This window comes from Bos indicus x Bos taurus, chromosome 21, assembly GCF_003369695.1.
Source record: "Bos indicus x Bos taurus breed Angus x Brahman F1 hybrid chromosome 21, Bos_hybrid_MaternalHap_v2.0, whole genome shotgun sequence".
NCBI classification, from domain to species: domain Eukaryota; kingdom Metazoa; phylum Chordata; class Mammalia; order Artiodactyla; family Bovidae; genus Bos; species Bos indicus x Bos taurus.
In genome coordinates, this window is record NC_040096.1 from 39,154,364 (window position 1) to 39,226,452 (window position 72,089).

A 72,089-nucleotide genomic window follows, 5' to 3' on the forward strand; every position below is an offset into this window, starting at 1 on the left:
AGTCCACCCAAACCCATGTCCATTGAGTTGGTGATGCTATCCAACCATCTCATCCTCTGTCGTCCCCTTCTCCTCCTGCCCCCAATCTTTCCCAGCATCAGGGTCTTTTCAAACGAGTGAACTCTTCACATCAGGTGGCTGAAGTACTGGAGTTTCAGCTTGAGCATCATTCCTTCCAATGAACACCTAGGACTGATCTCCTTTAGGATGGACTGGTTGGATCTCCTGGCAGTCCAAGGGACTCTCAAGAGTCTTCTCCAACACCACAGTTCAAAAGCATCAATTCTTCAGCACTCAGCTTTCTTTATAGTCCAACTCTCACATCCATACACGACCACTGGAAAAACCATAGCCTTGACTCAACGGACCTTTGTTGACAAAGTAGTGTCTCTGCTTTTTAATATGCTATCTAGGTTGGTCCTAACTTTCCTTCCAAGGAGTAAGTGTCTTTTCGTTTCATGGCTGCAATCACCATCTGCAGTGATTTTGGAGCCCAGAAAAATAAAGTCAGCCACAGTTTCCACTGTTTCCCCATCTATTTGCCATGAAGTGATGGGACCAGATGCCATGACCTAGAAGCTGCTTTTCTGACAAGTACTTTATATGTCTCTGGTGGATGGCTCAGAACCTGGGTAAAGGCAACTGCATTATTCCTGAGGAAGGACAAGCAGCTTGTTGTGACCCTCGGTCCCTGACATCACACTTGGAAGACCTCTTCAACCAATATAGAATTTTTTTGAAAGTTGTAACTGTAATTAATATACATACTAATTTTGTTTTCCCCAAACCATCTGTGTTTAACTTGGGACAGACATTCATTTCAAATAGTCCTGGTATATTACAGAAGACCAAGTGACTATACCTGTTTACTTATGATCAGTCCTTCCACATTAGAAAGGAAAAACTTATTCCATTTTACCAGTGATATCTGTTAGACTGGGCTTCCCAAATGGCGCTAGTGGTAAAGCACCCATCTGCCAATGCAGGTAGATATAAGAGACGCAGCTTCAATCCCTGGATCAGGAAGATCCCCTGGAGAAGGGTATGGTAACCCACTCCAGAATTCTTGCCTGAAGAATCCCAAAGACAGAGGAGCCTGGCAGGCTGCCATCCATAGTGTCACACAGAGTCAGACCCAATGGAAGCGACTTAGTACACATGCAAGCCTCTGTTAGAGTGTATCTGTGAGTTAGATACAGTGTATCTGCAGTGTATCTAGAGTGTTAGAGTGTATCTAGAGTGTATCTAAGCAAAAAAACATAGGAAGAGAACTTAATAAAAAAAAAAAGGAAAAAGGAAAGACAGTAATAGACCCCATAATTAAGGCAGCAATAGCAGGGGTGACAAGGTGGCAAACATCAGACATTCTAACAGAAGAGAAAAATAATAGAATAAAAAGATGAAACATCTTAGCAGCTGAAGGATTCATACATTCATGTGCATCAATTGCTTTAATAGACCCATACTCAATTTATAATAAATTTATGAATGAAGGAATAACACATTAAATATTTGTAGCAAAAGTCCCTATCTAACTTTGGTTATGACTCTCAATCGTAATACTGATATTCTTAAAAACATGGAATCCCTGAAATGTTTTTCTGGCAGGAATTATTAGATATGGTAGTGTCATATTCCTTCAAAGGGCATTTTGCTTATTAATTCATTCAATAGTTATCTTTCTCAACTAGTAAACAAGCTCAGTAAAGGCAGAAGGTGTTTTTATAGTTTGCATCTCCTTTATCCAGCACTGTATTCTCAGCACCAATAAGAGTGTCTGACACATAGCGTGTGTCTCATACATAACTGTTGAATAAATGGAAACTGTACATATCATTTAGGAATTTCATACAGTTCACTATATCTTTGTAGCAATAAGATAGAATTGCTTTTTACTTAAGATTAAGTACAGCACACTCAGAAATTTGTGGCCGAGTATCATTTGAAGTGTATTTCAATACATTTCAATACATTGAAGTGTATTTCAGCTTGGTAATCAAATAGAAGTTTTACACTTTCAAGTAATCCCTTCCAAATACTCCAGTACAAATACTTGAAATTAGTATAAGTCAGATACTCATGCACAGCCCATCAGCAAATTCCTTCTCAGAAAGCGAGAACATCAGGTATAAGTGGACATGAAGAGGCCTGGGTCCTATGTTTCCTGCTATAAAAACTACACGTAGTGCTGGACTTCTGTGGTTAGTAATACTCTGGTAAATCGTTTGGAAAGTTAGATGCAGTGTTAGTGGAGAAGCAGAAGGCTTGCTAGCCCTAGTGGCTGAGTGCCAGTGGAGGGCAGCAGAGAGCTACTTCAGACAAAATAACATTTAAGAGGAAGAAAACAGCTCCCAGTTGAGAGCAGGGTCCTTCGCCAGATCTACCACCTGCTACTGAAGAGGCAGCCCATTTGGAAAGCCAGCCCACAGGGTAGCCAGCAAGAATGGAATTCCCAAATACATTAATGTATGAAGCCAAGAAGGAAGGGAGATGGGCAAGAAACAAGGCCAGAACACTCAGAATAATTCAAACTGGGACTCAGCACAGATCCCAAGAGCCACTGATTAAGATAGTGATCTCTCTCCAGAGCTGCTGAATCAGAAGATGTATTACATTTGTTTTAATCCCAAAATCTAGGATCCTAAGTCATTAACAAACATGTTTTGAGTATAATCTTTTTGCATCGATTGTCCCTCCTGTAGAAAATATAAATATTATGTTTTTACATTATTTTGCTATCTTTTTACAAAGATTATCCCTCAAGAAGAAAATATAAACAATATAGATAATATAAAATTGTTAGCATTAAGAGGAGAAAATCATACATGAGTGAACAGTAGCAAGCACAGATTCTATCATGGTGCAAGGTTCCCAAGAATCCCCTAAAAGTTGAGACTTCTCAAATATATGTGGTAGGATCTTGGTAAGGCCTAAGGAACAGCAGCAGGCCAGTCAGTAACCTGGTTTCCAGTGTGAGGACCTCAACCCTGAAGACCACCTGCAGGAAGATGCAACCTAGTCGGGGCCAGAATTCATGCTGCTGCTCTGGGTCTTCCTAGAGGTACGAGATCAGGTGAGTAATTTAGTCTCTCTAGGCCAATTTCCTCACTTCTAAAGTAAAATAATACCTGTCTCTTGAATCTGAGAGGAATTCACAGAAGAAAATATGCCTTGCTAATTTTATACCCATATAGGGTATTTTTATTACCAGTCTGAGTTGTATAAAGAGCAGGAGGACATCTAGAGACATGAGAAAAGAGAAAGCAAAAAGCATCTTAAAAATAAGCCCTTGAGAGATTCAGAATTTTCTTTATGATGAACCTATTCCTTCTGTCAATCCAGGTCAGTATAGTTGTGATTCTCCTCATATATGTCTTGAGCCTCCCTGGAGCCTATATTAAATGCTGAGCATATTTGCATCTGGATAAGGAAATAGCACCCACTCCAGTATTCTTGCCTGGAAAATCCCATGGACAGAGGAGCTCGGTGGGCTACAGTCCATAGGGTCACATGACTTAGCGACTAAACCACCACCACCATATTTGCATCATAGGGTAATATGTGCCTCCTGTGAACAATCTTCTCCTTGAGAAATACGTGTGATGATATTTTAAGCCACACAGAAATGGGAGACATTTTACTGCCATCTCTTGAAGAAATGTATTCATAGGGCCACAGAAACGGGAAGGAAATGTAGGCTGCTTGCAGCCAGAATACTTTGGCTCTGGCTAATAATAATAATAAATAATCATTACCATGAGGATATGGGAACATGTTAGATAAACTCAAATACAGCTGCCCCAGCTTTGTGTTCAGTTGTTCCATTCCCACACTGTGATTTTTCTGGATGGACAGCAGAGGGCTGAGTGAATGCCAACGAATTGGTAAATGTTGACTGGAAAGTCTAATATTTTTGCCATTTCTAAAAATCAGACAAAGGGGGAGATGGGCAGGACATGAAGAACTAGGATTCCTCAGTTCCTTTAATTGAAATTTCTGACAAGATGCCTAACTGGAGAATTCAGAATCTATACTGAAGAGTCACAAATGACCACAGAGTTACCCACAGAGGGTCCTGGCAAATGAGGACTGGAGAGCTATTGATTTACAGTTGTTTTGAGCAATAAGGGACATGGGATGTTCGACCTCCTCATTTTGTAATTAAGGAAGCTAAGGTCAAGAAAGTGGCATGGGACTTCCCTGGAGGTACAGTGTGTAAGAATCCACCAGCCAATGCATGGGACATGAGTTCATTCCCTGGTCGAGGAAGATCCCAGAAGTTACAGAGCAACTAAGCCCATGTGCCACGATGACTGAGCTCATGCTCCAGGGCCTGTGCTCTGCAGCAAGAGAAGATATCACGCTGAGAAGCCCGTACACCACAACAAAGGGTAGCTCCCACTCACCACAACTAGAGAAAGCCAATGCGCAGCAACAAAGACCCAACACAACCAAAATTAATTAATTTAAAAAAAAAGAAAGAAAGAAAGTGGTGTGACTAGCTTAAGTTCTCCCTGGGGTTAATTATGTGTCTAGTTGTCTTATTAGACTAGATACTACCTGGCTAAAATATCTACTAAGTCAATCAGTGGCGAAATTACATAGTAAAAGCGCAGAAAGTACTGGTCAAAGTAAAATATAATAAACAAAGTTGGATTCCTTTAAAGTTATAAAACATGGATCCATACATTCCAGCAGTCATCATCTGCTTTGCTATTAGGAATTGAAACACGCACTTCACGGAGTGCATGAACAAACTATGCCCACACACATTGCCAGCTTATAAGCTCACAGAGAATAAGATGAATTCTTTACCTCTGTCTAAAGTATGAAATGCCAAGAAAATGCTAACATAGTTACTCTGAAATGTCTTAAGCTATGCAGTCTCTCTGCCATTACTAAGACTTCACCTGTGCCCAGATAATCCTTGATACAAAAAGAGATGAAGACTATCTAGTAATGGGAATCCTATTTCTTTGAATTTAAAAATATTTCAAGCAAGGTGATATACACAGAGTATATAAATATGGTGACTTAAAGGAGGGAGTTATTTTTAGTGTGTTCCATGATATTGACTAGACAGCAATCTGAAATCATCTAAATGGTGATCCAAATGGAAGGAAATATTGGAAATTTCTAACTTTTTCCAATTTTATTAAGTATTTGTGCAGTAATACAATTGATTTTAATTTGGAATATTAGCTATAAAAGCACAATCCATAAAATTATTTTTTAGAACTAGTCTCTTGAAATTAAAAGACAGTTGCTTCTTCAAAGAAAAGCTATGACAAACCTAGACAGAGTATTAAAAAGCAGAGATGTTACTTTGCTGACAAAGCTTCATATAATCAAAGCTCTGGCTTTTCTAGCAGTCATGTACAGATGTGAGAGTTGGACCATAAAGAAGGCTAAGGCCGAAGAATTGATGCTTTTTAACTATGCTGCTAGAGAAGACTCTTGAGAGTCCCTTGTATAGCAAGGAGATCAAACCAGCCCATCCTAAAGGCAATCAGTCCTGAATATTCATTGGAAGGACTGATGCTGAAGCGGAACCTGGATACTTTGGCCACCTGATGCAAAGAGCAGACTCATTGGAAAAGACCCTGATGCTGAGAAAGATTGAGGGCAGGAGGAGAAGAGGGCAACAGAGGATGAGATGGTTGGATGGCATCACCAACTCAATAGACATGAGTTTGAGCAAATTCCAGGAGATAGTGAAGGATAGCAAAGCCTGGTGTGCTGTATAGTCCATGGGGCTGCAAAGAGTCAGACATGACTGCGCGACTGAACAACAACAGTCTCTTGACATGGAATTTAAAACATTAAAAGAATGTTCTAATCATTTTTAACTGCCGTATATGCACACTTGAGGTTGGTAAGCATCTTTTTCTCATTGCCATAATCTACACTCCGTAAGATCTCCTTGAATACAAAAGAGTACTGTTTGCCAGACAATTAAGATTTATTAGAAAACCTGAGATATCTCACTCAGAAAGCCCACTCCTCAGTAAACTTTCCACAGTTACTATTGAGCACTATGGTCACTAGATGTCGCTGCTGCTGTTTGAATAAGATTTTTTTAAACTCTTCCCCCCCAAAAAAATTCTTGGGGTTTGGGAAATTGTTTTTAACTTAACTGCTTTTGCGATTTTGATGAGTGGATGATATCTTCTATATTAATGAATGCAGATCACTTATTTTTCAGATGAAAAAAAAAACGATAAAGGTGAAGTAACTTGCTAAGGAGCCATATGAAAAGCATGGTAGAGCCAGAGCTAGAAAGCTCTGTTCTAATATCTATATTTTTTTATGTTTAGAAAAAAAAAAAACTAAAATATTTTAAATGGGAGCAATAAAGGTAATCATCTTTTAACCAAAACTGAAAAAAATACTTATTATATATTAATTTTATTTTTCTTTCTGTCTAATATCCTTCGCCTTGGAAACTGGATACGTGCGAATCCTGATGACACAGGACTTTCTCTGGCCAGACTTTAAGAAGTAAGAGAACCTTACAAAAGGCCATCAGCTAAGCTCAGGTGATTCCTTCCTCAGGACAGTCTCCTACAAAGAGAGGCTGGGGGAGGAAATGCCAGCAAGCCCAGGACAGTCTCCTCCATAAAGTTAGTAAAACTAGACAAGCGTTCACAACACACAAACAATCTGATACAGAGAGCATCTCCAACCCAGCTTTCCTGCCAAAACAGAAAAGAAAGCCAGCAGAGTTCTCTTCAGAAGGCAGGAGCTAAGAAGGAAGCAGAGGAGGCTGTGAGCAATCCTGAACTGCTTTCACACACTGAGGTGAGAAGAAAGAGGAAGGCAAGTTAACCAAAGAGGCAACCAAGTGCCACGGCTGAAGCTTCCAGATTCTTCGGCTCCTAAGAGAAAACCAAAAATTCACTATCCCTCGGGTGTATTGGCAGGCAAGAGATAGAGGAAGGGGAGCCCTCCCACCCTCGCACACAGTGGTTGGACCCCCTTCTCAGTCCCCACCTCAAGTAAAGAAGAGTGGGGGGAGGAATGGACGTGCCCTGAAAAGAGAAGGAGCCAGCATCGCGGCTAGCCTTGGGAAAATCTCCACAGATGAGCATTTTTGTTGCGTTAAGTGGACTGCATTAGCAGCCTAAACACGTAGGGGAAGGCTAACATCGCCTGTTAATATAATGCGGGAAAGGAATGACGGACCTGGGAGTTGAGAGTGGAAGCGCTAGTCTGATGTAAAACAAAACGAAAGATTCTGGGGACTTAAGTTCTTAGGGTTTGGGGCGTTGCCTCACACCACCGGGGAGGCATGTACTGGGCCATCCGTTTTAGGAGAGATATAGCTGTATCTATATTTCGACTATTTAGAAAATACTTTCTGCAGTATGAAAAAGAGGTCCATGGTTCTGAGGTTGTCTCTGGGACGTCTCCTTTAAACTCCGGCAGCGTCGGGGCTGAGAACTGACAAGTAGGGAGGTTCTGAGAAACTCAGCATAGAAATGGTCACCTCCACCCACCTCGAGCTGCGTCTTTTCTGTCACACTATTTGGATAGGTTGTAGACACAGAATAAAGATAGGCATGGGGAAGGTGAGAAATTGGGAAAGGAAAGCAAAGAGGGGAGGAAGAAAGGGAAGGGAAAACTTTAGGAATGAAACCAAATTAAAGTCCAATTATTTATCAGGGTAGGGTTTTGGTTTGGAGTTTTTATTTGCCCCATACGAATTCAGCTTGTTTTTCCCTCGGCTTTCTAGCAAACTTTCAGCTTGAACAATGTTCTAGGTACATAAAGAAAAGCAAAACAAAACTTTGGACGGATAGGGCGGGTAGAAACGCATGCAGGTCGGCGCGCGGCTGTGGACAGACAGCTCGCTGCTCGCTACCAAGCAGGGCACCCCCCTAACTTCAGTTTTCCTAGCCCCTCGCACCCTCTTAGCATCTCCTCTCCCCAAGATCTGCTTGAGAGCAGCAAGCAAGATCCGGATGTAACGGTTGGCTTTCTCTGTGCGATGAGCCAGCCGATAGATGGGAGCCGCCAAAACAAAAATCCGAAATCGTCCCTGGTCCCTTCGGAGTCCATTCTCAAATTACTCTGCAAAATGTGGACGTTTCTGGAAACCCCAGGATTCAGTGTAAAGACCTGGGATTTCTCCTGGTTCGGCCTTCCCGGACCACATGGGTGACCCCTCCAAACATGGTTTTCTCCCAACACCTTTACCTCAGAACTTCAAACAACTCATTTAGGAAAATCAAAGGACTCTTTGGGCTCGAGGGTTTGATTAGAAAAGAACCCGGGCCGCACAACTCCGCGTTTGCGGCTGGGAGGGGCGTGATGTGGACCGGGGAGAATTCGGGGGTAAAGGCCCCGCGGTGAACAACTGGCAGACAGGGGGACCCGGGTCCGGGCTGTGTAATTTCCCTAAGAACGCCCTTCAAAAAGCACTGGAATGTGCGGTTTCGGCATCAACTGTTGCCTTTGGAGACCTGAATTCAGGCTGCTCTGGACGAACTGTGGTCAAAAGTGGATTCTCTCTCCAGACCCCGATATTCCCTGATCTGCTTCCCCGGCGCGCTCTGGCGCTTTGCTGGAAGAGGATCGCGCTGCCAGAGTCTAGGCGCTTCCGTCAATTGCACAGAGCAATTATTAAGAAAATATTATGACGATGTTGTAGGGTGGAAGGGGACTGAGGGGTGGGGGAGGGGGGAGTTAGTTTGGAGAGCAATTTGCAAAGGAATATTAACTTTGATTCCCGAGGTCACCGCCGGAAAACGGGTTGGCGTTGGCTGAACTGCATAGCTCTTCCTCTAGGTGGCGGCCGTTGGTACCCAACAACAGTTAGGCGGTGCTGACTCCAAACAGGATTAAGCTTCTTGCTGGTTAAAAATAATAATAGTAATAATATAGAGGTGTGGGGCTGTTTTTCCCCCCTTTTGGATATTTATTTATTGCAGGGAAAAGTCATTGATTTTTCTAAGCAAACTGTGTTTCTCCTTCACTTGGTGGAAAATAAAAACTGTTTGAATAAATAAGTTATTTCTGAACATTTTGTTGTCAAAGTGTTAAATGTTCCCGTCATTTTTATTCAAACACTAACATGATTACAGCCAATTATATATTCACCAGTGTTCTTTATTTTAGAGTAATTGTACTTGTCACTAATAAAACAGAGGCATAATGGATCGCTACTGTTCTGGATTTTCAAGCAATTTTGTGTAATTTGATTGAATTATACATCTTATCTGCTACTTTTTTTATTTTTATATTTGGAGATCCTATTTTCTTGAAAATTGCAGCTCTATGCTTGTTTTGTTGTTTCACCAGTAACGTACACTTCGGTAACACTGATAAATAGAAAGAGTCCCTTTGAAATGTCGAAAATCAGCTGTTTCTTTTCCCACCGCCCCCCCTCCCTGAACTTCGATGCGATGCAGGGAAGACCTGAACTCTGCGCTGCCAGGCTGTCTGAGCTAGTAGGTGCGCGCTTACCCGAAAAATCCAACGCCAGGACAAACTCTCCATTCACTTCAAACAAGACGCCTCCCTGCCTCTAGTCTTTGGGGTTTTGTCTCTTTCCTGTAATGATACTGTTGGGTGTCTGGGGCTTCAAACATGCCAAGACAAGCCGACCATGGGCTCAGTCCGTGTGCAATAACTATCAAGGGAAAGAGTATATACAGCACCGTGGAAAGATAAACTGTATATATTACTCCAATTACACAACCCCCAAACGTCCTACCTACCCAACCATCCCTCAGCAATTATAACAATTATCTGTCTATTCGCCTATGTTCTTTTTAGTTTCAGATATACTTTAGAAAACCGAGATCAATAGTTTTTTGTTTTAAAGATAATTTCAATTAGACGATACAGGGTTGGGGGGAGGGTGACAGATACCCAGCGTTCACATATCTGAACAAATAAAGAAATAAACGTGATAGTAGACAGGAAAGAGTAGGATTTTAAGGGGCCATGTCTGCAACTAAAAAAGCAGAGACTATGCAATGCTTTTCCCAACAAATCTCTCCAGTTCCTAGAACACAACTCAAACGCCCCTCTAGGAGCTGCAAATGCCAGTCGGAGCCAAAGACTCTGACAAGTGGCTGTGTATGACCCAATATTTATCAATAACAATAACAACAAAATCAAGTGAAACCTAGGCTGGGGATTTTGAACTGCTTCTAAAGCTGTGGCGTGGATATGCACGTGGGAGAAAAAAAAAAAGTCGCTGGAGATGAGTTGGCTCCATTTGTCCACCCTGGGGAGCAATCCCGGGGCAAAATCCAGTGCTAATTGATCCCAACCAGCCACACTATCAGCTGAAATCTTTGAGAGGGACAAAGACAGAGGAGCGTGTGCTAAAGATACTCTAAGCATTTCTTCAAGTAAATCGCCGTGTGTAATCAATAGCATGTGGAGTATATATAAATAGGAAAAGAGAGCCACTTCTAATCAATGGGGAAAACAGTGTTCACGCGTGACTCCAGACTTCTTTAAAATCTAGTGTCTCCTACCCTCCGATGGCTTTGTGGTCCGGACTTCGGATTTCTAGGAAAACCTGCGGGCCGCGTTCAGTGTTCCAAGCCGGAAATCAGATACTCAGCTCAGCTAGGGGCTTTTCGTCTACTGGGGTGTTTCCCCTAAGGCCAAAGGATAGGCTACCTAGGCGACGATCACAGCGCGGGGTGCCTCCCGCGGGCGGCCTCGGGGACTTGAGTTGGGACCGCTCGGGAGGGAGCCCCGCGCCCCTCAGCTCTGTCCAAGGCAGCAGCGCTCAGCGACCGCCTGCCAGCCTCAAGGCTGTTCTCCAAGGAGCCGGGCTTTCTCAGCGATCCCATTTCCCTGTGGCCTCATCTATCTTATCTAACAAGTTCACGCTCCAAGAGAAAAGAAAAGGGTGAGGGGAAAAAAAGGAAAAGATCTTCACCGTGGTGATTCATAGTTCACACGCTCGCTCGGGAGCCAAACTTGCTTTCTTCTTGAACGGGTACTTTCTCTCCTGAGTGCTTAGGACAAGCCTAGAAGGAAGATACTAAACAAGAACCTATCTAGGATTGTTTTTAAAATAAGAGTGACCCCCCCCCCCCCATCACCACCACTACCTTTTTTGTAGATTCTGAACCGGAAGAGTAGAGTTGTTTTGTTTGCACATGATAACGGTCACTTGTTCCTGACGCTATCCTGCTATCTGGCTTACCCTGGCCGCTCCTCTCCTCCCTGCCTTCACCTCCTTCGAAAGGGCCAGAGAGAAATAGGGTTATAACTGCTCTCCCCATCACCCCTTCCATGTAACTGAATATTCAAGTTAACTTAAACCGGCTTTTAACTCTGAGCTGTGCTTTATACAAATAATAAGCTGAAAACCTTTAACTGGGCTCTTTTTTTTTTCCGCCTTCACTGTGGCAGATGACCTCTTAGCCCAAAAATATTGATCTGTATGCCTGCTTCCGGCATGATGTGCAAACACGAGACATCTGGGCTTAAAAGGTAACTCTAAGAGGGGAAAATACAGAAATGAAACCTAAAAGCAAGTCTTCTAGGAGGATTGCGCTCGGCAGGCACGGGCGACAAAGGAGCGCGGGGCAGGCGCGCGGGTGCGGGCGGGGAGGAGCCCGCGCAAGGCCAGGGAGCCAGTATTCCGCTTTGCTCCTCGCCGGAACCGTCGCCGTTACAGCCTCCAGGGGTTAGCGAGGGAGGGAGAAGATCGGGACTTTTCGCGAAACGTTGCTTCAACGTACCTTCCACTGCTTCGAGCTGGAGGGGGAGGGGAAGACCTACAGGAACTGCAGTTCGAGAGTGAGGAAGGCAGGTGGGTATGAGATAGACAAGAAGTAAAAACTGGCTCATGGGTTTGTCCACCTGGGTTTTTAGAAAGGAAGCGGATGTATTTGATTAGTAAATAGTGTTCTTTGTCTCACATGACTTTTCAAATGCGAAGGGGACTTGGGGGTGGAGGGGTCTCCGCGTGCCTCCTGGCCTGCTCACCCCAGCGCAGGCAGTTTTCTCCCTCGTCATTCCTACACAAGCCATCAGTGGGTGCGAGCATTGTCTAAAACATACTCATCTATCTTCTGTTTTGTTCGGTGCTCTTCGTGTACTTTTTAACTATTTAGAGTGACTGGTTTGGAGCCGACTGTCCTAATAACTGCCACTAAGCCGCACCTTTTCATCTTTTCTCTCAACGACTGGAGTTTTGGGGGACCTTTTGGAACGGTGCTTCAGACAAGAGGAGACCCGATGCCCCACATTCTCTGATGAGTGCCGTTAGCATTTCCCAAAGTAGATTATTTGGTCTCCTGTGGGAAATCAAAATGAAGCTCCAACTAATTAAAGAGAACAGTGAGGGGACAGTAAGGAGCTGGAATTCCAGGGGCTCAGCATTTTTGGGCCTGTGAGTTCTTCTTTCACACTGATGTATGTTTATGAAGTTATTTCCCCCCCTTCTTTCAGTGTCCCACTGATGGAAAATCCAAGGTAGCATTGTCTTGTGTGCTGACTTTGGCCAACTCTCACTTCCTCCCTTTTCAGATAGACTCAAGGGTTAAAGCTAAGGACCCAACACTAGCTTCCGTCATTCCTGCTTACCATCACCCCTTCAACTCTTTGTCTTTGCCTTTTGCATTTCCTGACCCCTCTGAAGGATGGGCTGAGCCTCTTCCTAGGGCAACTAGAAGAAAAAAAGAAACTGGCCTCTCAGGGCGCGATTGCCCAAAAGGTGTGGGACTTATTCTCCCAATTGGATCAGGTCAAAAAAAATGGAACAGGCCTGCGCTCAACGCTAGCAGGACTCAACTCCCTCTGCAAATTGTCCACAATCAGAGACCCCAAGCACCCTGGCAAATAACGGGAAACAAGTAAAGGGCTAGTGGGCGTTTTATATTTAAAAGATCTGTGCAGTGTTCCACTGAAAGGTTGTTCAGAGACTTTTTGAGGGTCCTTTGACGTTAGGGTGGTGATATTTCCTTATGAATTTCTCCATACTTGGCTGTCTGCAGGGTTAGCAATGGGAAGAAGCTTCTCCGGAGTGTATTTTGTTGCAGGTCCCAAGATGATTCCTTTGGATGAGTACGTGCTTGCCTTCAGAGAGCTTGGAACCTCTCTGACAGAGTCACAGAAACCTGCCTGGGGAGTCCCAGGGTCTCTATCCAGACCTCCTCTTGCTTCTCTTCAATTTTTTTAACTTTGGACTTTCTCGCTTCCGAAGTGTTTCCCTAGCTTTTACAAGTTAAGCATCTCGACGCTCAAATTCAAGGCTCTCCCATGGATTTTTTTTTTCTCGAGGTTCTCAAGCAAAATTGCCGGTGCCACAATGTTATGATGGAAGGATGCTGAAATGACAGGCCTAGTAGACGCTTGTCTTAATCATCGGCTTCTTAATTTAGTTTTAGTGAGGGGAGTGTGTGTGTGTGTGTGTGTGTGTGTGTGTGTGTGTTGTACACGCGCGCGTATCTGCGCGCGCATATGCACGCCCCTGGGGATATTCAGGGTGCGCGCGCTCTAAGAGCAGCGGCTTGACAACCTGCAGCTCCCTAATGAGTGATGAGGCAGGGCTGCTGCACAAAAGTAACACTTCCCTGGTGTGAAGACCTCTCACTGAGAAGTTTAGTTCACTACTGTTCTCGCAAACCTAATCGTATAACCTGTAACCAAAACCCACAGAACAAGAATACAACACGCTAAAGAGTAACTTATAATCACTAAATGTTAGCACCATTACCTGCTGTTAGGAAGGGATTACGGACGAGTTGGCTTGAGCGAGAGCAGACCTCAATAGTCACGGGATCTCTGGAAATACCTGGATGCCTCCATAAGGGTTCAGCTCACTCCCAAACGTCACCGGGCCAGAGACTCCCCTTGCATCTGCAGGAAGAGAGCTTTATCCAGAGCTTGGCGCTGGGCGCCGCTCCAAGGACACCCTATCCAGGGAGCCCAGAGCAGGGTGGATTTTAGGCAAAGATGGCTTGCCCTCCTTTAACCAGCAGGTAACAAGGGGGAAAGAAGCAAAGCACCGACCAAAGCGGGAGACAGGCCCTAAGAAAGACTCAGGGTAACCCCGCCAAATGGAAAAACCAAACGTGCTGCTCCCTGCAAGTTGGCCGTGGAGCCTTGACTATTTAATTAAAACTAGAGATGCAATAATCTAATTCATTTCCCAAGGAATTCTTCCCTTGGATCTGCTCACTCTTTACAAGGCCTGTCCTCATTTAGGGGGATGGGGGTGGGGGGCAGACAGAGGAGTTTACCACTATATATGCCAGAAAATTACATTTGCTCTAACTTAGGCTTTGACGTTAACACTGTACATTTATAGATCCATGTGTATGAGAGCTCAAGATTAAGCTGATGATGATACAATATTAAAGTGATAGAGAATTTTTTTCAGATCTGAGACCACCAGATGCCTTCTGTTTTCTGAAGGTAACACAGAGACTGCATGAGGTGGAAATACAGAGTTAGGGTCTCATGTGTTGAGGAAAGAGGCCTGAGGTGGATGTGGGCAGTCCTTCAAATCCAATTTGCACCCAAATTGGCCGGTAGGATATACAAAGCTCTATCCAGGGACTTTCAACTTGAACAATACTCTGTCCAAGAACCCCCTCCCCCTCCATTTCATGTAGTAGCAGTTTTAAAAAGAAGCCATTGCTGAGATAAATGTGGGCTGCTGAGTAAACAGTGCGTGTTTTGTTGAACAAGCCCATAGATATAATATAGATGTACATACATATATCATTCTATCTCATCATAAAATCTAATTAAAATTATTAGAAGGAATTCAAGCTCACCCCCCCCCCCCCACTGCAAATAACCTTTGTCATTAGGAACAATATATCTTTAATATGATTATATTAAACTATATTTATTCCTACCACAAATATCTTAAGACTTGCATCTATGCAACCCTTGAAATAATATAACACATTTTAAATCTGCATGCAAAACATTTTCCCAGTCAATATATGCTCCTGGCACATAAAATCAGATTAATCCGGCTCTCATTAGTAGACCCCAGTTTTTGCTATTTGAAAGTAAACAGAAGAAAAACTTATTTTCACCTGCTAAAATTTTATGCAGGATTACAAAACAATGAACACTCAGCTTCGACCTAAGAAACACCTTAAAACATTAAAAATTCATCAGTCAGTGCTAGTGTTGTATTCAAGGAATGCTCCTCCAGTTTGCTGCTGAGCTCGGATTTGAATAAAATGTCCAATGTTAACAAACAATACCCACGTTTGGCACTTTGTGTATTAAATTGATCAAACAGATTTTAGGAGGCACAATGCACAATTTGTACAGACCTGATTGAGTTAATATAATATCAGCAAATTTTACATCGAAATGATTCTGTTTCTTTTCTTTGTGTTTAAAACCAGCACAGATTACAAATTTTAATGATCTGAAAATGTTTGGTATACAAAATCATGCTTATTTCAGTATTAGCAAAAACACAAGAAATTTTTCAACACAAACACCCAGCTGTGTCTATTTTAAAAGCAGTTCAATGACAGCTTGCACTTATGAGCATGCAATCAGCTAATTTCGCTTTTTTTTTCTTCTGTGTTAATCAACACTTTCCTTCCTGCATATCAGAGTACAAATAGTATAGTTACTCCACATCAGTAAATGTTTACGTAACCTGTCCTTTCCCAAGAATCCGGTTACACCGAATCATTTCACGCTAGACCGACTACGAAAACGTACCGGGCCGTCCACCTCAGAGGGAGCCCTTGTGTGCCATTATAAGTGGTGATGAGGAGGGGGGCTTTGCGGGGGGGCGGGGGGGGGGCAGTTGGAATGGGGAGGAGTAGGTGGAGGAACGGAGAGAGGGAGAGGAATAGAGGGAGTTGAGGGGTGGGGGGAGTGAGGGGGAAGGAGGGGGGAAGAGGGGAGGAGGCAGGAATGCGAGTTGAGGAAAAGTAGGAATAACAGGCTTGGGGCGGGGAGAAGGGTGGGAGGAGGAAAAGTGAGCCGAAAGAGGAAGGCCCACAGATCTCTCCAGCCGGGCCCGCAAAACCCATTAGCTCACCCAGCTCTGTGAGAAATCCGAAGCTTAGAAGTCAAGAGTTTGGGGCCCTGTCACCATCAACGGAGATCGCTAGAACCTTTGAATTTCCCCACATGTAAATAGTTTCAAGTAAGGAATTATGTAGACATAAGGGGAACCCACACACACACATACATACAGTGAATGGATAGTTGAGGTTAGTCTAATGTTCAAAGCTCCTTTATTGCCATTCCTCATAGATACATATTTTAAAATCATTAGCTGTTTGTAATTGTCTCTTATTCCTTTCAGCATTTATTCTTTCTCATAATTTCAAGGTAGGGTGGGATGGGGAGAGTAGAAAAGCTGTCAACCTGAGTATTCATCAATTGCATTTTTTAATATTAGAACCGAACTTTTCACATCACAGACAGGCACCGCTTTTTTCTTCGTTTTCGTAAATAACCAAATCTGTCATAATGTGAGAGTTTATCAAAGTGAAGAAAGGTTTACGTTCTATGATTATTTACCTTACAGAGGTAAAGGTGCTTTTCATGTATGCTGCTCCTCCACCTCCCTCTTCTCTCAGCCTTCATCCTCCGTAAAATGTGGTGTGTTTCGTGCCCATGTGGGATGAAACAGCCTTTGATCAGTGTGCTCCGCACCAAATTCCAATCCCTGGGAAATGCTGGGCCTTAGCCCTGCCCCTGGCCACGGGATCCCTTTAAAGCCCTCGAATCACAATCTCCCCACTCAGTTCAACCCTCTACTGAACCTTCCAGTCCTAAAGCCCAAGAAGCTGGAATTGTGGGACGCACGTTCCCAAGGCTCCTAGGTGCCCTCCAGCAGCATTCAGGATGGGAAAGGGCTGGCTGAAGCATGAGGTTATTTCAGGATTAAGGCCCGCACAAATTAAAAACATTTGAGAAACGGAACGAAAAAGAAAAGAGGGAGTGAAAATAGGAAGGCTTAAAAAAAAAAACAAAACACCGGAAAGAAATAGACGCCCACCCTTTTTTTCCCCCCCTTTCCAATGTCAACAAGCAAAATGAAAACATTTCCAGGGTGATCGCTCACGGCTACTCGCTTCCAATTCGGATTAGAAGCTGAGAAGACGCTGGAGCGACGAGGAGAAAACGGCACCGAGTCGCCCAGAGCGTGAGCGAAGGTCTGGAGCGGGAGAGAAGGGAAGGAAGAGACGCACAGACAGATCATGTGTTACCTGGTTTATTTCGAGATTGTTTGGTATTGTTTTCTCTCTGAGCACCCCTTATTTCGGAAGGCCATCATAGGCGCCCACCACTGAGCCGCCCTCGCCTGCCACCGCCGCAGCGCCGGGAGCCCCAGGCCCGGCTTCCCGGCGGCGCCCGAGCTCCGAGCTCGCCGCCGCCCGAGCCGCAGGAACCGAGTAAGTAACCCCTGTTGGGCCCCGCGCTCGCCAGCCCACTTCCTCATCTCTTCTTTTCCAAACCTCTCCCGGACCCTCCTCCCTCAAGGTTTAGGACACCACCCCCACCCCCAACCCCGAGGTGGGCCTTTCCTCCCCGACCTTCCGAAGCCTCGTAGGAGCTTTACCTACGACATGCACGGTTTTCCTACGGGCTCAGAAATGCCGGACCCGGGCCTGCAAGGCCGACCCCGCGGAGTACTGCCTCGCCTCTTCCTCCTCCATTTCCTGCCCTCTCCCTGCACTCCCACTTCTTCTCTCCGCCGCCGCCGCCGCCGCCGCCACCGCCCCCGCTTTTAAAAATAAAATTGGATACAAACTTTAATCAATAAGGACAAATATTGACGCTCAAACGAAAATGACTCAATATAGTGAGAAGGAAGCCGAAAATGGGAGAGATCTATCCTAAGAGGGAGATTTCGGTTGAGCAGACCCGCGGGGTGGCAGGGGTGAAGTGGAGGTAGTCGGGGGCGGGGGGGAGGGGGGCGCAGAGAAGGGCCGCGGCGCTGCGTGCTCCCGCCGGAGTATCCCTACGCGGCTCCGCGCGGCCGCGAGGCCCAGAGCCGGCGGAGAGGGGGAGGTGAGCGCCCGAGGGGGCGGGAGCCGGCGGGCAGGCGGGCGGACGGGCGGGGCGGGGGTGGGTGGGCCCGGGCCCGCCGATTGGTCGATGGCGGGAGAGACGCTCCCGCACGCCGCCAGCTCTGATTGGCCCAGCGGTAGGAAAGGTTAAACCAAAAATTTTTTTACAGCCCTAGTGTGCGCCTGTAGCTCGGAAAATTAATTGTGGCTATAGCCGCCGCGATCGCTGTCTCCCCAGCCTCGCCGCGGCCGCTCCGGGACGCGCCCGCCCGCCGCCCGGCTCTCCCCCCCTTTGGGCTGCTGCTGCTGCTGCTGCTGTGACTGCTGCTGCGAGAGGAGGAGGAGGAGGAAGCAGCAGAGGGGGGGGGAGCGGGGGGGTGGGGGGGAGACCAAGAAGTAGAGTTGGGAGCGAGGGAGCTTCACCCCCGGGGCGGTGGTGGTTTTTTTTTTTTTCTTCTTCTTCTTTCTTTCTTTTTTTCTTTTCCTTTTTTTTTTTTTTCTTCTAATTCCTGAGGGGTGGTTGCTGCTTTTGCTACATGACTTGCCAGCGTCGGAGCCTGCGGTCCAACTGCGCTGCTGCCGGAGCGCTCAGTGCCGCCGCCGCCGCCCGCGCCCCACTCGGCACCCACCGGTCGCCGCCGCCCGCTGCGCTGCTGCCTGGCTCCCGCGCCGCCGCCGCCGCCGCCGCCGCCGCCACCGTCGCCGTTTCCCCCCGACGACTGGGTGATGCTGGACATGGGAGATAGGAAAGAGGTGAAAATGATCCCCAAGTCCTCGTTTAGCATCAACAGCCTGGTGCCAGAGGCGGTCCAGAACGACAACCACCACGCAAGCCACGGCCACCACAACAGCCACCACCCCCAGCATCACCATCACCACCACCACCATCATCACCACCCGCCGCCGCCCGCCCCGCAACCGCCACCGCAGCAGCAGCCTCCGCCGCCGCCGCCGCCGCCGCCCCAGGCACCGCAGCCACCCCAGGCGCGGGGCGCCCCGGCCGCCGACGACGACAAGGGCCCACAGCAGCTGCTGCTCCCGCCGCCGCCGCCGCCGCCGCCCCCGGCCGCCGCCCTGGACGGGGCCAAAGCGGACGGGCTGGGCGGCAAGGGCGAGCCGGGCGGCGGCCCTGGGGAGCTGGCGCCCGTCGGGCCGGACGAGAAGGAGAAGGGCGCCGGCGCCGGGGGGGAGGAGAAGAAGGGGGCGGGCGAGGGCGGCAAGGACGGGGAGGGGGGCAAGGAGGGCGAGAAGAAGAACGGCAAGTACGAGAAGCCGCCGTTCAGCTACAACGCGCTCATCATGATGGCCATCCGGCAGAGCCCCGAGAAGCGGCTGACGCTCAACGGCATCTACGAGTTCATCATGAAGAACTTCCCCTACTACCGCGAGAACAAGCAGGGCTGGCAGAACTCCATCCGCCACAACCTGTCCCTCAACAAGTGCTTCGTGAAGGTGCCGCGTCACTACGACGACCCGGGCAAGGGCAACTACTGGATGCTGGACCCGTCGAGCGACGACGTGTTCATCGGCGGCACCACAGGCAAGCTGCGGCGCCGCTCCACCACGTCGCGGGCCAAGCTGGCCTTCAAGCGCGGGGCGCGCCTCACCTCCACCGGCCTCACCTTCATGGACCGCGCCGGCTCCCTCTACTGGCCCATGTCTCCCTTCCTGTCCCTGCACCACCCCCGCGCCAGCAGCACTTTGAGTTACAACGGCACCACGTCGGCCTACCCCAGCCATCCCATGCCCTACAGCTCCGTGTTGACTCAGAACTCGCTGGGCAACAACCACTCCTTTTCCACGGCAAACGGGCTGAGCGTGGACCGGCTGGTCAACGGGGAGATCCCCTACGCCACGCATCACCTCACGGCCGCCGCGCTCGCCGCCTCGGTGCCCTGCGGCCTGTCGGTGCCCTGCTCCGGGACCTACTCCCTCAACCCCTGTTCGGTCAACCTGCTCGCGGGCCAGACCAGTTACTTTTTCCCCCACGTCCCGCACCCGTCAATGACTTCGCAGAGCAGCACGTCCATGAGCGCCCGGGCCGCGTCTTCGTCCACGTCTCCGCAGGCCCCCTCGACCCTGCCCTGTGAGTCTTTAAGACCCTCTTTGCCAAGTTTCACCACGGGACTGTCCGGGGGACTGTCTGATTATTTCACACATCAAAATCAGGGGTCTTCTTCCAACCCTTTAATACATTAACATCCCTGGGACCAGACTGTAAGTGAACGTTTTACACACATTTGCATTGTAAATGATAATTAAAAAAATAAGTCCAGGTATTTTTTATTAAGCCCCCCCCCCCCCATTTCTGTACGTTTGTTCAGTCTTTAGGGTTGTTTATTATTCTAACAAGGTGTGGAGTGTCAGCGAGGTGCAATGTGGGGAGAATACATTGTAGAATATAAGGTTTGGAAGTCAAAATTATAGTAGAATGTGTATCTAAATAGTGACTGCTTTGCCATTTTCATTCAAACCTGACAAGTCTATCCTTAAGAGCCGCCAGATTTCCATGTGTGCAGTATTATAAATTATCATGGATCTTTATGGTGGATGCAGACCTTGAGAACAACCTAAATTATGGGGAGAGTTTTAAAATGTTAAACTGTAATTTGTATTTAAGAAGCATTCGTAGTAGAGGTGCCCAAGAAATTATTTTGGCCATTTATTGTTTTGTCCTTTTCTTTAAAAAGCTGTTTTTTTTTTAATTTTGTTTACTTTTAGACCAAAGATTGGGTTCTAGAAAATGCACTTGGTATACTAAGTATTTAAAAAAAAAAAGGAAAGTTGTTTCAGTTGGCAGCACTGCCCATTCAAATGAATCGGAAGGGGACAAAATTAATGATTGCCTTCAGTTTGTGTTGTGTATATTTTGATGTATGTGGTCACTAACAGGTCACTTTTATTTTTTCTAAATGTAGTGAAATGTTAATACCTATTGTACTTATAGGTAAACCTTGCAAATATGTAACCTGTGTTGCGCAGATGCCGCATAAATTTGAGTGATTGTTAATGTTGTCTTAAAATTTCTTGATTGTGATACTGTGGTCATATGCCCGTGTTTGTCACTTACAAAAATGTTTACTATGAACACACAGAAATAAAAAAATAGGCTAAATTCATATATATCTTGATACTTTTGTCTCTTTTATTAAGTAGAACTAATTTTTAAAAGATCATTAAAGTTCTAGGGAATTCAAAGGCTTTTTCAGCCAACTGAAATTTAAACTGCTCCTTTCATTTGAACTGAGACTTTTCAAATGAAAATGATATTTCTTCCATTGTGGAGTCAAATTTTACAAGGAGCAGGCTATTTAATAAATGCTAGCTTTAAACAAAATATAGGCTTTTCAGCTGATATCTTTAAGTTTCTGTAGATATACAGCAAAAAGAGATTATTTAATTTTATGTGCATAGCTATTTACCTTGTGTTTATTTTCAAATCAGTTGATAGAATGCTTTTTATATATTTTGTTTGAGGTATCTTGTTTATAGCACTTGGCAAATTATAAATAAATATATGTATATGGTTAGATAGAAGTGAATATAATGCACACATATGTAATATATATAGACACACAGAGCCCTTCAGTTCAGGTACAATTTGCGCTATGAATGCTGCAAATATTTTTGTTTAAATATTTGTATTTATACTTTCTAAGTCAGCATTTATTTTTGTGGCTGTTTACCCACAATGAAAGAGTTCTAATAAAGATGTGCTGAAGTTGCAATATAGATTTTGCTGAAGTGATCACCTGTTGTAATGACTTGCAGATCAATGTTTATATTTTATTTTTAAATTATAACAATTTAAAGCTCCAGATGTTCAGAAGAAGTAAAATGCCTCTCTCTCCTTTTCTTTCATTTTTACATTATAGAGGTATTTCTTGATTCCCTTTTAAATATGTCTGTGTAGTTTTATCTAGAAATTTGTCCTCTTGCTTAGTCATAATTTTGTTTTAACTTGCAGTATACATATGCATGCACATATATGCATATAGATATAAATCTGAAGCGAAAACATTTTCTTGAGTTGTTTCAGCAGTCCATCCAATTGCTGTGACTCCAGAAAATAATTAGTAAACGTAACTAAAAGGTTTAGTAACTAATTGGATCCTGTGGTGAGTCTGTGGAGGACAAGTTGTTCATTTGTTACAATTGTATAGTCTGAAATGTGTTCTGCAGTAATGCAATAAGCTGGATACTTCTTACAAAGGACCCAATGAAAAATAATCTGTCCCCAAGATGTTATCGGCAAACACTTAGAGAGTCTGTCAGGAAAAAAAACAAAACAAAACAAAACCTAGGCGAGAAGCAGGCTGACTGAAACAGATTTGAAATACAACTATAGAATAGTTAATATTGGAATATGGGAATGGGTGGCCTGTGGAATGGAGAGATAGAGGAAGAGATAGCTAGAGAGAAGAAAGGGAAAGAGGATCTTGAACCTTAAAAAAAAAAAGTCTGCTACCAAAAAGAAAGAATGAATGAGAGAGAGGAGAGAGAGATCTAAGAAAGACAGAATAAGGCCAGGAAAAAATTAAAAGAGCTGGAACCAAATATGCACAAATGGGGAAAGAACTAAAATAGACCAAGACAGCTAGTTTAATTATCTCCTTTAAGCAGACTGGACAAGATTCTATTTTCTTAGTATGAGAGCAGTTTCACCAGAGGTCCAAGTTTCTTGAAATTTAACAGTGCTTTAGGATGAAGGATGAAAGAAAATTCCACAAATAAATTGTTTTAGAAGCCAAATGTATGACTGATAATAAAAATAGTTATAGCGTCCAAGTGAATGAAGTTGGGCAAAGGAAATTCCTATTACACATTTGTGATCCAAAACAGCTCAAAGACAAGCATGTGTTTAGACTGGAAAAGGTGATGATGTATTGTTTGCTTTCACCATGGGTTTTATTTGTAGAATAAGAATGTACTGGGACTGAAGAAATATAGTCTTTTGCCTATCAAAAGCTACAAAGACAGTTGGACTCACATTGAGGTAAAGGGACATATATATACAAGACAGATTTCCCCCATAAGTATTTTTTTTTGGCCATATTAAATAACTATTATTTCTGATTGTTTATTTGCATGATCAAGAAATAGAATTCCAGTGGCAAATTTAATGTTCCGAAATCAAAAGTAAGATCGACTTCTTTGAATTGATTAGCAACTAAGGACTGGAGTAGAAAAGTTCTACTTCTATACGTGTCCAAGTTACATATACAACGGATATGATTAGAAGTAAGAATAGTTTGTTTAATATGCATACTAGATACTAAGGGGGATATACAGAAAGAAAGAACTTTGTGAAGGCCTCCTGAAGCCCAGTGTGAACATTTCATTTATCTCAATGAGTCCTATCGTCCCTCAAACTATCATCTTCAAAAACATACAGAAATCTAGCATGGCATTTAATAGATTTTTTTGCAACAAATTGGTTGTAACATTGTGTTGATATTTGTTATCTTCAACCTTTGCCAGTTAAAATTAACTTATGCTGGAAAAACATTTTGAAACTTTTTGAAGCTTTTCTTCTTTTATACTTATAACTGGTTTTAATGAGATGAAGGTTGCTCTTTTTGAGATTTTGGAACTGAAAGTGCTTAGTGATCATAACATTTGACATCTCAAATTGCAATTTCTTTCCAGGTATATTTTGTCTGCTACAAGTTAATACAAATTATTAATATATAAAACATTGAGAAAGTGACTTACTTAAGCTAGAGCAGTGAAAAGATTCTTCCAAATGTTTCTTCAACTTGTTTCAAAATTGGAAATTACCAGAATATGAAGCCTGGAACTAACAAGATATAATACAAATATCTATGCTTATGGAAGATTTCATGTGGTTTCTATGACTCGCATCAAATTGAGGGTAGAGAGATAAATAAGAAAATGAGACTTGTAGTGTTTGAGTTAATTATGTATATTTAAATTGGTGGTTATTTCACCCAAGTAGGTGGAGAAATCCAAAATATTTAGAGCTCTAAATATATAAATATGGTTTTTAAAAGTCTGTTTTCTACAACATCGTTGAAGAACTTGCATGCAATGAAGTAATTTTGCTTTTGAGAAATTAATTTTATGAATAGCTAAATTGGCTGGTTGTGTTTGGGACTCAATGCCTGTTTGAGAAATAGGCTAACAAAGGGTGAAGGTGAAGACCATTAGAGGTTTTAGAAAGGGGCTGAGACGGGTTGCTGGGGTTGTGTAACTGTGCCTAGAGGGCGGGGTTCCTGTACATTCCTACTTCACCAGATAACCTGCCCCCAACACTACTCCAGCTTCTGCCAGACAGATGGGACTCGCCAGCATGAAAATCTGCGCAACCATTCCAACAAGTAGGGTAGGTGAAACTGAAATTAAAATTCCCCCTTCTTCCCCCGCCCCTACTTGAGGCCAGATCCTGGAGATACAGAAAGAATAGGGGGTCATCTAGATTCTCCTTTTCGCGTCTGCATTCTCCCTAAGAGCTTCCAACCTGTAAGAGTTCAAAGGCGCTATCTTTAACAGTACTTCATTCTTGATTTCCTTTTGCGCGCTTTTTTTTTTTTAAAAAGCTTTCTTTTCCCATCCCAATCATTCTCCCTTCTCTACCATCCCTCCAGAGTCTCCCCTCCCCCCTTCTCCCCCCCCCCCCACCCCCAACCACCAGCAGTTAAAATAATCCACCTCTTGGTTTTCGGCCCCCAAACCGACCTTTTCTCCACTCCAGCGGTCAGTTCACTGGGACCTTTTCCTAAGGATGTAGGCCAAGGTGGCTCATGGGAATATATGATGTAGTGTTATATTTTGAGTCTCTTTTCTGCCTTCCAATTTCTATCTTTTTTTCCCCCCTCCATCCAAGACTGTGCCTGATGTTGCCCGAAGGATGCCGAAGAAAAAGACTTCAGGACTGGAAGCGCTCTTACCCCAAGATCGGTAAGTGAAAGTGCTTTACCGGGATGTGGGTGGCCGGGTAGCTGTGCCCGACCGGCTGATTTTGACCAAGGCTCAAACTGAGACTTTGAGGTCCAGGACTAAAGTACTCTTAAAAAAAAAACACTTTTTTTTTTTTTTTTTCTTAGAGGGCGCGCTATCAGAAGTAGCTGAAAGAATGCATGATTTTTTTCCCTCTCGGCGGCAGAGAGTCACGGTGGATCCCTAAGTAAAAAGGGTGTAGACATGGAAAAAAAGGATGGTGAGGAAAGGAGAAGAATTTATATGGAGCCAGGGTAATGCGAGACTGAACTAGGTTCTAAAGGGCAAAGTAATTCATTTCGTGGAAAAGGATTTTTGAGTCTTAAGCTGCAAGAAGTCACTAAGGAGACTTAAGGTTCAAACCTGTATAAATGTATTCGCTCCCCCTATTTGAGACAAAGGTTCTTGTTCGAGAGCCAAGGGCTTGCTTCGTTTTAAAGTTTTCTTTTTCCTTTTCTTTCTTTCTTTTTATTTCTTGGTGGGATGTCCCTTCTCCCCCTATTTTCACACCAACATTGCCCACCTCCCCCAGAGCTGGCCCTCCGCTCCCAGCTCCTTGGCCTGGGTCGGGCGAGGGTCCCTGCCGGCTTTAGCGGCGTTGCTCCAGGTAGAGTCGCGGGTGGGAGGCTCTCTTTCCCTTATTCGAAGGAATAAGGAAATGAGCACCGTTCTGGGCTTGACTTCGTCCCTGCTGGGAATATCTCAGTTCCCGGCTTTGGGATCTCAGGCTAATAATTGATTCTTAATGCACACTTTGGAGACGGCGGTGTAAGCTCGAGAGCCAGGGTATCCCGAGAGTGGCTGCGGGCGCGCGAGACAGGTTGAGTCGGCCCGAAGCGAGTTTGGAGCCCTCGCCGAGGTTTCCCGTAGCCTTTCTGGCGCCTCGGGGACTTCAGCACGATGGCGGGACTTGAGGTCCTTGTGGCAGGGACCCGGCAGCGTGGTTTTCTCGGATTTTGGAATTGTGTAGAAACGTGATTTTGGCGGCCGGGTCGCGGCGGCGCTGGCGGCGCGGTGGACAGGCGCTCCCGGGACGCTGCGGCAGAGATGCCAGCAGAGGGGAAGCCGGGCGCTGCGCAGGGAGCAGCAAGGTGAGGGCGCTCTTGCCCAGGACAAAGCGGAGCTTGGAGTTTGATAGCTCGACACCGGCTGATGCCAGATAAATTGACTCCAGAAGCTTGGCCGGCGCGCTTCCCCACCTTTTCCCTTTCTTCTTATTCTTCCGTGTTCTCCACCCGCCCGCTTCCCCTCCAAAGTTGTTTCTTTTTGTTTACCTAGTGCGGTTTCCGATCTTAGCACTTGCTAGTTGATAGAACTGTTTTCTCTGTAGTAGAAACCTTTTCTCCTTTCCACTCTCTACTCTTCCATTTCGCTTTCTACCCTGTGTTTCTTTTCTGCCCAAACCTGTGGTCCGAAGTGAAGTGTTCTTACAGGAAAAGAGGTACCCTTTGGGGTAGGAATTCCCTCAACACTTTTAAAGGTGTCCCTGGGCCAGGGAAAGGGAGACAGGGGGTTAGGTGGGCAGAGCATCCTGCCTGTGCGAGGGGGATTCTCAGCAGCGATCTTGAGCTTTGAAAAGAAAGAACCATGAAGACTGGAGCTCAACATTTCCGACTGCCCCCTCCCCGTCTTCCATAAGACTCAATTTCTATGACTCAACCCCATCCTCACCTTGCCCTCTATCAAAACTTGAGGTAGACAGAAATTCCAGAATTGTTGAGATCAGGAAAAGACATTTAAAATAGCCAGTAACTCTCAAAATTATGCTTGTGTGAGAGAGAGGAGATAGGATGTCCCATGTCATTTTCATGGTGTGTTGCCTGAGGCATATAAATCTCAGCCCTCCTCTTCGGCCCTGCGGAAAAGCTGCAAGGGAGGAAAGCACATTGCACACTGCAAGATTTAGGGATTATCATCCGAATGAGAGAGATTGTTCAACTGCCAGACATGTGCGGGATATTCAGTTTCGATTTAGGTTGAATTTTTCTACACAGCACTCCTCAAATTGGGGCCATCTTCCTCCGTTTTATTCCCCTTTTCTTCTCCTCATATTGTCTAATCCTTTTAATCAGAATGTATTTAAGGTGCAAACCTATCTAGCTCCGGGTCTGGAAGGCAAGGTGTTGTTGATTCTGTTGACTGAGCAGGAAAACTAAAAACTGTAGTGGGTTTAGAGATAAACTGAGTTATCTCTCAGTTCTTTCATTTTCTCATTGCTCTGAAATTTAATGACCTGATCATTGTTGTTTGAAGTTAAATTATCTGTTAAATTAGCTCTAAACAATAACTGGTGATATTTTCCTTTTGGGTTCAGTTGCCCTTGCATCCTGTTTCCTGGATGGAAAGGAGAGGAGTCAAAGAGAACGTTTGGTCACATAATTATATAAAGATAATAAAAGTGGATATTTATGTGCTAGTGATATCATACAAGGAAAAAAATCACTTTCAAAGAAGCTGAATTTCATAAATAAGAAAAAATTTGAGGCCTGTGCTTCAGAAGGACCACACTAATTCAGGGATGAATGTAAATAAGCATCTTTGTTGATTAAGAAAAAAATGTGAACACCATATTTTCATTACAGAACCTAAATACTCAAACTCATCATACACCGGTACTTGCTAATTTAAATTAATTCTGCCCTCCAGGGATAAATATTCTCAAAAAGGAAATTTAACTTTAAGCAAAATCTGAAATGTTTCAGATGTGAATTTCTAGAAATCCAAAGTATATTTATTTCTTTGAGTCAGACACTTGTTTGTTTTGCAATCACTTTATGAAACAATTTTGGAATAACGCAGATGCTCTTCCCCCCTTCCTTGTTTCAGACTGCTTGCATATGCAGGCATAGGCATAAAAATTCCCAGGGTATGTTGAGGAAATAACATTTTTACTCTTTTAACAAAAGGCCCAAAGAACCTATAAAGCCAAAGGTACCATAGTAGTTTAAAAAAATCTTTAAAACTAATGAGCACTTTGTGTGTCTTTTACCCTTTAAAACGTGCTGAATGAATAATTAGAGGCTATAATGAAGGTTGAAAATTCAGAACATGAATAAGGTGGCAATTTTATTATTTAATACTTTTATAATTTTTATAATTAATGATGTAATTTTAAATTTGGCAAAGCTTTGTTAGAAAAAATAGAGTACTCCTCCCACCCCATCAAATATACTCTAGAAGGAATAAGGTAGAATCAGGTAGAAGTGAGAACAGGGCTTGTTTATTTATTTATTTCCAATAGTAGTAATTGTAGTAGTAGTAGTAGCAGCAGTGGAGCTGAAAAATATACTTTTAATTATACATTGGGAGCTCTGATTGCAGCTGGAAGACTAAAATCGATCATTCCTGCATCGATGGTGTGGTCTATTACTGCATTGATTTGTGTTTATTTATGCAGACTTTCAGTTATTTACTTACATATTTCAGCATCTGCCTCTTGATTATTATCACAGGTTGGTTTTAATGAAAGAGCTTATATAGGAAACACATTTGACAGATCAATTTTAAGTAAACTTGGTAGTGAATTATGGCAATCCAAAGATTTTATGAAATTACTTATTCATACTTACTTTTTAGCAATTAGGAATCTGTCTCTGATTAAAATCTCACACTACTCAAAAGCTTCCATTCTTCTCTTCAAACATTGTGCTTCTGTTTTTATAAAACAGGAAAACAGATGATTATATGATGTTAGGTGTGATAGAATGAAACTGATGAATGAGGTTTTTTTGTTTTTGTTTTTTTCCTTTGACATGACTAGGTTACCCTCATGACAATAAAGTGACCATTGGGTTTACTAATGGTATTGAAAATCAAGGAGCAATGGATTTTGAATATGGAAGTGGCAATGTTTTAAAACATCTATTACCTCTATGCCAGGGGTATGCTGAAACAGGATATTCTCAGGTTCTTCAGTACATATTAAATGCATATATTCTATTATTTAGTGTATGTCTACAATTATACCTTATGAAGATTGGCATTTCTCTTGAACTAAAAGCTCACATGTGAATGTTATCCATCAAAGTTGATTTGAACAAATAGGACAACTAAAAACCAAGGGGTGTGACTTTCATATGTAAAATGCAGTACTCTAGAAGGAATAAAAGTAGAATCAGGTAGAAGGGACAGCAGGCCTTGTTTTCTTTATGGGAGATTGAGATTCACGTGCTTCTCTTGTCATTACAAAATGTTGAAAGATGACTTGGAAATGGGGGGGAAGAGTGGCCAAATTCATCGAGGGCAATTTGCTTCTGACTTTACAGATCTTTTATTGCAGTCTGGAGGATCAATTTTTCCTTACTAATAATTTGGAATTCATCTACCAAATACGGTTAATAGTTCTCTTCGTTTCTCACGCTTCCCCTTTCTCTGGTATCCGCGAAGAATATAGAGAAAAATTAATCGAATTCTTTCTTAAGAAGGGAAGGGCCTTGAGACATGGAATTAACTCTCCTCACCCTGGTGAGTTTTCCTGAAACTGCTTATCCTCAGCATCGGTGTTCTGAGAGGTGGAGCCTCGCAGTCAGACGGCTGCAGGCAGAAGGTGGGCGAGCCCTGGGACCTTAAGCTTTGTGGAAGGTTGAAAGGAGGAGCAGAGGGAGAGCTTTGAGGTTTGTTTATTTTGTCTATTTTTATTTTTCTGTCCCGTGCCAAGCCCTTGAAGTTAACACAGAGATATGGCCCTTTAGGACCAAGCACTCAGCATTCTTTCGAGACTGAGATTCCAGAGCATCAGATGAACAGGACTTAGAGCTAAGGCGTCACCGCACCCCCCCCCTGCCCCCGCCCCTCGACTTCCTACGCACGCACCAGCTCGTCCTCACGTGCGTCGGGGTAGTGGACAGTGTTGACTTGAATTGCTCTGGCTCGCTCCAAGCCTTTCCTGTGAATGAACCCGAAAACACTCGACAGGTCGTGAATAATCGTTTTAATGAGTGTGCAAAGCGTGCGACGGGGTGCACCGAGCTGTCGGGTTAAACAAACAACTTGTACCCTGACCAAATCCGATTGTTAAAGTGCAAAGTGATGTCAGTACCATTTCCATTGCCCTTCAGAAAACCACAGATCTGACACGCGGGAGTCCAATTTTCCCCATTAAAGAAAAATAACAATATTTTCCAACCGTGTATGTGATCTTCTTTAATATTAACCTGAGCCAAACAAAACCTCATTTGGGAATCAGAGAAGTAGTCGTGTCACTGCCTCAAAAACAAATCAAAAAGGAGAAAACAAGGAAGAAATCAGAACAAATCTAAAAAACCTAACAGATTTCTTTTTGATAGCTCACACATCATTGCTGATCAATATTGTAAAAATCTTACACACACACACTGCAGCTCAGTATTGGCAAAAATCAAGTTAACTGCATCTAAAACAACTGGGATCGATCATTTGGTCCTGTATTAAAATAGAACTACCAACCTGTAAAGACTTTTTTCTATTGAAAATCTAATGGAAATATTTGCTGTTATACATTAGCCTGTGAAGGAATGAAGGGATAAGTAGTCCTCACATTTATGCTTTCAAGGAAAACAGTTTGGAGAAAAGTAATGTTAAAGGAACCCTGATGGGCCACTACCATCTAAAACAATAACAAAAAGCACAGTGAGCTCCACAAATCACACTCTCCCCTCTTTCTGCACAACTGTACTGGGGAAATATTTTTGTTTCTTTCATGTCTAGTAAAAAGATCTACTTATTTAGAATTAGTCACATGTGCTTCTTTACTTGATCATTCTTTTACCTTCTTTCACAATTCCAAACATCAACTGCCACATGACGATTAAGAAAATAAAACCTCAAAAGATTATTTTAAAAAATTATTTTTATGTATCTTCTCTAAAAATTTTGTGCAGAAATGTGTAAAGTGTTACCCTTGCCAGCACCTCATATACATCCACAAATCAAACAAAATGACCCAGATGCTTGGAAATCAGTGTATCAATTCCAAATAACTAGCTCCTTCAACTCAGTAACAATATAGGGAGATTAAGGTTTATATTTTCATTGGATTAAGTATTACAGATTACACGTTTTTCTTCTAAGACTGAAAACATATCATGTCCTGCAGTCTGAAGTTTATTCATCCTCTTATAATTGTAGTCAGCTTGTAGGAATAAAATGTTAGGGATATTGTACATTTGAATATAGGAGCTCAGCAGCATTTGCTCAGTTAACTGCTATTGCATAGGTGGTTATCTATGTATCTGTCTTTCTGACCATCTATTTCACATACAAACATGTCCATATACAACCAACTGTAATTAGGTGGATTAACCCATCTGAAACATATAACTGAGGTATCTGACGGAATAAGCAGTCTCATGTGGAAGCCGTTGTTATGGTTGCTAGTTTTTATACATCTCTGTCAATTTAGCACCAACTGGATAAATGGAAGGTACTGAAATTCAGTTTCCATCATCAAAACTTGGAAAAGACAACCAGTAGGTTAGGACAGTGTTTTTGTTGATTTTGACTGCTATCTGGTGAATGTCTGTATCAGAATATCAATTCAGAATAGCCTTTAATTACTAGGAAATTTGACAAAAATGACTGTCAAAAATTAGGGGCTTGCATTTTTATTGTTTTAAGTATTTTTGGACACACAACAGACTGTGCAGTTATTACCTAAACAGATTTCTTCTCTGTAGGCTGACTGAGTTGAGGAATTTTAGGAGTCACTGAAAGAGCCGAATCCATTTGTTTTAGATTCACAAACAGCAAAGCTAGAGGGTGCGTCTGTTTTTGTGTGTATATATGTAGTTAAAGAACTGCACTATCAAAACATTAATTATATTTGAAAGATAGCAGAGAGCTTGTTGTGCAGAGAATTGCATTATTGAATTTATATTCCATGGAATGTGTCTGTGGAGAGGGCTGAAATTGTATACCTGTCTTATATGATGCACCCTCTTCAGTGAGATGTGTAATAAGAGCAAAGAGATGAAGGAGGCAAACTTAGAGAGGAGAGATCTTAGGTATTTGGATGGTCCTAAGCAGAAGGAATTCACGTGCAAATGCAAATGACTGAAGAACAAACCTGGGGTCTTTGTTCTCTGTCAACAAAAACAAATGTATTTTTTCCCCTTTATCAAACAGATCACAGTGATCTTAGCTGAATTTGGAGCACGTTGTGGGGAGAGAGAGCGACTAAGTGACTAAGAATATTCCAATTACCATAGTTCTGATCCCCAAGTCCTGTTTATTTCACAGCTGCCAAATTTTATATCCAAAATTTAGATTCTCTTCCTCCCAAATCCTACATTGGTATGAATCATCACTGATCATTTTTAGTTTTTGGCTTAATTACTAGTTTTCAGCTTTAAATTACCAATAAACTAATTAATCTGACTAATCTTTCTAAACTTCTGTTGAGTAGTATAATAGCAGCAACAACAACAAAAATAACAACTGCAGCAATAATGACAAAAATAAAATGATAATAATAATAATACAAACAATAATAGCATAAACAATTTTAAAATATTTTTTCTGGCCAACAGGATGAAGACGGAATCTATTTCAGTCTGAAATTTGTGTTTCATGGCTGCAGTTGGACATTCCTCTGATTTCTTTTATCACTGGTTAGATGGATGATCCGTTCCTGCCCAACTTGTGTTCTAATAGACTCCCCTGGTCTAACATGGTGGATCTTTTTAGTGTCACTGAGTACTTTTGTGTCCCCTCTTCACTGCTATGGGCATGTCCCCCTTGGACACTATTCCCAAATAAATCAACCCAGGACCGGCCTGGAAGCAGAGACAGGTGAAGGGATTCTTGAGTAGAAGGACCTGGTACCTTCTGGATGGAGCTCTTCTGGTGAATGGTCAAGTTGTCATATTTGGGACTCACATTCACAAAGCTAAGAAGTTTGAGAAGGGCATAGGAACTAAGGTTCCATGAATCAAAAGAGAATTCTGGCCCTAGGGAACTCAGGTCATTGGGTGAGACATAAAAATAAAAAATTAGGGCCTCCAGGATGAGCTCTGATTTCTTTAGAAATGGAGGGATGCAAAGAGGACAGTAAAGTGGAGGGAGTAGAAGTAGCGGAAGGAAGGAGACCAGGTGGAAGATGTTAGTACCTGGTGATAATCTAGCTGGTAAAGTTGACCCATCTGTTTAGGAGGAGGGAGAGGTGCTTTTATCAGTTGTAAACCTGTCAAGGTTTATTGTTCCAGGTACAAGAACAGCCACCAGTTCCTGAGATGAGGCTGGAAGGAATCTGCCACTGAGTTTGTATCTGCAGGCATCTAACTCTCCTCTCAGCCCAAAGTTCTCCCCATGTCCTGAGCCCCCTATGCACCCCACCCCCAAGAAAAAGGAAATGAAAGAAAATAAAAAGGGGATAGCGAGAGAATTAAGACTCAGTGTTTGTCAGGCAGATGTTGGGGTCAAAGCACGTTGTTTGGGTAACTGCTTTCATTTTGGAGGGGAACGAAAGCTGGTTAGAAGAGGACGGGCCGTTGTGGGAGAGGAGAGCAAAAAATAAGAGAAATTCCTTGGCAGCGGAAGGAATTTGGGTAGGACAAAATGGAAAAGAGCTGTAGCAACAGAAGGACAGTTTAAAAGGAAAGAAGGGTGATCGTAAGATGTGTTTGCATTGTTCTGTTTTTCTGCAAATTAGTGTAGCCTTGAAAGCAGGAGAAAAGATCTTCATGCCTTGTTAAAACACAATTACAAAAAGAAAGGCATATTATCAATAGCCAGTTTTGTCTTCAAGAAAAGTCTTTTCTTTAGATATTATCATATACACGCAATCCATAACTAAACCAAATGGCAGTTGAAGGAAGGGAGGGGAAAAAAGGAACCAACTCCCCTGCTGGTCTTACGTAGAGTGCATCTATCTCCTCACCTTTCACAGCAGGGAGGGTGAAGGATCTTTTTTCATTTCCATCTAGTCTTTTCACTTAAAAAAGTATGAAAATATTACAGTTCATGAGACTGTTTCTCACGAAAGAGCAGAGAATGAGGAGCTTTCATTTCTAGGGATAAATTTACTGAGGTGATGCTCAGTTTGCTACAGGAGAAAGACAACTTTGGTTGCAACTGTATATTGCTCTGCTTTTCAGTGGCACCCCCCCAGACCTTCTCTGTGCACTAATAATAACTAATAACTACTAAGTTCACTTCACTCTTCTGGAAGTACAACTCTGCAATTTGAAATCAAACTGGAGCTTTCCATATAAAATCCAACTCTAATTAAAACATTTTATGGAAAATATTCTCAGTTATTGTGATTGTTTTTATTCATTTGAATTCTTCCTTGATTAAAAGACAGCTATCATTTGTTTCAGTCAGAAAATTAAAAGAAACCAACAACGTCAGTAAAAGTAGCCCTCAATCCTGTTATGTACATTCCCAAAATATGGCTTTTAAGAATTTATTTTCAAACAATTTGGTTTTAATTGTACATATCTGAGAACCTGAGTCATTGGAGACATGCCTAACTAAAATAAACTAAATTAATACATTTATAATGGGAATATTTGACAGTAAAGAAACAATAAAAGCAGACATTTCAAAAAGTAGTAAAAGTTATGCAGACATTCACCTGCACTGTTTATGCACCCATTTAACAAAATTAGTAGGCTTCTATAACCCAGTATCTTAAAAACATCATTAGCCAACAAATATAAATACGTATGCACATATTCCATACGTACTATGCTGAATATAGTTTAAACATGTACACTTTAGAAACTAAGAACTAAACATATTAGTATTTCTAACTTTTAACCACCAATAATTGGTGTTTGTGATTTGTAAACACTGAAGGAAAGCCAGAACCATGACATTCTGCTTGGACTGTACTGTGAAGCAAATATAGGCTTCTTTCTGTTCAGGGTATGCAGGAGTGAGGAACTTAGCAGTGAGTGGAGTTAAGATCTCTTTATGTTTTCAGTAAATGAAGATGTAGTCATTTCATTCTTTAAACATTCATATTCTACTATTAAATAAAAGAAATATATACAGTTTCAAAGACAAGAGAGGTAAGCCCGAGTAAAACTATTATATCACAGAAAAGGAGTGGTTTCAAATGATGCTAACATTTTTTCCAACAAAGAATTTTTCAAGGCAGATACAGGTAGATCTGTTGCACAAGTGACACAATAAATATTTTTAAAATGGGCTGTGGGGGGTGTTTAATGACACTCTGAATATTTATGAGTAATACTCCTTTGAAGAAGGTTGTGTGACTATCACACTCCATAAAAATGGAGGATGGGGTGAAGTTTTGAGGGTAGAAATGTCCAAGCATCCTAACTATTACTAATGGTGGGTGGGTGTGACCTGTGTACAAAAGGAAAGGATTCCATGCCAAGAGAGTAGCTGCAAAGGTCTATTGGTCCCATCCTGTTTATTTTCTTTTGGGTACACATTTCAAAAACAAATCCTTTCCACTAGGCTCTCATTTTGCAGTTATGGTTTCACCGACAGTAGCGGGCTTGTATTAAAGTGCAATCCAATGCATCAGTCCAGTTTTGAAAAGAAGACAATGGACGTGAAAAATAAAGTGACAGTCTTATCAATGAAATCCTCATTGGCAGTTGGAGGACAGGGAAGGAGGTGGCTTCAAAACAGGGTAGTGGGAGGAGAGCAATACTCTAGGTGAGTTTTTTGGGAAGATGCTAAGTAAAATGCTGTTCAGAAATTGGGATTAATCGAGCAGTTTAAATACAAATCTGCCGGAAATCGTGCTCTGAGAGAATGAAAATGAAGAAATTTATGCATATTCTAATTTTCCCTCTTTGGCTGCTATTTTGGAGGAAGAGACTTCTTTTGCTGATGGTGGGACTTTTTTGTTCTGCACAGGAAATGTGTAAATGAACAAAAATGTGTGTGTTTTTTTCCCTTTCCATCTCTCTCCTCCATCCCTCCTCCCCCTGCTTTCAACAATCAGAAGTGGTTAGGGTCCTACAGACCCCAGGGTTTCTCTCCATTCCCAAGATGAGAGGGAGCAGGCAGTGCAGGAAGGGGAGTTAGGGCTCCTATTGGTCACTAACATTTGTAAATTAACCTAGAGTTTCCATCCCATCTTTGGACATTCAGAGAGAGTAGAGTGCGGAAGTGTCATACATTTAATGTGATGAAAAATCATCTCGAAAGCTATTTGCTCTCACAACTGAATTCTCAGTTTACGCCTAGGGTGGGGGTGGGGGTGTCTTAAAAGTGATGAGCGACGTTGCGGGATCCACTGACCATCACTACTGAGTCCAAACACTTTTCCTTTTGTGCCTTTGGGAACACACAGGGCCGGTGCATTTTAATCATATTAAGACCAGTAAGAAACTCTCCAGCTCTCCTATTTTGATGTACGTCGCCCAGTACTGAGAACGAGTGAAGTGGAGTGCACAGGTCCTTTTGTGTTCTGTGAAATATGTCAGGGACTGCCGAGACGGTCCAATGAAGTGTGTGGGATGAAGGTAGGGGCGGGGGCGACTCGTTCCGGGGGGAGAGGGCGCTCCGACGAGGGAAGAGAGAGTTTGAGAGGGTGGAAGAGAGAGGCGCTCCCTGTCCTCTCGCTCCGCATATGCAGGCCAGGCCGAGAGCTTCAATTAATTCGGGATCGGAGAAGACAGAGACAAGACTCCGAGTTTCTACTGTTTCTAGATGCCCGGATAAAAACCCTGGAGCCAACTTTCATTCTTAACAATTTAGTTTCAAAAAGGCTCCTCGGTGCCCCCTCTGCCTCCTCCGCCGGTCGCAAAGCACTGCGCGAGCCCGGGGCGTCCGCCGAGGCCGGAGTCGGTACTCTCCGCCCGGTCCTCCAGCGGCTCAGCCGTCTCGGCCGCGGCCTTGGAAAAGGCGGCCAGAACAAAGCCCACGCTACGAGCCCCTGCCTCAGATACATTTTCAGCGGCCGCGTCGGAGCCTCAGACCCCCAGAGGGCCAGCTTTCCAGCACCCGGCCCGCCGTGACCCCGCCCCGTCGCCCACTCGTCTTTCTCCCTCAGGAAGAGAGCACCGAGCGGCCGACGCAGAGCAGGATTTCACCCCAACCCCGCCCGCGAGACTGGGGTCCCGGGCGTCCGTTCTCCTCCGCGTACCGGTGTGGGGGAGGAGGAGGAGGGATCGCAGATTTGCCCAGGAGAAGATGGGAGATGAGCGCGGATCCTCTCTGCAGACCTCCCGTCAAGGTTACCGCCACCTCTAGGAACCTCTTCGGAAAAGCTCCAAAATGCCTATTTTGCAGAAAGCCTGCTATGGTGCGATGGGGCCTGGTGCTCAGAGAACTCTCAAGAGGCCTCGATGTCTTGGTGCTTGAGTCAAGCCCTGCCCAGGCCCATTTCTCCCGCGCATCCCAGGTCCTGCACTTCCGGTCCCCCCGGCGGGCGAGGAGGGGTACCCTGACTCTCCCCTCCCCAGCACTTCCGGCCCGTGGGCTTCTGCGGTCCCGCCCAGTCACCCTGCTGAAGAATATTTTTGAGAGCTGTTTTATATAACTTTTCTGTGGCCGGTGGGAACTTTACCTGTTCCATTCATTTCTTTTTGACTTTAATTTCTACGCCTCCTTAAACTTGGGAGGGTGGGCGGGCGGAGTAGAGGAGGGCCAGAGGTTTAAAGAAAAAGCTCATTGAAGAAAAATCTTTCTATTTTTTTGTCTTTTCAGGTCACCTTTCCCCTTTCCGAATTCCCCGCACCAGTTCACACCAGCAACTGAGATTTAGGCCTGTTTTCCTGAAGGGCCTCAGCCAGTCCCTGCACTTAGTAGGCATGCAATAAACCTTGAAAGCCCAAATGAATGATGCTGCTTCCCTAGGCACATGGTACTTAGGGGTGGTAGGTATTCTCAGGAATCAGCTGACGTTTATTTCCATTATTTTATTGAATTCAGTTGAAAGGTTGATAATTTTTTTTGTATGGGCATTTTGATGTTTTTTAGGGACTCCTCAAAACAGTGGGGGGAAATCTCTTATTAGAGTTATTCAAAGTGTCTTCTTGAACTTTTTCATATGCATGAGGTAAAATGCTGTGATTTTTTAGAATTTGGGGGTTTATCAGCCCTTTTGTGACTTTTCCTTTACATTTTGCGTTCTTTTTAAAGTTTTACCTTCTGTGGTAAGAGGTCAAGGCCTTATGAAGTTAATCTCTTGTAGACAATTTGAGACAAAAACTAAGATTTCTCTTTTGCTTTCCTGCTATGTTACCGTTTAATCCTTGTCAAACTTGATCACTTCTGCATCATTCTACTGTGTCTTCTGCATCATTCAGCTGTTCTCATTCTTTATGATAGCATTTGTTTTTAAATGCTGTAAGAACTTTATGTAACCAGGAGAGAAATTTTCATAGTTGTGATTCAGACAGTCAACACATGTTAAATGCATATTTTCCCGAGCACCAGTTGTGTAACCTATAGATTAGTCCTTAGGGCATTTACTGTCCCACTTTCATTGACTGTAAAATAGTGAAAATATATAACCAAAAAGCTAATAACCATGAAAGTAATTTGAAAGGTTATAATTGCTAATCAAATTTAAAGTGTATTTATTAGCATCATTATTCAGAGGCATCAGAGGGATACAAATAAGACCTGTTCTTATCCTCTGGGAACTTACAGTCTAGTTGGGCATAAATAATGTGAATATAAATTAATAGAAACAGCTACTAAGCAATGTTCAGTGTCTGGCATATTGAAAACATTCAGTAAACAATTGCCTCACAAATTAATTTGCAGTCGTGTCATTCTTTTAACCGAAATATGATACTGGTAAGAAATACAGGAAGGATTAATTAGGAAAACTTTCATGGAGAAAATGAATCTGTCCTTTATGTACCACATAGGAAGATTGAAAATGCAAGCTGTTTGTGTTCAAGGGGGTAAGGGTGGCGTAAATGGAGAATGAGAAAGATATTTGATGAGATGGAATTTTGGTGGTAATTTGTAGGAAACCTTGCAGATCATGCAGAGGAGTTTGTATTTGATAGTAGAGGTGATGGTGACCTGTGGTGGCCCTGTAAGCAGAGGATGGCATGATTAAAATTGAGATTTATGTTTAAAATGATTCTAGCCAGCAACTGAGCATAGTGAAAATTGAGGGAGAAAGAGTATGAAAAAAGATTCTGGTTGCAGTTCTAGAATGGTGTATTTATATAGAGTGACTGTAGACAGAGTCATCATTAGGCCCTTTCTTCTCAGTTTTTATACAGTGGAAATTACATCGAAATAATAAAATCAGTAAGGAGTCTTGAATAGGATAAGAGCCACAGACCACTGGAATATGTGTTACTACTTTTTTCTTCATTGTTGGTGTGATAGGGGATGTTAGATGTTGACTGATGGTTACTAATCTCAGGATATCTTCATCACCAGTTACAGCTCAAGAAACCTTTCTCATTTCGCATATTTACCCATGATCCAGTTTCAGTGGTTGTCAACTGGGTGTGATTTTGACACACCTCCACCAACCCATGTGGGCACTTTTGGCAATGTCTGGAGACATTTTTAGTTGTAACAACTGTGGGACACTATTGGCATTTAGTAAGTAGAAGCCAGGGATAGATATTACTAAATATCTTACAATTCAGAGGAGAGACCCCTGATAACAATGAATTACCTACTCTCCAAAAGCAATTGTACTGAGGTTGAGAAACCTTCAGTGGGAATGAAGCATGAACTCTTAACTCTGGAAAACTACCCAAGCAGTCCCAGAACCTAACTTCTATTATAGTATCAACTTTGATGGAAGAAATGTTTTGTTTAGTGAGTCAAATGTACCTCTGAAAATGGCAGTGTCTCTTCTTAGCCCTGAGGTCTTAGAAATAGGAAAATCAGAAGGGTACCTGCTTAGATTTTCTACTTTTTATAAAATGGAGTTAGAAATATTCCTTGAGGATTTTTCATCTCCATGTTATTTATTAAATTAATAAAATGTGCCTTTGGAGTTGCTTAGCAACTTAATGGAAAGCTTGCTTTTTAGAAGTTCATTTGTTTGTTTAAAACTAGGGTAGGTTGCATATTATTAGCTACATTACATAAATCAACAAAGAAATGTACACTGAAAACGGAATAAAATGTTTCAACACATTTTCTGCTCTCCGTGTCTAGCAATTAAAACATTCTAATTGTCTGGTAGAATTGCATCAAATATTCGACAAACATTATTTACGTATGAAATTTCAACATAATATTGAGAATGTAAGAGAACCAAAGAGGAAAAATTCAGCAGATTTTTCATAAAGTATGTGTTTATCTTAACCTTTCTTCTTCAAATATCTTATCTACTAAGTACTTTTATCAGGCACTAATTATACTCTTTCTGAAAAGAATTTCTCCAACACCCTTCAGTGCCTGCACCCTTTAATCATATCTCATTACATCTACCTAATCCATATCTTTTTCACATTGCCAGGGCTCATTAACAGTTTTAAAAGCTAATCTTAATCTTGGACACTGTTATTCCTTGTAATCGAGATGAAAATAATGCCAATAATATTTTATTTCTAAAATGTAGTGGATCATTAAAAATTTGTTCTGAAGTCATTTCTTCTTTAAATATTAATGAGAAATTAACTTTCAAACATGCATTAAACTAGCAGGAACAGTGAGATGTGTCTGAAAACCCTGAAGCACCTTTTCGAAGGAGAAGTTATTTTTATAAGCTGTTTTAACAGTGGATCATCAGTCACTTTGAAGGGAAGTGATCCTTGATTAACAGTTGGCTGATACTGTGCTTCCACAGATGTGTGGCAGTAATACAGGTGCTCCCTATGAAACAGGACAGGTAGTTCACAGTATCTGAGCTTTCTTTTTCTGACTGAAAAATGTTAAAGCATAAAGCCTTCATCTTTGTGTATTACCCCATTAAATTGTTGTAGACAAGACAAACCAAATGTCCCACTCAAATAATGAACAGTAAGCACCATGTTTCCCATGACTTTAAAGAAAACATTGTAAGTGTGGCCAGTACTTTATTCCTTTTGATTTTCCATTTTCCGAAAAGAAAATGGATCAAATGTTCTATTACATGACCAAAGTAGAGCCTCATGATGATGACTTTTTAGGACTTGAAAGTGAAATCCTGCCTCTCAGAATATAACTACTTAGGACTAACATGTTACTTGGATGGAAGATTCCTCCACTACTATAACTGAGATTGTTCCTTTTTTTCTTTTTTTTTTAATTTTATTTTTTAACTTTACAATATTGTATTGGTTTTGCTATATATCAACATGAATCCGCCACAGGTATACATGTGTTCCCCATCCTGAACCCTCCTCCCTCCTCCCTCCCCGTACCGTCCCTCTGGGTCATCCCAGTGCACCAGCCCCAAGCATCCAGTATCGTGCATGGAACCTGGACTGGTGACTCGTTTCACATATGATATTATATATGTTTCAATGCCATTCTCCCAAATCATCCCACCCTCTCCCTCTCCCACAGAGTCCAAAAGACTGTTCTATACATCAGTGTCTCTTTTGCTGTCTTGTATACAGGGTTATTGTTACCATCTTTCTAAATTCCATATATATGCGTTAGTATACTGTATTGGTGTTTTTCTTTCTGGCTTACTTCACTCTGTATAATAGGCTCCACGTTCATCCACCTCATTAGAACTGATTCAAATGTATTCTTTTTAGTGGCTGAGTAATACTCCATTGTGTATATGTACCACAGCTTTCTTATCCATTCATCTGCTGATTGTTTCTTGAAAGTAATCTCTAAGTCTTAGGACAAGTTTAATGGTTTGTTATTTATTTATGCAGGTACTCTCTAGCTATAGTGCTTTTAAAAAACCACAAGACAAAAGTCATTTGTCCAAAAAAACCAATTTTTGGACTAGTACCTCAAGTTCTGATTCGGTGGTAGTGAAGATGTAATAAAACTTTAATTCTGCTCTGATTTTTTCCCCATTCATTAATTTTACCAGATAGTACAGTTGTTGTTGTTGTTAAGTCATTAAGTCATGTAGCCCTCCAGGCTGCTCTGTCCCTGGGATTTCCCAGGCAAGAATACTGGAGTTTGTTGCCATTCCCCTCTCCAGGGGATCTTCCTGACCCAGGGATTGAACCTTCATCTACTGCATTGGCAGGCAGATTCTTTACCACTGAACCACCTGGGAAGCTCATATAGTACAGTAGTTATCTTTTATTTCAGTTGTTTAATTAGATATTTCTTTAGTTTTTTTTCCTTTGGAATATATTATTTTCCTTAAAGAATTCTGTGGTTCTGATTTCTCTCCATTTATATGGTTCAGCTTATTATTACCTATGCTGCTGCTGCTGCTAAGTCACTTCAGTTGTGTCCGACTCTGTGTGACCCCATAGACGGCAGCTCACCAGGCTCCCCTGACCCTGGGATTCTCCAGGCAAGAACACTGGAGTGGGTTTCCATTTCCTTCTCCAATGCATGAAAGCAAAAAGTGAAAGTGAAGTCGCTCAGTCCTGTCCGACTCTTAGCGATCCCATGGACTTCAGCCTACAAGGCTCCTCGGTCCATGGGATTCTCCAGGCAAGACTACTGGAGTGGGGTGCTATTGCCTTCTCCATTTAGGAAACTGTTATTAAGCAGAACCAAGTGATAGCTAGTTAGTTTCTTTTGCTGTGTCTTATCTTTTGCAGTGGTTAAAAATTGAACTAAGATAATTAGATTTTTAGAATCTGTAGCATAATGTTTTTAAAATTACTCTTTTGACATTTTTTTCTTTTAAATTATTTTAATTTCCTTACTCATCAGTTTTGAGGAGGGTAACTTTGCACATGTTCAGTTAAACACAACATGTTTTCCTGTGTTCTTTTTTGCTTTACTGAAATAGCTCGAATATTCAGATCTTATCAAATTTTTACAGTGACACCATAGACGATGCTTGCTTTAATAGAATTTCCCTCCCTTCATTATGAATTAGTTCTACTAATAAAAATACAATTTAGTATGTAATATACTATAACATCATAATTAAAAATTGCAAATATAGTATTAATATATAGTTTAAAATTGTTTGGGGGCTTCTCTGGGGGCTCAGTGGTGAAGAGTCTACCTTCCAATGCAGGAGACGCAGGTTCGATCCCTGGGTCGGGAAGATCCCCTGGAGAAGGAAATGACAAGCCACTCCAGTATTCTTGCCTACAGAATCCCATGGACAGAGGAGCCTGGCGGGCTGCAGTCCATGGGGTTGCAAAAGAGTTAGACACGACATAGTGACTAAACAACAACTGTGTTTGTTTTTGTAAATTAATTTTTATCTTTGTCTATTTCTCTTATTAAGAAGTTTTACCTTTTTTGTACTGATTATCTATTTTCTTGTCCTTTTCATGTTGTTATTTTCAGAGATTTCTCACATAGGTCAGTTCGATGAAGCTTGATGGCAACAGTTGTTCACTTTGAATCAAAGAATAACTCTTAATTGGTGTGCTGTCATCAACCAGAAGTTTCCAAGTATGTGTCCTCCAATTCAGAGAAGAAGCTGGATGCAAGCAAACATACTCATGGTGACTCTCTGCACATGATGCATCTCCAGAGAAAGTTGCTTCAACATTCTTTTTTGTTTTCGGAACACTTCTTACAATATACCCCAACTACTGCATAGCATCCTAAGTTCATCCAGATTTGTCCCAGGTCTGAATTCTTGGTCTTCCTGCCACCCTCTAATTCCACAGATAAAGAAGAAATAATAATAAAGGAATAAAAATCGTTTGTTTCTGTCTGACTGAATCATTCCAGTCTTGAAGCCCCCTGGTGGGTTAATTAGCCCTATTATTATATTTACTATCTCCCACACACGTGTGTGGAAAAGTGCTCCTCTTGGCACTTTTCTAGGTGGATAAGAGAACATTACAACATATGGCACTGGACTTTGCTCTTGAAATAGATGGTACTTTGGCAGCCTAAAGCTTGAAGGAGCTTAGTTTTTCATTGATAAGGGTGGAAGTGGCCTAGGATCATCTATCCCTGATGTATGCCAGCTGTGATTTCAAATATTCTTAGTGTGGGCTTTGGTACCATTAGGAAGAGAAACATAGTATCTCTTGTAGGAAGAATTTGGAGAGATTTACCCCAGCAATCAAGATGGTTAAGATGATTAACTAAATTCTGTGGATATACTGCTTCTACCCTAACTGAAAGAAAAAGAGAACAGCTGCTAACTCATTTCTCACAAATAGGCATGATTTTTCAGTGAGTATTATCTTATCCTGGAATTAATTCTTTGGGTTCTTGCCATTGTGTTTTGTCCTTATAGATTAGAATGACAGAGGTATTAGCAAGAAATTTGAAATTGACACTAGATAAGATCAGCTTTTGATTGTTAAATTTCAAGATCAGCACAAATCATCTGGAGGATGTGCAAAGCTGTCTTAAAATAACAAATTCCTGTGCAGCAGGGTTTGACATAAATTGAAGGTATTGGCATGTCTACAGAAAAAATTTTAGCCATGAAAGCAGATAGAAGTCAGAAGCAATGAAGGGAAAGTGTGTCCACATATGGTTCAGAGATGAGGGAGTGGATTCAATTCCATTGGACTTAAGTCCCAATGAAAGCCCATTCCTGTTGTAAATGTATATCAGGCTCTTTAAACTTGATGCTGTTAAACATTCTACCCACAAAAATATCTTCATTCTGAATCTATATTTTCCAAATAATATTTGGATTATTATTTGGCTTCTGAAGAATTTTTGTTCTTAGAATATATACTAATCATATGAACTTCAAATATTTCACTTAAAATAGTAGTTACTTTTAGGTGAGTAATTATATCCCAGGCTTTCAATGAAGTTCTTTTCATTTAAGTTATTCATCATAAATGAATTATGGATAATCTTATTTCTGATTCAAAACATTACTATTTTGATGATTATTGTATATCTACCTTTGATAGATGAATACATTTTTGGCATGTTGATAAAATTAGAGTATAAGGTTTCTACTAGGAGGGACAGATACAGAATTATGTTTGTAAAGGTCAACCCTTTCTGTCAGTCTTTCCTGTGACCTACAAAATGAACATACAACTGCACGATTCTACGTGTAAAAAGGCTAGTAGTTGAACTGAATTACAATTGCTCAAACAATATTTGGTTGGGACCAAATATTACCACCAATGTAATATTATACATATTCAGTTCAGTTCAGTTCAGTTGCTCAGTCGTGTCCAACTCTTTGCGACCCCATGAATCCCAGCATGCCAGGCCTCCCTGTCCATCACCAACTCCCGGAGTTCATTCAAACTCATGTCCATCGAGTTGGTGATGCCATCCAGCCTTCTCATCCTCTGTCGTCCCCTTCTCCTCCTGCCCCCAATCCCTCCCAGCATCAGAGTCTTTTCCAATGAGTCAACTCTTCACATGAAGTGGCCAAAGTACTGGAGTTTCAGCTTTAGCATCATTCCTTCCAAAGAAATCCCAGGGCTGATCTCCTTCAGAATGGACTGGTTGGATCTCCTTGCAGTCCAAGGGACTCTCAAGAGTCTTCTCCAACACCACAGTTCAAAAGCATCAATTCTTCGGTGCTCAGCCTTCTTCACAGTCCAACTCTCACATCCATACATGACCACACGAAAAACCATAGCCTTGACTAGACAAACCTTTGTTGGCAAAGTAATGTCTCTGCTTTTGAATATGCTATCTAGGTTGGTCATAACTTTTCTTCCAAGAAGTAAGCATCTTTTAATTTCATGGCTGTAGTCACCATCTGCAATGATTTTGGAGCCCCCAAAAATAAAGTCTGACACTGTTTCCACTGTTTCCCCATCTATTTCCCATGAAGTGATGGGACCAGATGCCATGATCTTCGTTAATATGAGTCAAAACTTTCTGAGTTCTTTCTCACTAGCTATAAAATTATCTTAACTTTTATAGACATCAGTTTCCTCTGTAAAATGAGGAAATTTTACATTGTAAATGTGTTGTCAAAACTTCCTCATATAGTGACTTTGAACTTAAATGAGATAATTCATATAAAGTGCTTAGCACTTGTTCTGAAGTATGGTTTGAAATGAAATGAATGGTAGCTAATGCTTTAAGCTTTTGTCACTAAGATAAATTATTATTATCATAATAAGATGATATAAGTTCAGCATATGACTGGGGAGGCAAGACTGACAGGGACCAACTGCAGAATACTTGAAATCATATAGAACTATCCCTACTCTTAACACTTAGATCCAGTACAATTACTGCTTTTGCTTTCCTCTGAAGTACCAAATTTTATTTTGATATCCTTCTTTATTATTCATAATATTTGAGAAATAGATAAAAATGAATGAGTAATCTAGCCTTTCTCAAGTCTCAGCGGCTTAATGCCAGCAAGATCTATTACTCTTTTATGTCATATTCCTGTGTGGGTTAGGTAGAGATGGAGAGTGGGTCTTTGTTCCATCCAGCTCCATTCAGTCATTCAGGGGCCCAAGAATTGCTCTGCCATCTACTAGAACCCTGGAGTCCTCCTCTGGGTACTCTGCATTGGGTAGGAAGGGAAGAAATCTTGTTGACAATTCCAAAAGGTAATGCGTATTCTATTGGCCTGAAATCAGTCATGTGAGGCCCAATCTAATTGCAGTGAAGGTTTGAGAATATAGTTATGTTTAGAAGGAATAATAAATGGGTTTGCTGAATACATTGCAGTATCTCTTCCTTACCAACAAAACTGTTTATGGTTCTGCCCTATTTTTTCATCAATTAGTTGAAAATGGTAGAAACTCTTGCTTACAAAATTTACTTGCACATAATCTTATAGAGCTTTGTATCCCCTGTTAGGAATCCTTTATCAACAGGGATCGACGTCTAGGAAGACGTTCTACTACTTTTTGATAAATTTTGTTGTATAGATATTCTCTGGATAACTTTTTTTGGAGCATTTATCCTACTTTATTTTTACTTAAAGCTTGTATATATGTGGGGGAAAAAAGCTTGTATATGTAAAAGAGATTATATCCTCAAATGAACATTTCCCTTGCTTTTATCATCTTGTGTCATTATCCTGATGTTCTTTTATTACAGTTGTTATTGAGAGCATACTTTCAGATTTAGCATGGAGATTAACTGTAAAATAAGTAAATAGTGAATTGTTTTGTTAGAATGAAGTATAAAAGTCAATGCTTTTAAGTTTTTTTGTTAACTGCTATTTCTAAGTAACTATAGTACTCAAAAAGTGGCAAATTGACAACCTTAGATTTAAGAATTTTTCCAATGAAGAAAAGCTGTGGCAGTCAACTGTGCACAGTGCAAACTTCGCTCTGATTCTTCCAAATATGACTTTTTCTATAGTTCCATTTACTGCTGAGAGGATTCCTTATATGAAAACCCATTTAGCACATGGATTCCAAAAAGACACTCTCCAAAGGACAGCCTTATAATGTTTCATGATGGTTTTCATCATGGTTAAAGACATAGATTAAAACTTCCTGCTTATTTTACACTTTATCCAACAAGGCGCAAATGTTAGCAACTAGCATTTAACACTCACATTGTAGCAATACCAATAATCTGCTAGAGATTGGCTGTGTATATTAACGGGTTTATTTCCAATAAGAGTACTTTTAATTATATTGATACTGTTTTGGAAGGTATAAATAATTTAATCATTTTCTCATAATTGATATGCATATATTAAGTTGGTCTTATATTTTGTTATTTTTATTAGAAATCAAACTATTCCTTTTATTCATATTTAACCAAAGGATATGTTTGTGATACTCATCAAGGCACGTTCTTAATTGTTTTAGTAATTAAATGAAGTTAAAGACTGAAATTCTTTAGGTGATTATATATTCATGCACATATTTCTGTTCTAAGTGGTTATAACACTAGTTAATAATTCTTTCATGAAATATTTGTTGTTTTCCAACTGCTTTTTTAGTGCATTCTACAATTTTTCATATAATTACCTGTTTGCAAATTGAAAGAGGTCATAGAGTTCAAAATAGCATCATAATTTTTGTTTCCATGTTAGCCTAACCAGCTTTAGGCTTTATTAAATAAATAAATGTTGAAAAATGAATATTCATAAATACATTAGTTCTTAATTGGAAATGCATAGTATTTAATTGAACAATTCTGTGAGAGGAAATGTTTGCAAATATACATTAAAAAGTAGGAAAAAAGCATTTTTATTATTTTATTAAGTAGAAATAAATTGTGTGTAGTCACATAAAGCCATGATTAAATATTTTAAGTGTTATGCATTCTAAGCTCAGTTGTCTTGCATTATCTATCTTTGCATATAACATTTCATTGATTATATTGTTTGTATTATACAATTCATTTTCTTTATAATTGAGAATCATAATTGATGAAGATAGGGAAGCATTTACTGAGAAAAGAACTTGAGTTATTTTAACCTTTACACAAGCATCCTAAAGCTTTAATTTCTCTTACTCTACTGAATGTGAGCCTCTCAGAGAATTTCTAAGTTTTCAGTCTACTTGGACATACAAGTTATTGAATATTAATATCAGAAATTATTACTTTGAGTTCCACATATTCTGTATGAGATTTCATATAATGTATTAAGTATTAAAAAGGTTTAAGTGCTCTAGACTTCAAACTATTTTGTTCCTTTTGTTTCACAAATTGATATTACAAATTCTGCTTTTGTATCACTAAACTTTTATATTATAGAATGTAGATATTTTAAGATTTTATTTATTTGACAGAAATAACTTCAGCCCTATAGTAGTTAAGCAGAAATTGTTTAGCATTTTCAGTTGTAACATAAATGCTAATTATAATTCATTGGCAAACCATTAAAGATTTTATGTAAGTTGACTTCAAGACATTTTCTCCCAAAACAGTTGTTACATTTCCCTGTGTTTCCTGCATGGTGGATTTTGAATTTAGCATCTGACATGTTTTCTCAATGACTGGTTTAAAATGAAAACATGTAGGTACTCGAGGGAATGTGTTAAAAGCAAAAATTCTATGATCCTTGAAAGGTAAATGACAGCACTGAGACTGTCACATCTGCATCGAAATGTTTCATCTGTTTATCTATCTAAACAAACACAAATAAGATAATTATGATCCTGACAATGCATGTTTTAAAAAACAATTTATGGCTTTAAATAGGTCAGAACCCAATGGTTTTTTATTTTTCTTTGTTTTTACGAATGAGTAAAAATGGACTGACCTTCAGCATCAAGTGCCTGTGAATGATTACAGCAAATCTATTTAATATTTTGAAATTTGAAGGTAAAAGTAATTCTTGGGTTTCAGAAAAGTATAGATATTATATATTAAATATGTATTTACATACACACAGAAACACACATGCATATGCATATATGTTATCATGTACATGATAGTATGCCTAACTATTCAGCTGAATTTACCTCACTATGTTTTCACTCTTTATTAGAACAGAGAGCTAGTATATTTCAGAATTGCTAACCTGTTGCTGTGAAAAAGCAATCCTATAGAAAAGTAAAATGAATCCCTTGGAAAAATCACAACTGTTTTTATTTAAGATGAGTTTTTAGCATCACAGTAAACTATCAATTGACTTTAAATTTAGCTTTTTATGTAGATTAGTAGGTTACAGAAGAAATTTTAATGTAAACTAATATCTTCTAAATCATGTTAGTTTTAACTTTTAAAGAAAATTCTTTTGATATTCTGGAGAGGGACTTAAAATACTTTGTTTACATTCCAACTACATCTTGATTTTAAATTAGTATAATCATATATCCTTGCTGATTTAAAAATGGTTTCTTTAAATTCTAGTCACAGAGCTTGCTATTAAATTAATCTAATCATACTCTCTTGTTCACATATTCTCTTTACTACATACTCTTGTTAGTAGTTGTTTAATTAAACATGCCATTTGTTTACAATGTAGAGTTTCAGAAATGCTAGTTCTAAAGGTAGGATAAGAATTTATATCAAACTTTTCAATCTGACAAGTAAATTACATTTCTTCCACCATAAAGAGGTAAGCAGAAAACTGTAGCAAGCGAGGAAAAGACATATTCTTATTATTCAGAGATATGATATGCAACAGCCTACAAAATATGACCTTTTCCACTTTCAAGATTAAGACAAAATCTCTATAACCACTACAATAGAGATTTGTCTTAATTTTTGGTATTTTAAAGATTTTATTAAAATTGTCACTTCTTTCATTAGTCAACCCAGGGGGCAAAAAGAAAGCAGGATGAGTTTTGATATAAAAATCTGTTTAAAATGAAATCTGTTATTGTACACATATGAAAGGAACAAGTCTCAGTAAATGCTATACTCGGGAGTCAAATATACGAAATATCTCCTGTTTGCCAAAGCAGAATCAAGAGGACTGTGTACCTTTTTTATAGTTTATATTTTGTTAAGGAGCCTTTGTTTTAATTTCTCATCTACACATAGATTTTGTTATTATAGCAATTACATTATTTTTACTTCAGTAAAGGTATTCCAGGAGAAGGGGACGACAGAGGATGAGATGGGTGGATGGCATCACTGACTCTACGGATGTGAGCTTGAGTGAACTCCGGGAGTTGGTGATGGACAGGGAGGCCTGGTGTGCTGCGATTCATGGGGTCGCAAAGAGTCGGACACGACTGAGCAACTGAATTGAACTGAACTTTTTGGTTAAACTTATGAAGTGGAAAAATATAAAAAAACATATATGTAAAGTAAAAATTTTATATAATGCTCAATTTGCAAGGAAGTTTGTATAACCTTTTAGAGTCCTATGGCACCAGAAGACAGGTTTTATATTTTGGTTATTTTTGATATAACTAAAGTGTAATACTTACTTTTAAGCAAATATTTCTAGTTTTGATTTTCTAAACTAAATCAGAACTAAAACCTGATTTCAGAACTAAAACTTTACATAGGAAGCTAACTAACAGTTATGCCTCAACTTGTAGTTTGTCAGAAGAATGAAAATTAATGGTACTATGTCACAAAACATAATCTGACTTTCTGTTATTTACTCAAAGTTGAGCTATGGTGAGCTGGTTAAATGTTTTCAAAATTACTGAAATAATACCCCTTTAACCTATGAATTACACTGATAAACATTGATTTCCTCAGTTTCTAATTGATACTTTTTGCATACCTCTGTTATGTTTTAAAAACTATGATAGGAATATTGATATTAGCTAATGATAATAGAGTGATTATTTTGTACAACATTTTATATATGTTTACTATTTCAATGAATTTGGTGGCCTTACACATACAAACATACACACACAAACACACATGCACACTTTGTTATGCTCATAACATACTTACCTTTTATTAAGTAGATTAAAATTATATATGAAAAAGAAATTAGGAACCAGTCTTTTGTAAGTAAGTTAATGAAAAGGGATGTTAAAGTGTGGTAAAGCTAATTTGATAATTATTGTATTTTGGCAGTTGTATTTTTTTTCTGTCCTTAGTGAGCCACAAAGAAAGAAGATGGGTATGATTTTTACAGGGGTGAAATAGGTTGTCTGTCAGTTGGCTTTAGGCGACAGTCTGTCTGCAAGCCGTAAGATGATCTGCAGAGCGCCAGAGGAAAGCAGGCAGGATTCCTGGCTTGCAAGAATAGATATTGATCTACCTTAGCCACCTAAACAATGCCTCACCTGTTTGCCTTGTCCATACCTTATTTTACGCAGTCTAATGCTTGTTTTGTTTGACTTTTCTTTTATTTCTCTGGATCTGAGCTTTGATACACTTTGGGGAGTACATAAACACAGTGTTGTACTTGAACATCACCATACTTCTGAGTCCTCTGGTGGTTTAGGACCACCCCTCCCTCTTGAATAGCTCTGTTATTGAAAATTATGAGCCAGAGCTAAATTACTAGGCCTCATACAGAAGTGGTTGATCCAGCAGCCTAGTGTCTAATAACACTGAATGTGAGATGCTGCTAATTACTGCCCTATGGACCTCGTGTAAAATTTCTTAAATTTCAACTTGTAAAAGGCTTTATTATTATTAATTCTTTTTCTTCCCAGCAGATAGTTGAAAGACAAGTTACTATAGTATTTAGAATTCTATCCACTTATTTTGGAGCACAACTATTTTACTATGTATTGCCTCAAGCTCTAATGAAATACAAAACTACATTCAGCTTCCCAGTAAACTATAATATAAATATTTTACCAGCACTTATTATTAGTTTGCCATTTCCTGCTGACAGCTATTCCAACTTTGCCAGCAGGCACTGGGTCTCACAATTGTATTATGTTTTGAACAAATAGCGACAAACAAAAATTCTTGCAAAATAAATGAACAAGATTTCCTAGGGAAAAGAAAAAAACCTTTTCCAATGTTAAATGAATATTTCTTTCAAACTCTGACACATAATATTATTTAATTTGCATATTGCACATTTCACTTTTACTAGAAAACAATTAAGTTAATGAAGAACTAAATAATGTGCACTCAGGGATAATTTAACATTACTGGTTTTTTGATTTTAAGTGTTTTGTTTTTTTTAAAACTTTTTGCTGTTCTGGAGAAAACCACATTCTATATAACACTACATATGTTGGTAGTGAAGGACTCTGGTTTTCAAATGATGCTATTTAAATACTAGCAGAGGGGCTTCCCTGATGGCTCAGTGATGAAGAATTTGCCTGCTGAAGCAGGAGACACAGGTTCCATCCCTGATCCAGGAATATCCCACATGCCATGGAGGAACTAAGCCAATGCACCAAAATTACTGAGCCTGTGCTTTAGAGCCCATGAACTGCAAGTATTGAGTCCATGTGCCTCAACTACTGAAGCCTGTGTGTGCTACAGGTTGTGCTCCGCAACAAGAGAAGCCACCACAATGAGAAGCCCGCACACCACAACTAGAGAGCTGTCCTGCTCGCCACACTTAGAGAAAACCCCAAGAAGCAACTAGGACCTGGTACAGCCAAAAAAAAAAGAGATAGCAGACAACAAAAGCACATTGTCTGCAACCACAAAATGAAAAGGATCACATAAAACTTTGTGATTTTTCTGTCCTGCCAACGAATACTGTAAAACTTAGAACTGATGCAATCTAGAAATGCTAAAACTGTGTCTTGACTTTAAGCTAGTATGATATTCTAAAGACCTTCTATCAGTGATAACCACTCACTAGCAAACACATCCACTCCTTTGCCCCACTCTTAAGCACCACTTTTGTTAAATCAAACCCTTAATCTACTCAACGTTTACCCACTTACAATTGAATGCAGTCAGAGAAAAAATACCTAAAACAGGTGACTAATCTTACCTTAAATTTAGAGTCATTTGGGAAGGTCTAGTGGTTAGGACTCCATGCTTTCACTGCCGAGGACCTGGGTTCAGTCCCTAGTCAGGGAACTAAGATCCTGCAAACACAGGCCAAAAAAAAAAGGATCACTTTTCACCAGCAGGTCCTTCATGTGGTCTAAAAATCATATTGCATTTTCCTAGTTCATTAATATAACGTATTCTACATCTTCTTGCCTCAAATTTCCAACACTTTTTCCTCATCCTCATCCCAAGCTGTTGACTGTGATTTCTACTCCATTAAAAATATTGAAGCAAACAGAAGAGACTTTTCCCAGACTCTGCATCTCTTAACCTAACTTTCTGTGTGCAAATTTACTTGACCTTTATTTATCACACTAGAAAAAGCTAGTGCTCAACTGGTGCACTAGATTCTTTTCCTTTCTCACCGATTCTGTGATGTGGGACTAACCATTCTCCCTTCTCTTTACTGTACAGAACATATTTCCGTTGATTCTGGATGGTTCACAACAGCACATACACAAGCTGCTATGTCTTGTATTTCTAAAAAGACTCACTTTTGACTCTACTTCCCCTCCTGGCTCATTCCCTTTACTACATTCCCTTTTTTTCTCATTCCTCTGAAAACAAAACTTGAAAAAGAAGTTTCTATATAAAGTTTCCAACTTCTACTCCCATTCTTTAATCCATTCTAAACAGATTTTTAGCAACAGAACTCCACTGAAATTGCTTTTATCAAGGTCAACCACGAACTCCACGTTGCTAAATCCAATGGTCGATTCTCAGACCTCTTCGTACTTGAACTCTTGAAATCTCATTAACATTTGACCAAATTGATCACAGTCTCCTACTTAAACCACTTTCTTTATTTGGTTTCCAGAACAACAAACTCACAGCATGGTTCTATTTATGTTTGTTTTGCTTTCTTACCTCTGGATGTTTCATCTTACGTTTGTTATCTCTGCCCACTTTCCCTGACTTCTGAATGTTGCAGTGTCCCTAGACTCAGTACTCATATCAATTCTCTTTTCTATCCAAAATAATTGCTCTGTTGAACACATCCACTTTCAAGACTTTAACTGTCATTGATATACAAGTGTATGTTTAATAATAATATAAAGTATGTGCATCCATGCTAAGTTGCTTCAATTGTGTCCAACTCTTTGTGAACTTATGCACTGTAGCCCTCCAGTCCCTTTGCCGAGGGCGTTCTCTTACATCTTTTATGACTCCCGCATTGGCAGGCAGATTCCTTACTATTAGCACCACCTGCTGCTGCTGCTAAAATATACTTATATGTAAAATATATAATGTATAGCCAATTGTACTCGTGCTAAGTCGCTTCAGTCGTGTCCAACACTTTGCAACACTTTGCAATCCCATGGCTCCTCTGACCATGGGATTCTCCAGGCAAGAATACTGGAGTGGGTTGCCATGCTGTCTTCTAGAGGATTTTCCCAGCCCAGGGACTGAACCTGGGTCTCCTGCATCTGCTGCATTGCAGGTGGATTATTTACCCACTGAGACACTGGGAAGCTCCATATAATCAATCAGATCAAATCATATCAGTCACTCAGTCGTGTCCGACTCTTTGCGACCCCATGAATCGAAGCACACCAGGCCTCCCTGTCTATCACCAACTCCCGGAGTTCACTCAAGACTCATGTCCATCGAGTCAGTGATGCCATCCATATAATCAATAAACATATATAATTAATTATATAAATACAAATGATCAGTTCAAATTTCTTTTGTAAATTACATTATTTATTCACAGGATATCTCCGCTTGAACAGCAAAGAAATATCTTAAGTTCACTGTGTCCAAAAGTAACCTGGTATTCTCTCACAACCTAAAGCAACTCCTTTCTTCCAATTGCACAAAACAGAATTCCTTAGAATAGTCTTTGGCCATTAACTTTTATTTCACATATAGTATCGAAGTTGTCAGTAATCTATGTTAGAGCTATTTTCAAAATGTTTCCCAAATTCACCCATTTCTTGCTTACCCTCATTGCCATAGCTCAGGTCTAAGCCACTTCGCATATCTCATTTGGGTTATCACAAAAGCCTCTGCTTTCTGCCTTTGTCTCTCTTTAGTTTTTACTAAACCAGGAGCAAAGTGAAAAAGTGAAAGTCGCTCAGTCATGTCTGACTCTTTGGGACCCCCATGGACTATACAGTTCATGGAATTCTCCAGGCCAGAATATTGGAGTGGGTGGCCTTTTCCTTCTCCAGGGGATCTTCCCAACCCAAGGATTGAACCAGGTTTCCACATTGTGGGCAGATTTTTTACCAGCTGAGCCACAAGGGAAGCCCAAGAATACTGGAATGGGTAGCCTATGCCTTCTCCAGGGGATCTTCCCAATCCAGGAATCTGGAGTCTCCTGCATTGCAGGCAGATTCTTTACCAACTGAGCGATCAGGGAAGGCCTAAGCAGTAACAAGGAAATGTTCAAATCTAACTCATGCAATCTAATTTTTATACTCAGCCTTCTACCGTTCTCTTATTCCATTGTTGTTGTTTTGTAGCTAAGTTGTGTTCACGTCTTTTGTGACCCCATGAACTGTAGCCCGACAGGCTCCTTTGTTTATGGGATTTTCCCAGGCAAGAATACTGGAGTGGGTTGCCATTGCCTTCTCCAGGGGATCTTCTCGACTCAGGGATCAATCCATATCTCCTACCTTGGCAGAAATGTTCTTTATCACTGAGCCACCAGGGAAGCCTTTCTCATTTTAGTCAGGCTAAAAGCCAAAATTCTTACAAGGAGATAAAAGGTCCTACATTACCTGTGTTCTTCCTTACCCTTGTGACTTCACAGCCATTCCTCTCTTCTTCCATCATTCTGTTTAGCCATACTAGTCTCCCAACAGTGCCTCACTTATACCAAAACTGCTCCTGCCACAAGACCTTTGCATTTCCTGTCCCTCTGCTGGGAAATCTTCCCTTCCCTAGCGACACACATGTATTTGGAACATATAAAGAACTCCTGCTGCTGCTGCTAAGTCACTTCAGTTGTGTCTGACTCTGTGCAACCCCATAGACAGCAGCCCACCAGGCTCCCCCGTCCCTGGGATTCTCCAGGCAAGAACACTGGAGTGGGTTGTCATTTCCTTCTCCAATGCATGAAACTGAAAAGTGAAAGTGAAGTCACTCAGTCGTGTCTGACTCTTAGTGACCCCATAGACTGCAGCCCACCAGGCTCCTCCATCCGTGGGGTTTTCCAGGCAAGAGTACTGGAGTGGGGTGCCACTGCCTTCTCCTAAAGAACTCCTACAACTCACCAAAAAAATCTAACCCAGTTTTATAATTGACAAAAGTTTTGAGTAGATGTCTCTCTAAAGAAGATATTAAATTGGCACTTATCACATGAAAAGATGCCCAACATTGCTAGTCATTAGGGAAATGTACATCAAAACCACAATGACATAGCACTTCACGCCCATGAGGATGGCTAAAATAAAAAGGATGGACAAGTGTTGACCAGAATGTGGAGAAATTGAAACTCTCATGCACTGCTGATGAGATTGCAAAATGGTAAAACTATTTTGTAAAATGGTGTGGCAATTTATTGAAATGTTAAACATAGAGTTACCAGATGACCTAGCAATTTGGTAGGTATGTGCCCCAAAGAAATAAAAAAACATATGTTCATTCAAAAACTTGTATGTGTATGTGCTCAGTTATGTCTGCCTCTTCGCAATCCCATGGACCAGAGCCCACCAGCCTCCTCAGTCCATGGAATCTTCCAGGCAAGAATACTAGAGCAGGTTGCCATTTCCTACTCCAGGGGATCTTCCCAACCCAAGGATCGAGCCTATGTCTCCTGTGTCTCCTGTATTGGCAGGTTGATTCTTTACCACCTCGCCACCTGGGAAGCCTCCCAAAACTTGTAAGCAAATATTCACATCAACATTATTTATAATAGCTAACAGGTGGAAACAACCCAAATTTTCATCTGCAGATGGGTGATAACCAAAATGTACTATATCCTTACGACGTAATATTATTTGCAATGAAAAAAAAACAAAACAAAGTCCTGATATAAGCTAAAATATGGATGGATATTGAAAGCATTAAGCTAAATCAAAGAATTCGGTCACAGAAGATCACATATTATATAGCTCCATTTATAAAACTGTCTAAGCTAGGTAAATCTATAGAGATACTAAGTGGATTATTGACTGCCAGGGGTTGGGGAAGAAAGGAATAGGAATGACTGGTAATGGGTATAGGTTTCATATAGATTTAGATAGTACAGATGATTGCGCAAGCCTGTTGCTGCTGCTGCTGCTAAGTCGCTTCAGTCGTGTCCGACTCTGTGTGACCCCATGAAGGGCAGCCCACCAGGCTCCCCCGCCCCTGGGATTCTCCAGGCAAGAACATTGGAGTGGGTTGCCATTTCCTTCTCCAAGCCTGTAGAATATACTAAAACCACTGAAGTGTCTACTTTGGAAGACTGAGTATCATGATATGTGAGTCACATATCGATACAATTGTTAAAAATATTCTGTTGTTACATGTTTTTTACAATGTAAATTTTGTTCATGGTTTAGGTGTTCTTTTCCTTTAATTACATTAACTTTCTTGTACAACTTTTTCTTGAAGTTTGATTCATAATTACATAGCTTTACATTTGTTTTTTACATCATTTTTTCAGAGCCAATTTTGTACCAAAACTGTAAAACTGTTTCCATATATTCAAACACATCAGGCAACATATTAACTTCTTCTCCTTTTATGTTTGTGGGTATTTCTGTTCTGATTTAGCCTGCACAACCAGAAGTTTAGGCCTACTGCATAGTTACTTTTCATCACCTTGAAAATTCCCTTTGTTTCTTTCCTGAGTTTGATTTCCTGTTTGGTGAATTGCTGGACTCTATAGCGCTGCTTACTTTTTTGAATTGGTGGAGTGCATCTTTTAATAGCTTCCTGAGAAAGGCTAAATACAAGGTAAATTATTTTACATATCACCTAAAAAGTCAAACTACTGCACAATTGCACTCATCTCACACGCTAATAAAGTAATGCTCAAAATTCTCCAAGCCAGGCTTCAGCAGTACGTGAACCGTGAACTTCGAGATGTTCAAGCTGGTTTTAGAAAAGGCAGAGGAATCAGAGATCAAATTGCCAACATCCGCTGGATCCTCAAAAAAGTAAGAGAGTTCCAGAAAAAACATCTATTTCTGCTTTATTGACTATGCCAAAGCCTTTGACTGTGTGGATCACAATAAACTATGGAAAATTCTGAAAGAGATGGGCATACCAGACCACCTGATCTGCCTCTTGAGAAACCTGTATGCAAGTCAGGAAGCAACAGTTAGAACTGGACATGGAACAACAGACTGGTTCCAAATAGGAAAAGGAGTACGTCAAGGCTGTATATTGTCACCCTGCTTATTTAACTTCTATGCAGAGTACATCATGAGAAACGCTGGACTGGAAGAAGCACAAGCTGGAATCAAGATTGCCGGGAGAAATATCAATAACCTCAGATATGCAGATGACACCACCCTTATGGCAGAAAGTGAAGAGGAACTAAAAAGCCTCTTGATGAAAGTGAAAGAGGAGAGTGAAAAAGTTGGCTTAAAGCTCAACATTCAGAAAATGAAGATCATGGCATCTGGTCCCATCACTTCATGGGAAATAGATGGGGAAACAGTGAAAACAGTGTCAGACTTTATTTTTTGGGGCTCCAAAATCACTGCAGATGGTGACTGCAGCCATGAAATTAAAAGACACTCCTTGGAAGGAAAGTTATGTCCAACCTAGATAGCATATTGAAAAGCAGAGACATTATTTTGCCAACAAAGGTCCGTCTAGTCAAGGCTATGGTTTTTCCAGTGGTCATGTATGGATGTGAGAGTTGGACTGTGAAGAAAGGTGAACGCCGAAGAATTGATGCTTTTGAACTGTGGTGTTGGAGAAGACTCTTGAGAGTCCCTTGGACTGCAAGGAGATCCAACCAGTCCATTCTGAAGGAGATCAGCCCTGGGATTTCTTTGAAAGGAATGATGCCAAAGCAGAGACTCCAGTACTTTGGCCACCTCATGCGAAGAGTTGACTCATTGGAATAGACTCTAATGCTGGGGAGGATTGGGGGCAGGAGGAGAAGGGGACGACAGAGGATGAGATGGCTGGATGGCATCACCGACTTGATGGACGTGAGTCTGAGTGAACTCCGGGAGTTGGTGATGGACAGGGAGGCCTGGCGTGCTGCGATTCATGGGGTCTCAAATAGCTAGACACAACTGAGCGACTGAACTGAACTGAAAAAGTCTATATTCTGTTTTCACACTTGATTGATAGTCTGATTGGAAATAATTTTCTCTTGGAATTTTAAAGTTATTTCTCTATCGTTTTCCACTTCCCATTGAGTGATGCTACTGAGTTGTTGAATCTTGCTTGTAATTTTGACTGTTTGTTTCTTTACTAGTTTAGCTTTCAAAATGTAATTAATGCTCCTAATTTGTCTAAGGAAAGTCTACTCATTCAACATGAAGTGGGACATTTCTAAAGTGATGAGGAACATAGGATAATTTAGAATTCAATTTACTAATTTAGACAATGTGTGGATTGGGGGCAGGAGGAAAAGGGGATGACAGAGGATGAGATGCCTGGATGGCATCACCAACTCGATGGACGTGAGTTTGAGTGAACTCCAGGAGTTGGTGATGGACAGGGAGGCCTGGCGAGCTGCGATTCATGGGGTTGCAAGGAGTCGGACACAACTGAGTGACTGAACTGAACTGAACTGAACTGAATCCTCAATGAATTCATCTAATAAGACGAATCTAACTTTTAAAATTTTTGCTATTAAAAACTTTTAAATGTTTAAAATTTTGGTTTACTGGAATTTCTTTTTATGCACAAAGATGACATTTTAATTCTATTTAGAACTGTGGTTATATGGATCATCTGCTAAAATGAAACCCTCTTCTGTAAAACTTTTTTTCTTTAAAATTGTGACAAAGTCATTCTATGAAGAGACAAGCTTTCAGTTGCCAAAATAGTAATCAAGAAACAGGAGACTAGAGAAAATACTAAAAAGAGAAGATAACTTTTGAACTCACAACCCATTTATTTGTATTTACCAGATGATCACTTCACCTACTTCAACACTTTGATCATGAAATAAAGGATTGAGGAAATTAACTGTATTAATTCAGTAAAAAAAATTGTCAGTTTGATTTAAACTGTCTCCAGGGAATTTCTGAGGGCAGAAGGAGAAGAGGGCGTCAGAGGATGAGATGGCTGGATGGCATCACCAAGGCAATGGTCTTGGGCAAACTTTGTGAGATGTTGAGGGACACAGAGGCCTGGCGTGCTGCAGTCCACGGGGTTGCCAAGAGTCGGACATGACTGGGTGACTGAACAACAACAACTAAAACAACATTCCAGGGACTTTCAATCAGGTGAGAGTGTGGTAGGTGGAAAAATATTCTCTATCCCTGCTCTGGAAATAATCAGAATATCAGTAATGGGAGTTGGGAATATTGTGTTAAGTGAGGAAGGGGAGAAGAGACATGCTTGAGTTTTGCAAACGCTTCTTCAGGGAACACAGATAGGTTTCCATTCTGGTTTAACCGGTGTAGGCTTGTATTTTCACTTGAGTCAGTTATTGAGTCTCTCCGTTGCCTTTTCTCTATCTAGCATTGCTACTCCTCTCTCCTCTCCATTTTTGGAAGGGTAACTGTGATAAAGTGAGACATTTTCTAGTGAAAAGGATACAGTTTTAATACGTTTAAAACATTTCAAAAGGCAATACAATTAGCTAAGCACTTACGTTTTATTAGCAATAGCAAGCAAAATTAATAAGTAAATTCAACTAAAAATGATTATGTGTCAGAGTATATAGTTTTTACATTGACATTTCACATAATCTGACTTTGCTTAGAAGAGAAATCACTCGGCTGTTAAAATCACTTTTAAAGAGCTGTCAAAATTGGAAAACCTGCTGTCAAAAATATGATGAGAAAAGTTTAAAAATGGTAAAGTATGTTGATTTAGACAAAAAATATTACCTTCAGAGAGGAAAACTTGAATATTTATTATTATCTTCAAAAGGGATAATTTCTCCCCCTGAAATTGGACATCATTGTTTTAAAATTTGTATTCTGACACATGTGTTTTCACTTTAATATCAACATGAATGAAACCATTTATATTTGCACCACAGTGAGAATATCTCTAAGTCCCAGAAAATGCTAAAATATTGATGTCATTTATACTCCTTATAACTATTAATTTCATTTTATTTTTAATTGAAGAGGAATTTTAACATTTTCAGCATCTCTAACTTCATATATGCTTATCAAAAATATATTTTAACTAATAGAGAAATGGAAATCTATGTTTTCTGAAAAGTTTAGTAAGATTTTTATATTTTTATTCTGTCTTTGAAAATTGTAAAATAAATAATATTATCTGCCACGTGTCAGATACTTTGTTATATACCTAAGTTAAGGGTCATGGAGAGTTGAATTCCAAAATGGTTTAATTTTGAGACTTCACACTAATCTTCACTTAAAGATTGATCCTTCTGTCTCTATCATAATGTAATTCAAATACACAAATATTTGAGGGCATTCAAATTGAGGATGGATAGATTGGCAAAAATAATGCCTCTTTTAAACTCTTTCCATTTTACAATGAGCAAAATCTGTCAATAATTTAAATCATGAAAATTTCAATTTCTCTTTGAAATAAAGAGTCACTAGGATTCTCTAGAATATTCTAAGCATTTGATTATTGAGTCTTAATAAAAATGAATAAGAATTTGTATCTAGGTGAATAAAATATGTAAATATGAAATAAAATACATGACTTTTCTCCTAGTTATTTCCAGTTTCCATTTATATATACATATATAATATGTAAATTAAAGTTGGTTATGCTGAATAACTATAGTGTTTTGCCAATTATTGTGTGATCTTGGGTGTTTGCCTCTTTTTCCATACATAAAATACAAGTAATTGTATTTTCTGACATATTCACAAAAATTTTATGAGAATTAGTATACAAATGATTATAAAAAGCTTTGTAAATTTAAACAGTCCTGTTTTATTTTATAAAGAAGAAAAACAAAGTAAAGACATAGCTATAATGGAATGGATTACTGAGCTAGAATTGTAGAAGAAAAAAATTTTCCCTACAGAAAGAGTAACAGTATAATCACCCATGTTGAGCAAAGAATATAATTTTTATGGTATCTGCTATTTTACTGCTTATGTGAAATAATTTAGGGATAGCTATTAGATTTCCTAATATTTATATAAGCTTATATTTAAATACTAGATTTAATCAACAAAGATTTTTAAGCACATCACAAAATATATGCATCCTAACACATGCAAACTTAAAACAATTAAGGTATTTACAAACATTGCCACAAATGAGATAAATGTTATTTCATGGGATTAACTTGAAATGCCAGCATACCCCTAGTGATTCAGATGGTAAAGAATCGGCCTGCAAGGCAGGAGACCCAGATTTGGTCTCTGATCCCTGGATCAGGAAGATCCCCTGGAGAAGGGCATGACATGGAGAAGGCCATTCCAGTACTCTTGCCTGAAGAATCCCACGGACAGAAGAGCCTAGCAGGGTACAGTCCATAGTATGACACAGAGTTCTACATGACTGAAGTGACTTAGCATGCACACCAGCACAATTTTAGGACTATCAACTGGTGGCTCAGTGGTAGAGAATATGCCTGTCAATGCAAGATACTCAGGTTTGCTCCCTGGGTGGGGAAGTTCCCCTGGAGAAGGAAATGGCAACCCACTCCAGTATTCTTGCCTGGGAAATCCCATTGTCAGAGGAGCCTGGGGGCTATAGATCCATGGGGTCGCAGAAGAGTAGGACTCAACTTAGCTACTAAAACAACAACTGTAAAGAAAACTAAGTGTTAAACACATCTAAACTTGAATACGTAAATGTTATTGTTTTCAGACATACTCTTATTACTCACCTGCATAAGAAATTACAAATTTAGAATCTAACTGGTAATCCAAAATAGAGTATATGTACATTGGAGAAAAGTTTGTGTTGCTATGGGAACTTTGGCTTTTGTTTACATTATGTTGCAAACTACATTATGTGCCTTGGTTCACCTTAATGACTACCTTCGTATATTGCTAATTATACTATTTTCCCTCATTCACTCTGATGATTAACTCCTTAAGGTTAATATTGCTCATCTTTATTGAGTTAGTTTATATTTTTCTTGAATACAGAAATATGAACTTACATTTACCTTCATTTATGAAAATTGCATTATGCATGTCACCATCACCTGTTCATTACATTAAATAAAAGAAGTTTTACCTTTTATAAAATTTGCAAAATTACACTTATGAAAATCATAAGCTTGACCTTATTTGCCTAAAAGAGTAACATATTCCAAACTGCAGAAAATAAAACTTGTAAACATTTTTTGTTTTGGACATAAAATATGTCATTTTATTATTCAAAATTTCTTGCAGCATTGTAGAATTGTAGAAGAGGAAATCTAAGCTATTAAAAAATGTCTGTATTTTCAGTATATACGTAAAGACATGATGAAATATTCATTATGTGTATGCAGAATCCCCTTTGAGTTATTAAGACTCTGTAGAGCTAAGTGAATGAGCTAAATTATAAATATGTCTATAGAATAAATGTGTGCCTGTGTGCTCAGTCGCTTCAGTCATATCTGACTCTTTGAGACCCTGTGGACTGCAATCTGCCAGGCTCCTCTGTCCTTGGGATTTCCCAGGGAAGAATAGTGGAGTGGGTTCCCATGCCCTACCTTAGGAGATCTTCCCCACCCAGGACTGAACTCGTGTCTCTTGCCTCTCCTGCATTGGCAGGCAGCTTCTTTACCACTAGTGCCACCTGGGAAGCCCCATAGAACATACATTGAATCTCAAAGCTTTAGTTACCTTTCCACATTTTTTTCAAATAAAAACCTTGAAAAATCAGAAAAATTTCAGAATGAAAACCATGTATTGCTTATTTTAATTAGGATTAACTTGTATTAACATGCTTATTCCGAATGGTCACTGGGTTCCTACTATGTGCTGAATATGTGCTGGGCATGGGTATTCAAACTCTCATGTCAGAGTTGATGATGCCATCCAACCATCTCATCCTCTGACATCCCCTTCTCCTCCTGGCTTCAATCTTTCCCAGCATTAGGGTCTTTTCAAATGAGTCAGTTCTTCACATCAGGTGGCCAAAATACTGGAGTTTCAGCTTCAGCATAAGTCCTTCCAATCAATATTCAGGACTGATTTCCTTTAGGATGGATTGGTTGGATCTCCTTGCTGTCCAAGTGACTCTCAAGAGTCTCCTCCAACACCACAGTTCAAAAGCATCAATTCTTTGGCATTCAGCGTTCTTTGTGGTCCAGTTCTTATATCCACACACAACTACTGGAAAAACCATAGCTTTGACTAAATGGACCTTTGTTGGCAAAGTAATGTCTCTGCTTTTGAATATGCTATCTAGGTTGGTCATAACTTTCCTTCCAAGGAGCAAGCATCCTTTAATTTCATGGCTGCAGTCACCATCTGCAGTGATTTTGGAGCCCAGAAAAATAAAGTCTCTCATTGTTTCATTGTTTCCCTAAATATTTGCCATGAAGTGATGGGACTGAATGCCATTATCTTCATTTTCTGAATGTAGAGTTTAAGCCAACTTTTTCACTCTCCTCTTTCATTTTCATCAAGAGGCTCTTTAGTTCTTATTCACTTTCTTCCATAAGAGTGTTGTCATCTGCATATCTGAGGTTATTGATATTTCTCCCGGCAATCTTAGTTCCAGCTTGTGCTTTATCCAGCCCAGTATTTCACATAAAGTACTCTGCATATAAGTTAAGTAAGCAGGGTGACAATATACAGCCTTTATGTACTCGTTTCCCAATTTGGGACCAGTCTCTTTTTCCATGTCTGGTTCTAACTGTTGCTTCTTGACCAGCATACAGATTTCTCAGGAGGCAGTTTAGGTGGTCTGGTTTTCCCATCTCTCAAAGAATTTTCCACAGTTTATTGTGATCCACACAGTCAAAGGCTTTGGCATAGTCAATAAAGCAGAAACATACATTTTTCTGGAACTCTCTTGCTTTTTCTATGATCCAGTGGATGTTGGCAATTTGATCTCTGGTTCCTCTGCATTTTCTAAATCCAGCTTGAACATCTGGAATTTCACAGTTCACATACAAGTGAAGCCTGGCTTGGAGAATTTTCAGCATTACTTTGCTAGTGAGATGAGTGCAAATGTGTGGTAGTTCGAACCTTCTTTGTCATTAGCCTGTGTTTGAGATTAGAATGAAAACTGATCTTTTCTAGTCCTGTGGCAACTGCTGAGTTTTCCAAATTTGCTGGCATACTGATTGCAGCACTTTCACAGCATTATCTTTTAGGATTTGAAATAGATCAAGTGGAATTCAATCACCTCCATCAGCTTTGTACCTAGTCATGCTTCCTAACACCCATTTACTTCACATTCCAGGATGTCTGGCTCAAGGTGAGTAATCACATCATTGTGGTTATCTGGGTCAGGAAGATCTTTTTTGTATAGTTCTGTGTATTCTTGCCACCTGTTCTTAATATCTTCTGCTTCTGTTAGGTCCATACCATTTCTGTCCTTTATTGTGCCCATCTTTGCATGAAATTTTCCCTTGGTATCTTTAATTTTCTTGAAGAGTTCTCTATTCTTTCCCATTCTGTTGCTTTCCTCTATTTCTTTGCACTGATCACTGAGGCAGGCTTTCTTATCTCTCCTTGTTATTCTTTGGAACTCTGCATTCAAATGGGTGTACCTTTCCTTTTTTCCTCTGCCTTTCACTTCTGTTCTTTTCATAGCTGTTTGTAAGGCCTCCTCAGACAACCATTTTGCCATTTTGCATTTCTTTTTCTTGGGCATGATCTTGATCACTGCCTCCTGTACAATGTCACAAACCTCCATCCCTAGTTCTTCAGGCACTCTGTCTATCAGATCTAATCTTTTGAATCTGTTTGTCACTGCCACTGTATAATTGTAAGGGATTTGATTTAGGTCATACCTGAATGGTCTAGTGGTTTTCCCTACTTTCTTCAATTTAAGTCTGAATTTTGCAATTAGAAGTTCATGATCTGAACCACAATCAGCTCCTGGTCTTGTTTTTGCTCACTGCCTAGAGTTTCTCCATCTTTGGCTGCAAAGAATATAATTAATCTGATTTTGGTATTGACCATTTGGTGATGTCCATGTGTAGAGTCTTCTCTTGTGTTGGTAGAGGGTGTTTGCTATGACCATTGTGTTCTCTTGGCAAAACTCTGTTAGCCTTTGCCCTGATTCATTTTGTACTCCAAGGCCAAACTTTCCGGTTACTCCAGGTATCTCTTGATTTCCTACTTTTGCATTCCAGTTCCCTATAATGAAAAGGACACCTTTTTTGAGTGTTAGTTCTAGAAGTTCTTCATAGAACCATTCAATTTCAGCTTCTTCAGCATTACTGGTTGGAGCATAGACTTGGATTATTGTGATATTGAATGGTTTGTTTTGGAAACAAACAGAGATCATTCTGTCGATTTTGAGATTGCACCCAAGTACTGCATTTCAGATTCTTTTGTTGACTATGATGGCTACTCCATTTCTCCTAAAGAATTCTTGCCCACAGTAGTAGATATAATGGTCATCTGAATTAAATTCGCCCATTCCAGTCCATTTTAGTTCACTGATTCCTAAAATATCGATGTTCACTCTTGCCATCTCCTGTTTGACCATTTCCAATTTACCTTGATTCATGGACCTAACATTCTAGGTTCCTATGCAATATTATTCCTTACAGCATCAGACTTTACTTTTATCACCAGTCACATACACACCTGGGTGTTTTTTTTTGTTTTGTTTGGCTCCATCTCTTCATTCTATCTGGAGTTATTTCTCCACTCTTCTCCAGTAACATATTGGGCACCTACCAACCTGGGGAGTTCATCTTTCAGTGTCATATCATGTTTTCCACTAAGACATATATTTTTAGACATAATGTTATTGCACATTTAGTAGGCTATCATCAGTCAGTTCAGTCACTCAGTCGTGTCTGACTCTTTGCGACCCCATGAACCACAGCACGCCAGGCCTCCCTGTCCATCACCAACTCCTGGAGTCCAGCCAAACCCATCTCTATTGAGTCAGTGATGCCATCCAACCATCTCATCCTCTGTTGTCCCCTTCTCCTCCTGCCTTCAAACTTTCCCAGCATCAGGGTCTTTTCAAATGAGTCAGCTCTTCGCATCAGGTGGCCAAAGTATTGGAGTTTCAGCTTCAGCATCAGTCCTTCCAATGAATATTCAGGACTGATCTCCTTTAGGATGGATTGGTTGGATCTCCTTGCAGTCCAAGACTCTCAAGAGTCTTCTCCAACACCACAGTTCAAAAGCATTGATTCTTATGTTCTCAGCTTTCTTTACAGTCCAACTCTCACATCCATACATGACTACTGGAAAAACCATAGCCTTGACTAGACGGACCTTTGTTGACAAAGTAATGTCTCTGCTTTTTAATATGCTGTCTAGGTTGGTCATAACTTTCCTTCCAAGGAGTAAGCGTCTTTTAATTTCATGGCTGCTATCACCATCTGCAGTGATTTTGGAGCCCAGAAAAATAAAGCCAGCCACTGTTTTCACTGTTTCCCCATCTATTTCCCATGAAGTGATGGGACCAGATGCCATGATCTTCGTTTTCTGAATGTTGAGCTTTAAGCCAACTTTTTCATTCTCCTCCTTCACTTTCATCAAGAAACCCTTTAGTTCTTCTTCACTTTCTGCCATAAGGGTGGTGTCATCTGCATATCTGAGGTTATTGATATTTCTCCCGGCAATCTTGATTCCAGCTTGTACTTCCTCCAGCCCAGCGTTTCTCATGATGTATTCTGCATATAAGTTAAATAAGCAGGGTGATAATATACAGCCTTGATGTACTCCTTTTCCTATTTGGAACCAGTCTGTTGTTCCATGTATAGTGTAGTATAAACATAACTTTTATGTGCATTGGGAACTCCAAAATTCATGTAACTTGCTATATTATGATATTTGCTTTAATGCAGTGTCCTGGAACTGAACTTTCAGTAGCTCCAAGGTATGTCTCTCTCTCTCTCTCCCTCTATGTATATATATGTACATGTATACACACACACATATATGCAAAGGTGAACATACATTCACATGTTTTCTTTTGAATTGATTTTTTGGGGGTATAGTTACTTTACAGTGTTGTTTCAGTTTCTGCAGTGCAGCAAAGTGAATCAGCTACATACACTTATATCCCTTCTTTTTTGGATTTCATTCCAATTTAAGTCACCACAGAGAACTGAGTAGTATAACCTGCTGTATATACAGTAGTATAACCTGCTGTATAGTGGGTTCTCATTAGTTATCTATTTTATATATAATAATGTATGTAAATTAATCCCAATTTCCTTATTTATCCTATCACCCTTCCCCCCTTGGTGTCCTTGCTATTGCTGCCTACATCTGTGTCTCTGTTTCTACTTTGCAAATAAGTTCATCTGTATCATTTTTCTAGATTCCACATGAGTGATATTATATCTGTTTTTTCTCTTTTCTTACTTCACTCTATATGACAGTCTCTATGTCCAACCATGTCTCTGCAAAAGGCATTATTTCATTGCTCTTTATGGCTGAGTAATATTCTGTTGTGTGTATATACTGCATCTACTTTATCCAATCATTTGTCAATGGGAATTAAGTTTATTCCATGTCTTGGTTATAGTACATAGTGCTGCAATGAAAATTGTGGGAGGTGGGGTGCATGTATCTTTTTAAATTATGATTTTCTCTGGATATTTGCCAATGAGTGGGATTGCTGGATCATATGGTACTTCTATTTTTAGTTTTTTAAGGACCTCCATACTGTCCTCTATAGTGGCTGTATCAATTTACTTTCCTACCAACAGTGTAAGAAGATTTTATTTTCTCTACACCCTCTCCAGCGTTTAATGTATGCAGAACACATATTTTTTTAATTGTGTTACCTGAGAAATCCTAAAAGCAATGCAAGAAGTTGTTGCTGTTGTTCAGTGGCCAAGTTGTGTCTGACTCTGTGATCCCATGGATTGCAACATCCCAGTTTCCTCTGTCCTCCACTGTCTCCGGGAGTTTGCTCAAATTCATACATTGAGTCAGTGATGTACCCAACCATCTCATCCTCTGCTGCACCCTTCTTATTTTGCCTTTAATCTTTTCTAGCATCGAAGTCTTTTCCAATGAGTTGGCTCTTCTCATCAAGTGGCCAAAGTACTGCAGCTTCAGGTTCAGGATCAGTCCTTCCAAAGAATATTCAGGACTGATTTCCTTTAGGATTGACTGGTTTGATCTCCCTGCACTCCAAGGGACTCTCAAGAGTCTTCTTCAACACCATAATTTGAAAGCATCCATTCTTTGCTACTCAGCCTTTATGGTCCAACTCTCACATCCATACATGACTACTGGAAAAATCATAGTTTTGACAATACAGACCTTAGTTGGCAAAGTGATGTTTTTGCTTTTTTAATATGCTGTCTGGGTTTGTCATAGCTTTCTTTCCAAGGAGTAAGCATCTTTTAATTTCATGGCTGCAGTCACAGTCTGCAGTGATTTTGAAACCCAAGAAAATAAAATCTGTCACTGTTTCCACTTTTTCCCTATCTGTTTGCCATGAAGTGATGGGACTGGATGCCATGATCTTAGTTTCTTGAATGTTGAGCTTTAATACAGCTTTTGCATTCTCCTCTTTCACCTTCATCAAGAGGCTCTTTAGTTCCTCTTCATTTTCTGCCATTAGAGAGGTATCATCTGCATATCCGAGGTTGTTGATATCTCTCCCTGCAATCTGATTCCAGTTTGTGATTCACCCAGCCTGGAATATGGTATGATATACTCTGCATATAAGTTAAATAAACAGGGTGACAATATACAGACTTGTCATATTCTTTCCCCAATTTTGAGCTATTCAGTTGTTCAATGTCTGGTTCTAACTGTTGCTTCTTGACCTGCATACAGGTTTCTCAGCAGACAGGTAAGTTGATCTGGTATTCCCATTTCTTTAATTTTCCACAGTTTGTTTTTATTCACACAAAGGCTTTTGCATAGTTAATGAAGCAAAAATATTTTTTTTTTCCCCTGGAATTCCCTTGCTTTCTCCATGATCCAATGAAGGTTGGCAATTTGATCTCTGGTTCCTCTGCTTTTTCTAAACCCAGCTTGTGCATCTGGAAGCTCTTGGTTCATGTACTGCTAAAGCCTAGCTTGAAGGATATTGAGCAATAGTTTGCTAGCATGGGAAATGAGCACAATTATATGGTAGTTTGAATATTCTTTGGCATTGCCCTTCTTTGGGATTGGAATGAAAACTGACCTTTTTCCGTCCTGTGGCCACTGTTGAGTTTTCCAAATTTGCTGACATATTGAGTGTAGCATTTGCCACGTCATATTTTAGGACTTTAAATAGCTCAGCTGGAATTCTATCTCCTCCACTAGCTTTGTTTGTAGTAATGCTTCCTACGGCCCACGTGACTTCACACTCCAGGACATTCAGCTCTAGGAGAGTGGCCACACCATGGTGGTTATCTGGGTCCTTAAGACCTTTTTTTGCATTGGTCTTCTGTGTATCCCACGTGACTTCACACTCCAGGACATTCAGCTCTAGGAGAGTGGCCACACCATGGTGGTCATCTGGGTCCTTAAGACCTTTTTTTGCATTGGTCTTCTGTGTATCCCACGTGACTTCACACTCCAGGACATTCAGCTCTAGGAGAGTGGCCACACCATGGTGGTCATCTGGGTCCTTAAGACCTTTTTTGCCTTGGTCTTCTTGTATTCTGGCCACTTCTTCCGAATCTCTTTTGCTTCTGTTGGTCCTTGCCGCCTCTGTCCTTCATTGTGCCCATCCTCGAATGAAATGTTCTCTTGATATCTCCAATTTTCTTGAAGAGATCTCTAGCCTTTCCCATTCTATTGTTTTCCTCTATTTTGTTGCATGGTTCACTTAAGAAGGCCTTCTTTTCTCTCCTTGCCATTCTCTGGAACTCTGCATTCAGTTAGGTATATCTTTTCCTTTCTCCCTTGCTTTTCACTTCTCCTCTTTCTTCAGCTATTGGTAAAGCCTCCTCAGACAACCACTTTGCCTTGTTGTGTATCTTTTTCTTTGGGATAGTTTTGGTCATTGCCTCCTGTACAGTGTTACAAACTTCCATCCATAGTTCTTCAGGCACTCTGTCTACCAGATGTAATTCCTTCAATCGATTCATTACCTCCACTGTATAATCTAAGAGTTTGGTGTTAGGTCATACCTGTATGGCCTAGTGGTTCTCCCTTTCCTGCTCCTGCTTGAGCTCAGATGTGTCTGACTCTTGCGTCTCTATGGACTATAGTCGTCAGGCTCCATTGTCCATGGGATTTCCCAGGCAAGAATACTGGAGTGGGTTGCCATTACTTCTTTCAGGGGGTCTTCCTGACCCAGGATTTGAACCCACCTCTCCTACATCTCCTACACTGGCAGGTGGATTCTTTACCACTGAGCCTTCCCTACTTTTTTTCAATTTAAGCCTGAATTTTGCACTAAGGAGCTCATGATCTGAGCCATAGTCAACTCCAGATTTTGTTTTTGCTGATTGTATAGAGCTTCTCCATCTTTGGCTGCAAAGAATATAATGAATTTGATTTTGGTACTGCCCATCTGGTGATGCCCATGTGTAGAATCGTCTCTTGGGTTGTTGGGACAAGCCATGACCAGCATGTTCTCTCGACAAAACTGTTACCCTTTGCCCTGCTTCATTTTGTACTGAAAGGCCAAAATGCCAGTTATTTTGGCATGATTTCCTACTTTTGCATTCCAATCCCCTATGATGAAAAGGGCATCTTCTTTTGGGGATAGTTCTAGAAGGTTATAGGTGTGTATAGAACTGGTCAACTTCGGCATCAGTGGTTGGGGCATGGACTTAGATTACTGTGATGTTGAATGGTTTGCCTTGGAAATGATTTTAGA

General features: G+C 40.5%; 1 protein-coding gene across 7 annotated transcripts; it reads left to right on the top strand.

Moving 5' to 3' along the window:
* Window positions 1–18,378: 18,378 nt before the first annotated feature.
* On the top strand, window positions 18,379–43,583 carry FOXG1 (forkhead box G1). 7 transcript variants are annotated; one of them, XM_027521490.1, is made up of 5 exons: window positions 18,379–24,336; window positions 24,838–24,911; window positions 32,456–37,089; window positions 37,563–37,732; window positions 43,218–43,581. In XM_027521490.1, exon 1 carries the CDS (start codon window positions 18,717–18,719, stop codon window positions 20,187–20,189), a length of 1,473 nt encoding a protein of 490 aa, XP_027377291.1. In that variant the 5' UTR covers window positions 18,379–18,716; the 3' UTR covers window positions 20,190–24,336; window positions 24,838–24,911; window positions 32,456–37,089; window positions 37,563–37,732; window positions 43,218–43,581. The 7 variants fall into 7 exon arrangements, 4 of the variants coding, with proteins under 4 accessions (XP_027377291.1, XP_027377290.1, XP_027377292.1 ...); XM_027521489.1 differs by lacking the exon at window positions 32,456–37,089; XM_027521491.1 differs by lacking the exon at window positions 32,456–37,089 and having other exon boundaries at window positions 37,563–37,719.
* Window positions 43,584–72,089: the final 28,506 nt, after the last annotated feature.

Excerpts from the sequence above, each read along its gene's own strand:
- FOXG1 (XM_027521490.1), top strand. The coding sequence starts at position 18,717 with ATGCTGGACATGGGAGATAGGAAAGAGGTGAAAATGATCCCCAAGTCC.